Source organism: Nyctereutes procyonoides, unplaced genomic scaffold (assembly GCF_905146905.1).
Source record: "Nyctereutes procyonoides isolate TBG_1078 unplaced genomic scaffold, NYPRO_anot_genome, whole genome shotgun sequence".
NCBI lineage: Eukaryota > Metazoa > Chordata > Mammalia > Carnivora > Canidae > Nyctereutes > Nyctereutes procyonoides.
In genome coordinates, this window is record NW_026575142.1 from 5,009,450 (window position 1) to 5,081,538 (window position 72,089).

The following is a 72,089-nucleotide window of genomic DNA, read 5'->3' on the forward strand; positions in this document are numbered from 1 at the left end:
AGCTGGGCGGAGCGTGAGGCTCGAACATTCGCCCTAACAACTGCGCGCAGCCACCTATCCTGAGGTGTTCGTGCATTGCAAATGTGTAGAGGACTTTAAAGGTCCAAGTCATTCACTTCCTTGGTCTTACGTTGTTTTTAATACTTTCTTTTTAAATGGTCTTTTACCAGGTAGTTGATTCTCGGGCTGCATTGGGAACCCAGGAGACTCATTTAAAACACCTCCACAGGGATCCCTGGGTGGCGCAGCGGTTTGGCGCCTGCCTTTGGCCCAGGGCGCGATCCTGGAGACCCGGGATCGAGTCCCACATCGGGCTCCCAGTGCATGGAGCCTGCTTCTCCCTCTGCCTGTGTCTCTGCCTCTCTCTCTCTCTCTCTGTGACTATCATAAATAAATAAAAATTAAAAAAAAAAAATTTAAAAAAAAAAAATAAAATAAAATAAAAAAAATAAAACACCTCCACAGTGCATCCCAAGCAACTGAAGCCAAATGACCTAAATACGAAAGAAACCGCACTAGGCCTCCACGGCACTGCCCCGTGAAGCATCCGGTTGCTGTCCTATTCCTCAAAGTATGGATCCATGTGATCTTAGGGAGTGTTTATTATTTTTTTTTTCAAGATTTCACGTGTGTGTGTGTGAGGGTGTGTGTGTGTGTGTGAGCAAGCAAGCGCAGGCACACACAACAGGACAGGGGCGGGGGGGAAGAGAGGGGGGATCTGCAGCAGACCCCCACTGAGCCCAGAGCCCCACCATGTGGGACCGTGGAGGGCGCCCTCCCGTGACCCTGAGAGCCTGACGTGAGCCCAGAGCTTGCCGAGCCACCGGGGTAGGACATGCGCTCTGCGGGCTCACCCTGTTCCAGTTGCTGTGTAACCTGTCTCCCTAAAATTGGGTTTACAGCACCCACATCACTGTGTCTCCCAAGGTTGTGAGCTCAGGAAGGAAGAGGCTGGGCCCATGGGGCGCAAGCGGCTCTCCCAACGCGGTGCCGGCAGGGAGCTGCTGGGAGACGTGGGGCGGCCTCCCCTCCCCTTGTGGCAAATCAGGGCCTTGGAGCCCCAGGTACAAGCTGGTCCTGCACAGGCCAGTCTGGGGGCCGGTGGACATCACCCCCTACCCCGTGAACCCAACACCTGCACAGGAGACAAAGACCCTGCCTCTCGGGGGGGCGGGGGGGAATGTCAAATCTGAAGGCATCCTTAATCTTCCACATACTCATTTTTTTTTTTTTTGAGACTAGTTAGCAGGCGGATTGACTGACCTTGCTAACTACTCCATGATGGTTAATGTTCAACGGGTCCTTACTACACGACAGGCGTCGACCTAAACGACTCACACCGTATCCGTTTAGTCCGAACGACCCCGTGAGAAAGACACTGACATTATTACCATTTGCTGATGAGGATGCGGAGGCACAGAGATGTAACTTGTCCAAGGTCCTGTAGCTTAGTAGACACAGGATTTTAAGTGTCGCTCCAAAATCCACGCTCTTAATTATTGTCAAAAGCAAATTCTAAAATTCCAGTAACTTAGCCACTACTTTCTCACTAACCAGTTAGCAGCACAGGAACGTGGGCCGCACACACTATCAACATTCACGGACGGTAAGTAAACACCCCAAGTCAGGAAAGGAAGTACTAGGTCCATTTTGTCAGCTATTGAAAATGATGTCAAAAAAAAAAAAAGAAAAAGAAAGAAAATGATGTCAGATGGATTATTTTCACATCAAATCATGACCTACTTAAATTTTTAAGTTAAAATACGGATTCATTTCCTGACCTGCAGTTAATTTCCAAAACTGGGTCTCTGAGTTACAGCACTCAAGCTTTGGCTGCTTTAGCATTCAGAAATCTTCCAACTTAAGAATTTTAACTTACAGCAGCTTACTACATCCAAGGAGAAATCTCAACTCTTGGAAAGCCTACCCGGACCACTGAACAATTTAGTTAGAATAGTGTTTAATTTTGTGGGGAAGGCGAGGGTGGAGGTTGGACTGGGGCACAGGGAAACTGCAGGTGCAATTGTTCCTTCAGGAGTGGTGGTCACATGATTACTCACCTCATATTCCATTCAGCTGCATTTTCATTTTCTGTATTCATGTCTTATTTGGTGATTAAAATGCTTTTTAAAAAGAAGGGAAACTAAAAAGAGGTTTTGCTTTACAGACAATTTAAAAAGATCAAAAGCAGATACGCACCAAGCCTGAGGCCAGCTGCCCTCCAGCCCTACTTTCCCAATAGGAGTCAATTCTTAGACCCAGAAGAAACAGGAAACGACTTAGAATTGTGAAATTTTCAGGGCCCCAGCGAGGACATCCAGTAGCAGTTCCCCCAAGGCTTCCTCATTGCTCAGAGCGCACTGAAGAGAATCCCCCAGGAATTTTAAGGCCTGTTAGATACAAGGTCATAGGTGACCTAATGAACCCCAACGTTCTCACGGCTCCTGAAAAATGGCCCGTCAGTGGGCAAATCACAGTATGTAACCAGGGAACTCGATCATTCAAATACCGTGCATTGATGGCCTCATGTTCCTTAAAAAGTAAGTGGCACATACTCAGGCATCCTGGAAAGGCAGGTGGGTGCCGGGGGTGGGAGGTAAAGCACAGAAGTCCAGCTTTACCACATGGGTGCGGTTCTGAAGCCCTACAGCAGGACATCCTGAGACATCTCTCTCCCAAGGACAAATTGTTGTACCTCGTTCCTCCCACCCACTACAAGAGATGAAGCATGTGGTAGGCTGCTGGATTTTTGAGACTAAACAAAATAGATGGGAAAACACTTCAACCTATCCCATAGGGGACCCAGAAGATTTTAGTGGGGCACCCGACACGTCTTAGTGCCAAAGCATCAATCACACAGCACAGTCGCGTGACCAGGGTGGCCCATCAGCTCAGTGTGGCCAGATCTGCTGGCCTCCAGCCCGGCCAGCGTGGCGGCAATAACCCCCAACACATGCAGCACGGGGGCCAAGCAGGCCCACAGGCTCTGAAGTCTCATGAAATGGTGGCCCAGAACCCTACATCACGTACCCCCAAGATACTGACGCCTCTCCCTCTGTTCACAGTCTATGACTTAGCCAGAGTTCACTACCATCAGCTAACAGGAGAAAAAATACAAGTTTCATTCACGGAGGGATGAGTTTCTGTACGCCGAACACGGACTGCTGCCGTGTTCGAGTGGTCGAGAAAGACGGCAGAGAGGGAAGATCCACCCAGTGGGCTGAGCTTCAAGCAATGACGCTGGTCAGCACTCTGGTGGCGACGTGATGTCAAATTCAATGCTCACCGTAGACTTTGTGTCAACAGCTTCCCAGTAATTCAACTCGTCTGAGCACATTCTCTGGTCCATTTCCCAGGAAGCGCTCAAGGAAAACATGTTTCCTAAACTCCTGCAAGCTGACACCTGAGAAGTAATTTTTATGCTTCAAAATCACTTTTGTTAGAAATAAAATATTTTGTTCACATTTTTCCCAAGTATCTTAAATGTATTATTTTCACCTGGCACAGTGCTGCTTCTAAGTCGCTTGCTGTTTTTATCTAGATACCCAAACCCAAAGTTTTTATATGAGAGAACATTCTCAGGTAGGCAGGGTGTTCTTTCAATACATAGCTCCAAGTTTTTTTGAAATTCTTTTTTTTAGCCAAGTACACCTCCCTAGGAGAGACCAAATTCAGCATCTGCCTTGGGCTCAGGTCCTTATCCCAGGGTCCTGGGATTGAGCCCCACCTCCAGCCTTCTGCTTAGCGGGGAGCCTGCTTTTCCCTATCTCGCCACCTGCCACACACCCCCGCACCCCCATGCTTGTGTTTCTGTCAAATAAAATCTTAAAAAAAAAAAAAGTACTCCTCATATAATTCGTTCTATTTAGGCTCTAAAGTTTGTCATTTTCTCGTGAATCCTTTTTACATCTTTCCTGATTTTTCTTTTTTTTTTTTTTTTAAAGATTTTATTTATTCATGAGAGACAGAGAGAGACAGGCAGAGACACAGGCAGAGGAAGAAGCAGGCTCCATGCAGGGAGCCCGACGTGGACTCAATCCCAGGACCCCAGGGTCACGGCCTGGGCTGAAGGCAGACGCTCAACCACTGAGCCACCCGGGGATCCCCTTTCCGGATTTCTAAAGCCATCCTACTTTGACATTCTATTTCCCATAAGACATTATCTGCTGTTTATCTGCTTTTGTGTTTATCCTAGTTTAGTCTTCATTTCTAAATTATTTTTCCTTTTATTTCTAGTACTTTCCCAAGTTTTTGAAATTCTGATTGATATTCATACTCTGTATCACTTTCAAAACATCTTAGAAGTCATTTTTAAATAATAGGTCATAGTTCAGATCTACTATGGGAATGTCTGTCTGGTGTTCAATGTTTTTAGGATATTTTGCTCCTTATCATCCATTTTTTAAAACAACTTTGCATGACTACAGTTTTATGTTACTTATTTTTGTATGAAATCAGCTTCTCTGAAATTGCAGAGTAACTTTTCTAGCTTTCTCAGTTTCCACTTCTGTAGTATTCTGTAGTATTGAAAAATACGGCACTTTGCTTTCTGATTTTCCTGGCTCTTTTTGTTCATTTTGGTTTTTGTAGTGTTTTTTTTTTTTTTTTAATTGAGATGTAATTGACATGTAACACCCTGTAAGTTTAAGTCATACAATGTGTTCATTTGATATATTTACATCTTTCCTGGCTCTTTTTAAGTAAATAATGTAACGGATACAAAGGCAAGTAAGCTACTCAGATACAGCAAACAAGTACTCTTGATTTACCTCAGGTCATGACCTCAGGGTCCTGGGACTAAGCCCCTCATCTGGCTCCCCACTCAGCAAGGAGTCCTGCTGGTCTCCCTTCAACACTTCAACTTTTTTTAAATAGTTAATAAGTCACTTACAAAAATGGTTCAATATATATAATTGACAAAGTTTATTATCAAGAAACTTTAGTAGGTTTTTAAAAAGACTGTTTTGGTTTTAGAATACTGAAGGATGACAATCCACGATAGGACATATATAAACAAGATAATTAAAATATTAAATTAAAAGATCATAATTCAAATTGTTAAGTATAATCTTTGTGTCTTGTCAGAAGGAGCTGTACAAGTTACCCTTCATGAAATTCAGCCCACTAACTCCTGAAGACTACAAAGCCTCACGACAAATTCAATTAGATATTTTACAGTAATCAATGCTGAGTTTTTTGTGCTTAAGCATGCAATTATCACAGAAAGCACCAAATCCTATTTACAGGGATTTTTTTTTCTTTAAAACGTGTCTCAAGCATCTTTTAAAGTGCGAGCTACAAATATGCTATATCCTTAAAGAAAAAGGCTTCTAATGAGCCAGCTTTCCAATACCGCCAAGAGTGGTTATATAACTAACCACAGGAAGTTGGCGGTACTCTGCTAACTCTGTTTTAGTGTAGCAGCCTCCTCCACGGTAGGTGAGTTCTCGGTTCTTACTATACTACCAGCCGAACATGTACTCCATTGCTTTGGATACAAGGCTTTCATCTTTTTTTGGCGTTTGTCTGTCAGAAATAACCTATTCAAAAAAACATACACAATTGTTAGGTTATAGTTTCCTCAGTATCATAATCAATTCTTGACTTTAAAAGCTAATTTAAAAGAGTCAAACAGTTAAATCCATTTGTAGTACTGAATTGTATATTTAATTATTAATATCTGGATTTAGTCAGAACATCCTTTGCTTTAAAGGAAGGACAAAATCTTATTCCTTTGGCAAGACAAATTATATCTGTTCCTTATATCAGGAAACTGAACAAACACACAAAAGCTACAAGATTTTCTTTTTAATAGCCTATACACCCATCACAGAGCCCAATGTGGAGCCTGAACTCATGACCCTAAGCTGAGATCAAGAGTTGGACGCTTATCCAACTGAGTCATCCAGGCACTCCCGGAGATGAGGATTTTAAAATAATGGTTTAGGGGCGCCTGGCTGGCTCAGTCAGTAGAACTTGTGACTCTTGATCTCAGTTGTGAGTTCAAGCCCCACAATGGGTATGGAGCCTACTTGGAAAATAAAAAAATAAAATAAAATACTGGCTTAAAAGAAAAACCTTAAGGAAAAAAAAAACAGTCCTAATCTCCAAATATCAAGGGAAATCCAAAGATTAAATCGTCACTAACTGTCTTACTAAAGCATAGGGTAAAAACTTTTATTTGCTGTTTCAAGAACCATGTCTGTGGCTAGGCAAGTTCAACCTGGTTAATTAAGTAGGGTATAATATCACATCCTGAATGAAAGTCACAATACTTTTATCATTCTTCAACGTATACATGAACTTTCCCTTTAAATTTTTTGAAATGAGTAATTTTGAAATGGGAGCTAGTCAGTGGTTTTTCTGATAACTCTAACCTGAGGTTCTTTATTTGTGATGCCATCAGATTTAGTCATCAATTTTTTTTAAAGATTTTATTTATTTATTCATGAGAGACAGAGAGAGAGGCAGAGACATATACAGAGGGAGAAGCAGGCTCCATACAGGGAGCCCAACATGGGACTCGATCCCGGCACTCTGGGATCACACCCTGGGCCAAAGGCGGGAGCTAAACCGCTGAGCCACCCAGGGATCCCTAGTCATCAGTTTTAACACAGTTTTTAATATTCCCTCATGCCAGAGATATTCACAAGAGAAACCATTAATATACACAAATATAACTTAGAAAAAATTAAAATAAACTCTCAAAATGTTTTAAAAAATGGCAAAGTTTCAACGTAAGTTTTCAATTGGCCATAATTCTAATTTTTAAAATAGGAAATTTAAGAATGCAAAGTTTATAGGTATTTCAAGGCAATCACGTCAGTAAGAATTAAATAACCATCAATCCAACGAAAAAGTTAAACATGCTATGCATTTCACCCTTTAAAAGTATATCTTTTAACAAATAAATACATAAAGTATATCTTTTTTTTATCCAATTCTTAAAATACCTGATAGTCACTAGTAGAAGCTTTGTATGCTGTAGCAAGAGGTCTCATGGTAGAAATCCTAGGAGTACTTCCAGGTTGGGTTGGTGTACCTAAGGTTTTGATTGGTGGTGTAAAGGCTAGAGATGGAGATGATAAAGCACATCTGTCATTGTTTTCCATAACACTCTGGAGAAATAAAGATAAAGAACTTCTCTGTTTATAAACATAACATGTTATCTATCATCCACTATTACATCCTACTTAAAAAGAAAACTTTATTTTTATTTTAAGATTTTATTAATTCATGAGAGACACACAGAGAGCAAGAGGCAGAGACACAGGCAGAGGGAGAAGCAGGCTCCATGCAGGGAGCCCGACGTGGGACTGGATCCTGGGTCTCCAGGATCACGCCCTGGGCTGAAGGCGGTGCTAAACCACTGAGCCACCTGGGCTGTCCAAAAAGAAAACTTTAATAAAAGGGGCATCCTTTCTCTGATCTAATTAACCTTTCAAATAATTTTAGCCTTGATAAAACAATGTATGCTTCTTAGCTAGTTTTTGATACACAATGCTCGGCCAGAAAATCCACTTCAATACTTGATCAAAACAACTAGAGACTCACAACAGCAAAAATCTAACAAACTACTATGAAAAAACACAAGGAAGAAAAAGCAGAATTTTGGGGAAATCCTGGGGTGAGGAGAGGAATAAAGTCCAGTGTTACTTAGTAGCTAGGAACCCCAGATTCTCCTCTATAAGCATGTTACAACACAATATAATAATTACATAACTAAAAAAGCTTCAGCCATTTAATACTTAATCCTTTTAACCATTCCAGTGAAATCTTTCATTCTACTGAAATAGCAGCATTCTTTTAAAGTATTTAAGGAATTTGATGTTGCTTTGCACAAAAGAATGAGAAGTTAAGAAACCTAAAATCTAGGTCTCACCTTTAAAAACACACTCTGGATAAGTTACTTAAGTCCTCTTGGCCTCTTTATCTGTAAAATTAAGGGCCAGTATGGATTATTTCTAAATTCTAAAGTCTTGTGACTACATTTTTGGCTTCCAAAGGAAAACAGTACAGTAACACCATCACATTTTACAAAGCAAGAAAAAGGGGCATAGTGCAGCCAAGTGGCATAACCATCAACGTCAATGCTTAGACCCATGCTCTCCGTATAGATTAAGCCACTTTCCTAACATCAGCAATAACTTACTTTATCTATACATGGTTTTACACCAATCATGATGGACTCTCCAAAAATCCTCCCATCTTTGCTTAAGGCTTTCCGGGCCTGCAGTTTAGATTGATAACGAATATGCATCCAATTTCCTGTGTTAGACATCTGCCAAGAATGAAGTTGTTTTTTAAAACATAAGATACATAAAATCTAAGAAATGAATTCTGTTAGAAAATACAAATATATAAAGATGTATCTGCTTCCACTTTTTTTTTTTTAAGATTTTATTTATTTATTCATGACAGACACAGTGAGAAAGGCAGAGACATAAGCAGAGGGAGAAGCAGGCTCCCTGCAGGGAACCTGATGTGTGGCTCCATCCCAGGACCCCGGGATTAGGACCTAAGCCAAAGGCAGATGCTCAACCACTGAGCCACCCAGGAGCCTCTGCTTCTACTTTTTATTTAATGCCCCATTATAAGCCATAGGCTAGGATTGAAAAAAAATCCTATTAAACAATTTCAATAATTTCTACCTAACCCTCAATTCTCTACTATCAAAAATATCTGGCAAATATTGGAGTGTCTGGGTGGTTCAGTCAGTTAATAAGCATATGACTCTTAATTCTGGCTCAGGTCATGACCTCAGGGTCCTGGGATCAAGCCCCATATGGGGCTCCACACTCAGCGAGGAGTCTGCTTGTCCCTCTCCCTCTGCTCCTTCCCCATCTCGTGCACACGCGCTCTCTCTCTCAAATAAATAAATAGAAGAATAGAATAGAATAGAATAGAATAGAATAGAATAGAATAGAATAGAATAGAATAGAATAGAATACAAAGAATAGAATAGGTGGCAAATATTTTCTGAAAGTAAACTAATTCCCAAAAAGATACTTGTTTCTTATAAATAGGCTTTATTAACACTATTAAGTTTATAAAAATTATACTCATCAATCTAATTTTCTGTAGGAGTTAGTCAATCCCTGCTAATAGAAAAAAGATTTGTTATTCATAACTTGTTATAGGTAAGGCAAGGTAAGACACTTTTTCAAAAATGTTCTACATAAGGTTAAAAAAAAGCCCTAAGAACTCTGTACATCAGGAACTTCTCTCTTTTCCTTTATCTCCAATAAAACAAGCTCATACTGGAAAACAGTAATATAAATATTTCCCATAATTTTTGTTAAAAGAGACTGTGAACTATTTAAGGGTGGGAGTCTAAAATTCTCATTCTCTTGCTTATCTTCTCTCTTTATCCCTTTTTTATCAACTACTATGCAACTTCTACCCTTCTACACTCCAACAGATATATTCAGTGAAAATTTAAGAAAGAAAAACTTTAGTTTGGAAAAAGTAGACGGTATTCAGCAGCAAAGTTTCCCTCAATTCACAGCTTTTTTTTTTTTCAGACTAAATCTTGAACTGAAAAGAAGTAAGCCTTACCACATGTTTTAAGATATTCCCATATTGTGCAAATTGTAATAATATATAGGAAGCAGATGCTTGAGGAAACCTGAAAAAAGAATTGTCCAAATAGTCAACTTCCATAACAAATACAAATGCAAATTAACATACTTGTAAGTGTTTTAAGATACGGTCCCAAGAGACTAAAATACTAAGGAAACCCCTAATTGTTGTTTTCCCCCATGTCAGCTAAATCTATCATTGCCCGTCACCCAAAAACAAGTATGTTAAAATTAGTTCTGACTCAGCCATTCTTGTCCATCCCTATATTCCATCTATGAAATCTCTAAAATTCCACTCCCACTGCCTTACCATGTCCAAAGAACTAAGAAGTTGCAGCTCTGTATATAGTTTGCAAGAGTGTGTGAGCATGTGTATATGAGTATGTGTGAAATACTGAGGTATACTATGGTTATTAAAAGGAAACGAATTTTAAATTATATAGTCCTTATTACACATTGAACACCAACTGAAGATTCAGAAATTTAGTTCTCAAACAAAAATGAAAGTCAGTACCAAGTATCAATGGTATAGAAACATTTAAAAGGATGGTTACCAAGATTTTAATAGCCAAAATCTGAGAAAATTGTGATTTTCATTTTCTCCTTTATAAAATTCTGTATGGTTTAAATATTTTATCAGACATTACTATTATAATCCAAACAATAAAGTTATTTTAAGTTGAAAATCTGGAGTTTTCTTAACCAATAGCTTCAGTTAGGGAGGACTTGAGACAAACCATAAGAGACCCTTAATCAAGCAAACAAACTGAGGGTTGCTGGAAGTGGTGGGTGGGGGAATGGAGTAACTGGGTGATGGACATTAAGGAGACCACATGATGTAAAGAGCACTAGGTATTATATAAGACTGATGAATCACTGACCTCTACCTTTGAAACTAATAATATATTATATGTTAATTAACTGAATTTAAATAAAAAATTTAAAAATTTAAAATAAAGAAGGAAAAAAACCTAAGGAAAAAATGGAGTCACAAAAATAAATGAGACGTGTACATATTAAAATGTGAGTAAAACACTCACTGCATTCAAGACTCAAATTTTATAAGATTTCTAACCTTAAAGAAAAGCAACAAGTGCCTATAAACCAGAGCTGAAGAAAATAAAAATGAAAGAAAAATAATGGTTGCAGTAGGAAGTATTTGAAAAATAAAATGTAGTTCTAAGACCATAGGACCACTCTGAGTGGAAACATTCCAATATTCTGTAAAAGAACTACCCTAAAACAATGAATGAATGAATGATGGCCCTGAGTCAACAGGAAAAAGTTAAATTATCAAAGAAAGAACATACATATTTTAGATATACTACCCTATAAATGATCAAATTATTTTATCCCTTAGAAGAAAATGTTTCAGTTCTTGCAATCAAACTCATATGGTTACTAAACATAAAACCAACAGAAAATTAAGAGGTATGAAAGTGTTGATCTTAAAAATGAAGAAAAAGACTAGCAGAAGAACTTCAAGTAATTTATCCACTTACTGAGGAATCTAAAAGAGACACCATTAATACTGAGCCTCAAAAACAGACTTAAGGGTGGACGTCCAAGTTCAAAAACACAGCCATGCCATGAAAGAATATGAAAATTTAAATAGAAAAAAAAAATCAAGAGGCCATCCAATTGCTGTGGGCTAAGCATGATCTTTCTGGAGAATAAGAGAAAGCAATAATCCTAATTTGTCACCTAAACAGGATCAGTAACAAAGAATCTTTGGTAGGTTACACACAGAACAGGTGTCAAGTATTGCCTTAGAAGAAAAATTGTAGGGCAGCCCTGGTGGCGCAGCGGTTTAGCGCCACCTGCAGCTCAGGGTGTGATCCTGGAGACCCTGGATCGAGTCCCACATCAGGCTCTCTGCATGGAGCCTGCTTCTCCCTCTGCCTGTGTCTCTGCCTCTCTCTCTCTCTGTGTCTCTATGAATAAATAAAATCTCAAAAAAAAAAAGAAGAAGAAAAATTGCAGCTGGGAAGTGGGGAAAAAAGGACAAAAGTGGGAAGGACAAGTTTTCACTGTAGATTCTTATAATTCCTTTGAATTTTTAAATTTTAAATAAATTGAACATATAAAGTCCACAAACATTTACTGTGTATTGTTCAAGAAGCTCATGTGTTGGGATCCCTGGGTGGCGCAGCGGTTTGGTGCCTGCCTTTGGCCCAGGGCGCGATCCTGGAGACCCAGGATCGAATCCCACATCGGGCTCCCGGTGCATGGAGCCTGCTTCTCCCTCTGCCTATGTCTCTGCGCCTCTCTCTCTCTCTCTCTCTGTGACTATCATAAATAAATAAAAATTAAAAAAAAAAAAGCTCATGTGTTATTTTTATACTTCTTATCCCAAAACTAAATATAGTAAGATCCAGTATCAGTATGACACATCACACTTTCAGAAACAACCTTATGTAGTATGGTATGAACAATAACAGCTTAAAAATCAAAGACGTAAGTTTTTTTGCGGACCCTTTACCTAGAACTAGATGTAAACCTCTGAATAAGTCATTTAATCTACTACTTTGGTTTTCCATTATGTAAATGATGCAATGTGATCTCCAAAAGCTATAAAGTACTTTTTTTTAAATCTAATAATCTATTCAAAATGCATCTAGGGCTGCCATGTACAATTTTTTTTTTTTGAAATTTTATTTTTTTATTTATTTCTTATTTTTTATTTTTTACTTTTTTAATAAATTAATTTTTATTGGTGTTCAATTTACCAACATACAGAATAACACCCAGTGCTCATCCCGTCAAGTGTCCCTCTCAGTGCCCGCCACCCATTCACCCCCACCCCCCGCCCTACAATTTCTATTAATACTCAATATCCTGTGACTATTAAGTACCAACCTTGGGATACAGTATGTATGTATATGTATGTATACATATACACACACATACGAAATTCGATTTTAGTTCCAAACTGGTTAAGTCCAATATAAGCAGAGAAATAACCACTACAAAGAAAGGAACTCCTAAAGTCTAAAGATGCAATACTATTCCATTATCCAATAGGCTTAAGAGAAAAGAATATGAGAAGTGGCAAACAGATAAACACAAATACTGAACACTTGTTCAGAGGGGTACCTGGGTAACTCAGTTAAGTGTCTGACTCCTGATTTCAGCTCAGATCATGACCTCAGGGTTGTGAGATCGAGCCCTACTTCAGGCTCCATCCTCAGCACGGAGCCTGCTTAAGATTCTCTTTCCCCCTCTCCTTCTGCCCTTCCCCTCCCTCTTTAAATAAATAAACAAAAATTTTAAAAAATAATAATATGCATACTGAAGTGTCAGGATAAATGACTGGTGATGTGTGCAACTTACTCTGAAATGTACCAACAAAAAAAGATGAGTTAATGGAAGATAAAATGAATGTAAGTAAAAAATTAACTGTAAAAGCCAGGTGGTGGGTATACAACCATCTGCTGTGCAATTTTTTTTGATATGTTTAATATAATGTTTATTATAAATGTTGAAGAAGGTTTTTTTTCTTTTCTTTTTTTTTTTTTTTTTGGAAGAGTAAATTATTCAGAAAGCTTACCCGAACACAGTCACCCAAGTGTCATCAAGGTGATCTTCAGAAGTCAGAGAATCTCCTTGAGTATAAAAAGGATCCAGCTGTGCAGGAGATAATGTTGTCTTTCGTGGCTGACCAATGTTTGCTGGACTAAACATACTTTGCCCTATATTAGTATATTTAGTAAGTTAGTTACAAATATAAACATCTTGGTTTATTTTAAATCAAAGCTCTCAGTTTAAAATGAAAAAATACACATTAAAAGTTGGCAATTGCATAAATATTTCAAAATATACAACTGTAATCAAATGATAATTTTATACTACCGTACAATTTCAGAGCTCATTAATAATTGAGTATAACTTATAATCTTGCAAAAGTTTTATTATTTATTATAAATTTGCTAATGTTTTAATTTTCAGTTAAGCCTACACCAGAAGGATCTCCAATTAACCTCAAGGACTTCTACTAGATTCATCTTCCAAAGTACCACTTTCATCACAAAACCTTTGCCTTAAAAATATGCAATAACTCACTACCTACAGAAAAACCTAAATGCCTTGGCCTCCACAAAATAGTTCCAACCTTACTTTTTCAATATTCCCCTAAAGAGTATCTACCCTAGTTCCTGAGATATAAATGCAGTTTTTCTTTTATTCAGGTCATTTCTTTCTGAAATTTCTAACACTGTTCTCTCTTTGCTTACCCTTCAACAACAACTATCAATTAATGAGTACTGCTACATCGCCAAAAGGCCAAGCTAAATGCTTTACAACATGTTCATTTTATTTCAGAGGCACTATTATACTAAGACCACACATTTCAGAGAAGCAGAGATTATTCCTTCATCTTTGGAGTAGTAATAATGAGTCAAACAAAAATATTTTTACAGCACTTAAATATGCACCAAGCAGGGGTGCCTGGGTGGCTCAGATGGTTAAGCATCAGACTTTTAATTTCAACTCAGGTTATGATCTTAGAGTCATGAGATTGAGCCCCTCATCGGGCTCCATGCTAGGCACAGAACCTGCTTGGGATTCGCTCCTTCCCTCTCCCTCTGTCCCTCCCCACACTAGCTTATGCCCCCGCCCTCCCAAAACACACTAAGCATATTCTAGGTTATTGAAGAGACAGTAGTGAACAAGTTAGGCTAAAATAAACAAAAACCCCACCTATCTCTAATACAACTTAGATTCTAATGGAAGACAGGCAAACAAGTGAATAAAGTATGTTAGAAAACAGAAGCTCCTACAGAAAAATAAATAGATAAAGCAGAGAAGGGAGACAGAAGGACAGAAGTGTGTGTGTGTGTGTGTGTGTGTGTGTGTGTGTGTGTGTGTGTGTATATATGGGCTAAATGAAAAAAATATTTCACTGAGGTGCCATTAAAACAAAACCCTGATAGAAATAGAAGTCAGAACATGCCAATATCTGAAGAAGTAAACGTTAACTGGAGAAAAAAAAATCTTGTACAAAAGCCCTAAGAAAGGATATGACTGGTGTTTGATGAACAGTAAGAAAACCAGTATTTGCATGGTAAGGAGGGGCATTTGAGGTGAAAACAAGTATATTAGCACCGAGGTAACTATAAGTCAGATCATGAAAAAAAACTTTGTAAACCACTGTAAATAAAGCCTCTGGCTTTCACCTCAAATGAGTTGGGAAGCCAAAGGAAAATTGTGAGCAAAAGTGACACAACAGGACAAAAATTTTGAAATAATGAACAGCAGCAATTTATTTAGAGTACTTATTATACCATTTTTACATGTACAATTTTATTTTTTTAAGATTTTATTTATTTATTCATGAGAGACAGAGACAGGCAGAAACACAGGCAGAGGGAGAAGCAGGCTCCATGCAGGGAGCCCAATGTGGGACTCGATCCCAGGACCCCAGGATCATGACCTGAGCCAAAGGCCTCTAGACACTCAACCACTGAGCCACCCAAGTGCCCCAATTTTATTTAATTCTAACAATCTTATAAGATAGGTCCTATTAGTAACTCCACTTAAATTAGGAAACAGGGAATGTTAATGTCTAGAAGGGCAGCTGGAATTCCAATCTACATGATCCAAATTCAAAGTATAAGCTCTTAGGAAGTAGCCTAGTTAACACTTGTATTTACTCCAGCAGCGGTTTGTAAAAGTGTGCACTAGAGACCAATAGCTCCCTATGATCCCTCTCACAAGATCAGCCAAGTCGTAATTATTTTCATAGTCATTTAAGGTTTCATTTGCCTTTACACTCTCACTCTCTCATGAGTGTACGGTGGACCTTTCCAGAGGATACCTGGTGTGATACAATCAACTGAGATTGAATACAGAAGCAGATAGGAGATTTCAGCTATTATTTTAGGCCAAACATCAAAATCTGAAAAGCACAAAGCAATGTCACTCTTCTCATAAGAATCTTTTCTTGTAGAAAAATATTTTATTTTAAAAAAAAAAGGTTACTTAGGTTTACATGAAACAAATTACTTTTAGATGAATTAATACATACTGCAAAATATTGTTTTAATTTCTAATGCAGTAAATAAACATCAATAGCTATAATCCAAAAGCTCTTTGGGCTTCAATTTCTAAGTATATTAAGGACCCAAGGGGCCCCTGAGTGGCTGTCAGTTGAGCATCCTACTCTTGATTTCAGCTCAGGTCACAATCTCAGGGTGGTGGGATGCAGTCCTGAGTCAGGCTCTGAGCTTAGTAGGAGTGGGCTTGAGGGTTCTCTCCTTCCTCCTCTCCCCCCACACCCTCTCTGATAGTAGAAATAAGTAAATCTTATTTAATAGGGGTATAAAGGACCCTGAAACTAAGAAGTCTGAGAACAAGTGTTCTACAGGGCCTTGTACATGATTCACAATCCATGTGCTAACTTCTAGAGGCTCTCTGCTCAGTACATTCTGTGTATCCACTGCCTAGTCATTTGTCCTGAATGCCCAACGGAGTTGAAAATCAACCTAAAATCATTTCAAAGTGTTTGTAGTCAAATGGAGCTTTCAAAGTATGTTTTTTTTTTTAAGATTTTATTTATTTATTCATGAGAGACATAGAGAGAGAGAGGCAGAGACACAGGCAGAGGGAGAAGCAGGCTCCATGCAGGGAGGCTGATGTGGGACTCAATCCCGGGTCTCCAGGATCACTCCCTGGGCCGAAGGCAGGCGCTAAACCGCTGAGCCACAGGGACCCCCTCAAGGTATGCTTTTAAAACACATAAAAGAGGAGGGACAAAGTTACTGTGTTAAGTTTCATAAAAGGCCATATACTCTATTATCCTGATCGGAGTTTTACAATGCACATAAAAAATTCTCAAAGATTATTCAATAAAGAAAGATTTATTTGTAACTTTATTCAACCCAATATCTCCTATACTTTAATGACATTTTACCTTCATAAGACACATATTTTGGTAAATGGTGATTGTGGTTTGAGTATATCCTAAATACCTTAAAAATGTTGATTAATGGGAGAACTTACACGAATGTTATTAGGAAATGAATAAAGCTATTCAAATCCAAAGCTGAGATACAAAAAGGGTAACTGAGTTTTCCTATTTATAAATACAGAATGATTTTCTCCGAACCACACAGAAAGTTCTCTTAACAAACATATTCAATGACCAGTCACAGTGACACACTGTTAATACACAACAAAGTAGTACTGGAGAGTCAAGTCATTCTCCAGATATACCACTCAAAATGTCAAACTAAATTTTAAAAAGAAAAATCCTAACCAGCCCCCCAAAATTTATTTGGGGATATTATTATTTTATTTTAGATCCTCATGTTCCAATTGCTAGTGAATTACAAAAAAATATGAAAATATCTTTAATGTACGGGGGGAGAAGGAAGTACAGCATCTTGCTTTTAGGAAGGCAACATGTGATCCTGGCAGGAGCCCAGAACAAGACTGGACTGAATAGCAGAAGGCTAGTGTTGCTACCCCTGGACCAATCATTGATCTTGGTAGAGAGCATCATGGGAAGATGAGAGGGAAGACAGTAAATGGGTTTGTAGTTAGTTCACACTGTAGTTCTATTATTTACTGTCACAACTAGAGGGAATTACTGAACCTCACTTCCTAACTATTACAACAACAAAAATAAAAACAGTAACAGTATAATGATAATTGCTAGCAAGTATATATCCTATATATTCAAGGTGCTGTTACAGGTTCTTTTGCATGCATTCATATTTAATCCTAAAAGAAATTCTATGAGATAGAACCTACCTTCCACATTTTACATATGAGGAACACAAAACACAACTGTATATAAAACACCTATCCAACATAGTTGAAGATTAACTGAAAGAGCATGTTTAATAGATTCAATAAATGTTAGTTTCCATTTTATGAGGCCAGTATTATTCTGATGTGAAAGCTGGATTAAAATCAGATGATCATCAACAGATGTAGAAAAAGCTTTTGACAAAAATGTAACATCTTCTCATGATAAAAATGCTCAAATGGATACTTCCACATAATAAAGGCCGTATTTGTCAAGTCTACATTTCACATATTCAATGGTGAAAGGTAGAAAGTTTTTCCTCTAAAATAAGGAAGAAAGAAGGGTGCCCACTTATCACTCCTTTTGACATACTACTGCCAAGTCCTAGCCAGAGCAATCAAGCAAGAAAAAAATAAAAAATAAAACGCATCTAAATTGGAAAGAAGGCTGCAAAACTGTTTTTGCGTATAAAATGATCTCATACATGGAAAATCTTCAAGACGCCACTAAAAAACTTTTAGAACTAATTAATGGATTCAGTAAAGTTGCAGGATACATAATCACACAGAAATCAGTTGCATTTCTACACACTAATAACAAAATAAAAAATATGTAAAGACAATCCTCTTTAAAATATCATTCAAGAACAATACATAGGAATAAATTTAACTAAGGAGGTGAAAGATTTTTATACTGAAAACCACAACACTTTGATGAAATAAACTGTACAGACACAAATGGAAAGATATCCCAGGGTCATAAATAGGAAGAATTAATATTGTTAAAATCCATACTTATCAAAGCCATCTACAAAATCATCAGCAAGATGAAAAAGGCAACACATGGAATGGGAGAAAATATTTGCAAACATTTATCTGATAGAGGTTACTCTCCAAAATATATAAGGAACTCCTACAACTCAACAGAAAAAAAAAACTTTTTTTAAGCAGAGGAACCGAGTAACATTTTTCCAAGGAGGACATATAGTCAACAGAGACCAAAAATGGTGCTTAAAATCACTAACCATCAGGGAAATGCAAATCAAAACCACAGAGATATCATCTCATATCTTTTAGAAAGGCTATCTTCAGAAAGATAAGAGCTAGGATTTGAAGAAAAGGAAAACCTTGTATTCCTTTTCAAATATAAATGGTACAAATATAAATTGGTACAGCCACTAAGGAAAACTGTATGGAGGCTTCTCAAAAATTACAAATAGCACTATCATATGATCCAGCAATCCCCACTTCTGGGTATATATATCCAAAGAAAATGCAAACAGGATCTTGGAATTGCATTCCCATGTTCCTGGCAGCATTACTCACAACAGCCAAGATATGGAAACAATCAAAGTGTCCCTCGTTGGATGAATGGATAAAGAAGGGGTGGCACATATATGGATGTTTTTCAGGCATGAGAAGGGGGAAATCCCACTATTTGCAAAACAAGGATAGATCCTGAGGACATAATGTTAAGAAAAAGAAGTCAGACAAAGAAAAGACAAATACTCCATGATCTCACCTTTATGTGGAATGTAAAAAAAGCCCAACTCAGAGAAAGAAATAGTAAAGGTTACTATGGCCTGGGGGCTGTAGAATATGGAGATGTTAGTCAAAGGATACAAACTTCTAGTCATAATACTAGTAAGATCTTGGGAGGTAAAGAACACCACAGTGGTTATTATTAATGATACTGTATTATATACTTGGAAGAAAGTTAACTCCATGATCACTTTGTAATATGTGTGCCAAATAAACACAGTGCATACCTTAAACCTACACAATGTTTTATGTCAACTATATCTTGCACTTATAATACATGTTTCCCTTAGTTACCATATCCATAAGACTTACTCCAATTGGTTACTCCAATAGTCAAAAGGAACAGTGGTAGATAAAAACAAAAGTTAACTGTTTAAACAATATAGAACTTCAATATAAATGATGTACTTGGTACAATTATTCTTTTACACTGAAGGAAGAAATACACTCAGAGTCAAGTCTAAAAAAAGACTTCCAGGAATGATGTCTAACTCTTGCTTCCAAATGGCACCAAACCAAAACTATACCCTCAACAGGATCAAAAGTTAAAGGTATCAATTAATTAAAAACTATAGTGTAACTATATTCTAACCACAGAGGAAAAAATATGGTCACTTAAAGATCTGAAAATTCTTAACTCTTTAGTACACCATACAACTCGAATCCACACACTTCACTTGGACTCAAGTTTAGAAACCTACAATTAATCTAATTTAACCATTAAAGTAATGCAGCCTTTCCTTCAGAAAAAAAACTGTTTCAGATCACCTCAGATCTCTAAGGATCATTAAAGTACCTATTTAATTCAGAACACTATCTTAGACACTACTAGAAAACAAGGAAAGATGCTCAAGACTGCTTATGTTCAGTCGTCAAGTCACCAGCTTAATAAGAAACAGCTCAGCAGCCAAAAAGCTTGAAAAATATTCAAATATTTTTTTAAAAAGCAATCAAGCAAGTGAAGATATGCAATCATTATTAACTCTAGAGAAAGCAAAAAAGCATACAAGAAGGAAATGGAATCTCAGTATATATTACATGGGTCAGTCTCATAGACTTATCTTTTAAACCCAAATTCATCCTTACAAAAAAGACAATACAATTTATTGGGGGAAAAAAATCAAACTATATACATGATATATAATACATTTAACAATTATTCTTTTTCTCAACATCACAGATGCATTTAATAAGTACAACACATTTTTTAAAATCAGGACGATTTAAAATGAACATGCTACTTTGACAACTGTCTGCTTACCAGCTAACTTATCAACTATCCCCTTTAGGAAATAAGCAAAAGCACACAAAAGATACCTTTAAATAAATTTAGTTTTTACTACAAAGACACGCCTTTAACATACAAAAGTTAGTAAATAGTATTTTAGTATAAAATCTGAAGCCAATTCCAATTTTTTATGTTGTATATTGCCATTAAAAAAGTTTCAATTTACTTATGCTACATCATGTAATAACCTTCAAGCAAGAAATTAAATGAAGGCTCAAAATGAGACAACCATTATGACCTTTAAAAATAAAACAAATCAAAATTAAGTCTCAAACGAATAAGCAATCTAATTTTTGCCCCGTCAACTACTCTGAAAAACATAATTACTTATACATAATCTAAAACTATTTACATAACTTTAGCATAATTGCCCCCCACCTTGTTAATGTTTAATTGCTCCACTGATTTTACTTCCTTTCAATCAGACTTCTGGTACCCACATGCTAAGCTCTGTAAAATGAAAATAAAGTACACCTATCAAACCACATCAAATTGGACTGTAATGTGTCTCCCTTGGTAAATCACTATTCAAACACTCTTCATAAGATCAAATTAAAGCAGAGGGCAAAAGACCTTATTACTCTTTATGAAATGTCTTCAATTAAAGAACAGATTCAATTATTCAAAATAGGCCACTAACATAAATGAAAAAAAAAGAGAGTGGTAAATTTTAAACAGATGCATGGCATATGAAAGGTGGGAAATAGAGGTTCCTGGTAGTGTTGTTCCTTTCTTACCATGAAACAATGTAGCACAAGGTATAGTAAAGAATTTAGTCTCAGCCCAAAGAAAGGTCCCTTTGTTCAGGTTCTCAGGAGGTAACCTCAAAACCCTAGGAATTCCCAGGGAGACAGGAGTATTTGTGTTATTCATGGCTTGTCCCACAAGTGCACTTGACAGTTTATGCTAACAAGGTGGCTCACGGTGGGGGCAGGTCACAACATAAAGACCAACCAAGTGATTCCGGTTGGAGCTTTGAGCCACATGCTGTCATCCCACCTCTCAGCAGAGGAAGGGACTGGAAACTGATTTTAGCCACTAGGTCATCATCTTTACGTAAAGAGACTCCAATAAAAACTATGGACATGAAGACTTCAGTGAGCTTCCCTGATTGGCAATATTGCATGTATAAGCACCATATATCAATGCTGGGAGAGTAACACATCATGGAAGCTTCGTGTTTGGAACTCTCTTAGACGTCACCCTATGCATCTTTGGCTCTAATTTATACTGTTTTGCTACAATAAAACTATAACTTTAAGCACTTTCAAGGGGTTCTGAATCTTTCCAGTGAATTATCAAACCTTAGAGTAGGTTTGGGAAATCCCTGTATTTGTAGCCACTTGGTCTGAAGTTGCGGACAACTTTGGGGACCTCCAAATTTGCAACTGGCATCTAAATCCTGGCATATTAATCTGAATGTTTCTTCAGACTTTTCTGATTAATAAACTCATTGTACTCCAAGAGTACATTGAACAATGGATATAACAATACCCAAACATAGTGAATACCTGTATTGATCTCTAAGCCCTCTCAGACACCCCAATGATAGTCATTCTAGGAAGTCTCAGGTTTTGAGAACATGGGAACTGTGGAAGGTGTGAAAGAAGATGCTGGCTGAAATCAAGGAAAAAAATTTTTTAAGGTGTATATAATAAGGAATGAGATGGCAGGCCTTTCTTCATCTTAAGTAACCAGATGACCACCCTTCAGCCACTCCACCCCTAAGAGACCAAGAATTTAGTTAGTATCCGAGGAAAAAGGAACCTAACTGGCTCAGGATCCAGTGAGTCCAACCACAGTAGAGAACTATACAGAAACGGATAAAGTGAAAGTCTTGCATATTGAAAAGGAGACTTCTCCCTTTTCTATATTCAGAATACCTACTTAGACATAAAGGCTGAATGTAAAGAACTCTTCTTTGGGAAAATTTTAATTCAAAGAAAAAGAGACCTACATAAACTGAAATCAGAGATTTTCCCAACAAAAATCTAGCTGTCCATTCCTCTTACAGTAAAGCCCAGTAAGAGACAAAACATCAATTTCCACTTTCCAGCCAATGTTGATCCACATACACAGATTCTAAGTAGTTTTAGTGTCTCATTGAACTAAATATGCCCCCACCAAGAAAGAAAGAACACTTAAAAAAGAGAAAGGAGAAAAAAAGTAAGAACCAGAAGGAAATAGTATGAAGAGGAATAACACACCAACATTAATCTCACTGGTAAGATATCTTACCCATAAAACAAGAAAAGGATACTATGTTTTAAAGTACATTTAGAGAATAAAAATTAAAAATGGGAAAATAAAAAATTATTACAAGAGTTGGAAACTGAGACTGAAGACATGTCCCACCAAGTAGAATACATACATAAAAGACCCCATAAGAGAGAAAAAGTAGAAGAAATCTCTTCAGTGCTCACAAAGGGAATTCCAGAAACAGGAAACAAACAAACAAACAAAAAAAAAAACAGAAGAATAATTACCAAACAAATACAGGGAAACTTCCTAGAACTGTAGGTTAAGTGCTTTGATTTAAAGGATCTATAAATCAATTCCCCAGGAAAACAAATGAAAAAATCCCACATCAAAGCACAGTTGTGAAATTGAGTGTACTAACCATAGAGCGATCTTAAATTTTTCGAAACATACAAAAGCCTAAGAAATCATCACAAGTGACTTCCACGAAACACTAGAAGCTTGTAGACAATGGAATGATGCCTCCAAAATTCTGAACTAAAATACTACACCCAGCCAAATCAGAATCCAATGTGAAGACAGGGGAAAAAAAAAAAAAGCATTTCAGATATGAGGTCTTAAATTTCATTTCCTACACAAGCTTTCTTAGAACGCCACTCAAATATGTTCCTCACCAAAATGAGCAAATAAACTAAGAAAGAAGAAAGCATTATCATCTAGGAAAAATAGCTCAAGTCTAGAAACTTGCTAAGGCAAGTTCTAGGATGATAGCTGTATACCATGCTGAAACAGCAAACCGCCAAAAGAGAGGCTAAGAGAGAGAAGGTCTCAGTTTAAAGCAAAACAAAACAGTATTTGAAACGGTCTTTGAGCATTTTTTAAAAGATAGATATGTATCTTAGCAACAACATTTGCTTAAAATAAAGGTAGCAGATGGCACAGAGAAAATCAAATAGAAGAAAAACAATTATTAACTTAATGAGAAATACAAATTTTAGAGAAAGGATAAATTATACTATTTGGTTCAGCATAAAAGTGTTTATATAGTCAGAAACACTGACAAAAGGAGTAAAGTCTGACATACTTATATTCAGATAATGTGGGGGATGGGAGTAAGACAGATTATCTCCAATTGCCTTAAGATAAATTACCAATACTGAAAACTGAAAATCAGTTAACATACATAATCATATATGGTTCACTGAGTAATGGACCTCCAACATGACTATATCTCAATACCTGCAGCCTGTGAATATTTACCTAATATGGCAAAAGGGACTCTTCTGCAGATGTGATTAACAATCTTGAAATGGGGAGATTATCCAAGATTATTCAGATAGGCCCCCAATATATCCACTAGTGCCCTTACAAAAGGAAGGAGGGAGATTTTAACTACAGAGGGGATGTGATGATGGAAACAGATTGGAGATACACTTTGAAGATGAAAGGGGCCACAAACCAAAGAATACAGCTAGAAACCAGGAAAAAAAAAAAAAAAGAAAAGGATTCTTTCTCCCTAGAACTTCCAGAAGAAACCGGCCCTATGAACACTTTGACTCTAGCCTTTCTGGACTTCTGACTTCTAGAACTGTTTGAAAATAAATCTGAGTTATTTTAAGCCACTAAATTTGTGGTTATTTGTTACAGCACCAATAGGAAACTAATACACCATCTCAATTAGATAAATGGAGGTAAATTCCAAAAGGAATAGCTCTAAGATCTGGACTGATTGGTTCTGGAGGAATAAAGCTAAAGAATGCTACACTTTTGGTTCTGGAGGAATAAAGCTAAAGAATGCTACATTTCATTGATTTTCTAAAACTATCTCCTTTTATGATTTTGACTAAAAATGTAAAATATTATCCCCACCAAAACTAGATACCACACCATGATCCTATGGTTAGTCCGGCATGAGATTATATAAATTTTGGTGACTAGTTTTTAAAAAATATGGTAGGGAAAAAATGGTCTCCCAAAGATGCCTAGGTCCTAATATCCAGAAACTGAGTACATAATATTACATGATAAAAAGAAATAAGGGATGTAGATGAAATTAAGACTGCTAATCATCTGATTTTAAATGAGAAGACTGTTCTGGATTAACCTAGTAGGTCCACATAATCACAAGGTTCCATATATGGGGAAGGAAAAGAATGATATAAGAAAGGCCCAAGTGGCTAGTACAGGTTTCACAGATGGTAGGGAACCATGAACCAAGGAATATGGACAACTCTAGAAGCCGGAAGAGAGAGACAAAAAAAAAAAGATTTACCCCTAGAACCCCCAGAAAAGAATATAGGCCTAAAAAATGCCTTGATTTTAGACATATTTTATACTTCTGACTTCTAGAATCTTAATAAATTTGAGTTGTTTCACACCATAAATCTGCAATAATTTGTTTTAGCAGCATCTGAAATTAATGCAATCTAGAATAAGGTTATTGTTTACTAAATTATTTTTTTTAAAAAAAACTATGTCATGCCAAGTTGCACACAAATATTCCAATACTTTTTTTGGCACTGGGATGTCACTGCCTCAAAACATGACATATATATCGGCTGTGTCTCCTGTAACAAATTACCACATACTGGGTGGCTTAAAACAACAGAAATTTATTCTTTCACCATTCTGGAGGCCAGAAGTCCAACATAAATCAAATTTTCAAAAGGGTCAAATGTATGCCAAAGGCACGAAGAGAAAACCCACTGCTTGCCTCTCTTACCTTCTGGTTACTGCTGGCATGTCTTGGTGTTGACTGGCTCTTAGTGCCAATACTCTAATCTTTACCTCAGTCCTCACATCATCTTATCCTCTGCAGGTCTCTCAGGTCTGTGTCAAATCTCTCTCCTGAATGTTCAGGACACTAATAATTGGATTCAGGACTAGTGAGGTAATTACCAGGATTATCTTCTCCCCATCTTTCTCTCTCCTTAACTCCCTAGCTTTCCTTGGGAGCTCCTCCTCTCATGATCTTAACTACTTGTTTTAACCATAGAGATTCTGGGGACTAGGACATAGACATGTCATTTTGTGGCCACCATTCAACTCACTACAACTTACATCCATCAATCCATTCAGTCAACAAAATTTACTGAGGTCCCTTTATAACCAGCTCTGTGATGGGTAAATAATGAGGGAAAAAAAGGGGGGGGGGATTTCTGTCCTGAAGGAGTTCATAATCCAGTAATGGAGAAAGACAGGAGCTGAGCATAAGGCGCCATACAGGAGCACATACAAGGAGCTACTAACCCTATAACCCTTTTCAGTAAAAAGTCCCTCACAGATAAACTAGCCCTTTCCTTTCCCTTCTGGGAACACTATCAGAACTCGGAGTCTCTAGCATCAACAAAAGCAGTCAGAAGTGCTACAGTCTGCATATCATACTTACTCTGTTAACCATATGCTAAAATAAGGGCTCTCACATTCAAATTGTAGATAGATAAAACTGGTAACCATCTGAGAAGACAACTGATAGATATGGGAAAGAACTTCCCAAAAAAAATTTAAGAAAAAATTTAAAAGAGTGTAAAAAGCAGAGGAACATTTAAATAGCAGCAGAAGAAAACTGAAGAGTAAGGATGGGGAAATAGGGCAAACATATATTCAGGGCAATAATATCCCATGGTTGAAAAGTGTTTCTGAAATTCTCTATAGAGTTTCCACTTTGTCAGGATTTCCCTGCATCAGAAATAAGATTTTTCAAAAGATTTTAACATCAGCTATGAAATAAAAACAAACTCCTTATTGGAAACAAAGACCTAAGCATAAAATAAGTCACATCATCAAGTCCCATGACATTGCTTTACAAAAGCTGCCAATCTCAGAAGTTAAAAATTACAAATTATATACAGAAGTTTCCATTTATTTAACACTATAGGAGCTTAAAAAATAGCTCTAAGTAAAAAATTTGTGTTTCCCTTCAATTTTCTCAAGTCAACTCCTTTTCCCAATTCTTGCCTATTACTGACCATGTATGATAGATCCTCAGGCCCATCACATATTTTCAAAACCACTTTTTTTCCACTTCTACTCCATTTAGACTTTGTATACATAAATTCTTTAACCTCAAAGTAGAAGCAGCAGTGGCTCCCAGTGGCCAATTTATGATACATGTATTTTCCTCCTACCATGGTTCTTGTATTTTCACATATAATTTCTAAAAATACAAGAACCTCCTAGAAGTTAAACTATTAGAAAAAAATTACAAAGGATGTCTAATTAACTTTAATTATATGCTCTTTCACTTGACAACAGTAAGACTACTATGTTTGCTCTTCAAACATTAAAAGACCCTTTAAAGAATAAAATACTCTACTTAACAGTATGTGTTTTTGCATTTTCAATGTCCCTGGAATCATTTACTAACTCAATAACTGACTCAGCAACTAGTCAAATAACAACACTGTCATCTACCTATTTCTATGATCAGATTAAGATTAAAACCTGAACTAATTCCCCCAGAACATTCCACCAAACATATGTAACTGAAACGGAAGTAACAAATCTACAATTTTCACTACGATTAAGATGGCAAACAGAAATCTAAAGATACCTCCTCAAAGTTTCTGTCCCCTGATTTGACTGGTAATTCAAACACTAATCCAGGTACTGCTGAGATGGGACTTTGCAAAAGAATTAAGGTTATTAATTAGCTAGACCTTAAAATAAGGAATTACCCTGGGTTATTCCAGGGGACCCAGAGTAATCAAATGAGCCCTTAATAGCAAAGGCCAGATATATCAGAAATACAACAGAAGGAGGAGGTCAGAGAGACTCAAAGTATAAAAAAGATGTTGATCTGCTATAGTTGTCTTTGAAGATTGAAAGGGAGCCACAAGGCCAAAGAATAAGAGCAGCCTCTAGAAGCTGAGAAACACCCCGAGGCCACAGCTAGCAAAGAAACAGGGATCTCACTCCTACTTTCACGTGGAAGCAAATTCAGCCAACAACCTGAATGAGCGTGGAAGTGGATTCACCCCAGAACCTCAAGAACAGAATACAGCCCTGCTAACACCTGAGCTCTAAAGCAAAGAAACAATCTGTGCCCAGACATCTGATCTGTAGAAACCGTAATAAATTTGTTTTGTTTAAAATCTTAAAAAAAAAAAAAAAAAAGAGGAGAGCACCTGGCTGCCTCAATTGGTAGAGCAGGAGACTCTTGATCTCGCAGTTTTGCACCCTTCACCGGGTACAGAGATTACTTAAAAAGTAATCTGTGCCTCCATGTCTCTCATGAATGAATAAATAAAATCTTTAAAAAGAAAAATAAAATAAAAGGGACTAAGAGGACACTGCCTAATGAAAATTCAGACTGCTTGAAACTGCCTGGAAGATCAAAAGATCTAACTTGTCATTGGATATTGCTTTTGTTACCCATTCTGATCATCTCTGCCTTTTGCTGGAGTGTTCAGTACATTTCATTTTATAACAATTGTAGATTTGGTTCATTTTATTTATTTATTTACATCCTTATTTTTAAGACTTTATTTATTCATGAGAGACACAGAGACAGATGCAGAGACACGGGCAGAGGGAGAAGCAGGCTCCCCATGGGGAGCCGGACGTGGGACTTGATCCCGGGACTCCAGGATCACTCCCTGAGCCAAAGGCAGATGCTCAACCACTGAGCCACCCAGGTGCCCGATTTGGTTCATTTTAAATCTATTGTCTTGCTATTGCTTCTTTGGTTCCATCTTGTTGCTATTCCTCGTTTTCTCCTTTCCTACTCTGCTTTGTCCCTCATTTGGATTAACGCAGTAGTAGCCTTTACCCCACCCCTCACCCCAAAGTCTACAATCACTACAGCAGCAGTTTCATCCTATTTGTTTTCCACCTTTTCTGGGTAAAGATCAGTTGATATAATGACATACAAGTCCCCGTACTAAGGGTCCCCCGTTATCATTCTGACCTCATTTCCTGTTTTACCCCTCACTCACACCATTTCACACTAGTCTCCTTGAACACCCCAGACACACTCCCACTTCAGTGCCTTTGTACTTGCTATTTCCTCTTTTTAGAACACTTTCCCTACTTCCCTTACTTAGTTCAAGTTTCTGAACAAATGTTACTTTTCCTCTACCCTTCTACAGGAAGCAGAGTAATTGTCCCCAGAGATGTTCATGTTCTTAGTCCCAGAACCTGGGAAGAAGTCATGTTACATGGGAAAGGAGAATTAAGATTGCAGATGGAGTTAAGGCTGCTAATCAGCTGACCTTAAAATAAGGAGATTATCCCAGATTATCCAGTAGAGTCCAATGTACTCACAAGGGAATTTAAGAGGGGGACAGAGATGTGGTTACAGAAGAAATGACCAGAGACGCAAAGCTGCCAGTTTTGAAGATGAGGAAGGCGATCACAAGCAAAGAAACGTGTGAGGTCTCTAGAAGATGGAAAAGGCAAGTGAACAGATTGTCCCCCAAAGCCTCCAAAATCTAAACACAGCTCTCTACCAATGCCTTGATTTCAGCCCACTGAGATCCATTTCAGACTTCTCACCTCTAGATCTGCTTTTTAAGCCATTTTTAAAATCGTGGTAATTTATTATGGCAACAACAGAAAACTAATATACTACCTTACTTAAAATCATAAGCCCTAAAAAAAAAAAAAAAACCATAAGCCCTTTTCTAACAAACTTTGTAATTTAATTATTTTATTCATAAATGTAAATTCTATAAATAAATGCAAGCTCCACAGAGGTAAGGGTTATCTATTTTGTTCAGTTTCCCAGGGTCTGGTACATGGTTATGTGTTCATGTATTTGTTGAGCGAACATGTGACAGGCGATATGAATATGTAAGAATAGTGTGCTAATGATGAAGCTGATAGTGATAAAAATACCATTAAAGAAAAACTACAGAGGATCCCTGGGTGGCTCGGCGGTTTAGCACCTGCCTTTGGCCCAGGGCACAATCCTGGAGACCCGGGATCGAGTCCCACGTCAGGCTCCCGGCATAGAGCCTGCTTCTCCATCTGACTGTGTCTCTGCCTCTCTCTCTCTCACTCTCTCTCTCTCTGTCTATCATGAATAAATAAAATATTTTAAAAATAATAAAATTAAATTAAAAAATAAAGAAAAACTACATATAATTAGTGAATGTTTGTAGTTAATGACATTTAGATCTATAGGTATGCATTAACTTCTTTCAAAACACCTTTATTGCTCAGTCTCTATATTCCTTTTCTTCCCAATTGCAATACCCCCTTTTTAAATCACAGGTTTTAGTAACTCAGGAGACACTATTAAGTATGTATTTTTGGGGGGCGCCTGGGTGGCCAACTCTTGATTTTGGTTTAGGTCATGATCTCAGGGTCGTGGTATTGAGACCTGGGACAGGCTACATGCTCAGCAAGGAGTCGGCTTGAGATTCTCTCTCTCCCTTTTCCTCTATCCCTCTCCGCCACTCACATGTGCACTCTCCAATAAATAATTTTTTTCAATAAATAATTTTTTTAAAGTATGTATTTTTTCAAAAACTCAATATTTTGAGAATATCACATCCTACCGATAAAATCAGGGAAAAACCTCAATATACAAAGTATTTCCTGCCCAAATGAAGTTACTAACATTTGAGAAAGTCTCCAAGTTTGAAACGTAAAAGAAAAAACTTTGGCAATTATCAAGATTAGTCTTTAATGTTAAATAGCATTGTTTACCTGCTCCAGGAGTAGGAGTAGTTGTCATAACTCCAACAAGAGGACTCTGCATCACTGAAATGTTTGGCTACATGAAAACAGAATAGAATGTTAAAGTAAAAACACAAAGTTCTAACTTCTAACCATAATGTAAACGCAGTGAGTGTTGGAAGGTTTCATTCATTAGACAACTGCATGCCGGGAGGTACTACAGAGGCTTCTAATTAGTTCACAATCTAAGAGTACTCCAACTTTTCCCACTGAGCAGTATTAATCTAAAATATGCTGGACCCTTTAGCATATTCTTTAAAATAAAACACATCATGGGGCAGCCCGGGTGGCTCAGCGGTTTAGTGCCACCTTCAGCCAAGGGCGTGATCCTAGAGTCCTGGGATCAAGTCCCACATCGGGTTCCCTGCATGGAGCCTGCTTCTCCCTCTGCCTGTGTCTCTGCCTCTCTCTCGCTGTGTCTCTCATGAATAAATAAATAAATAAAATCTTTAAAAAAACAAATTAAATAAGACACATCAGAGAAAGACACTTTTTTTTTTTTATTTATTTATGATAGTCACAGAGAGAGAGAGAGAGAGAGAGAGGCAGAGACATAGGCAAAGGGAAAAGTGGGCTCCATGCACCGGGAGCCCGATGTGGGATTCGATCCCGGGTCTCCAGGATCGCGCCCTGGGCCAAAGGCAGGCGCCAAACCGCTGCGCCACCCAGGGATCCCGAAAGACACTATTTTTAGTAGAAAGTAACTTGCTATTAGGTTTTAATCCCTAACGTACACGGTATTTGAAATAACGGAGAGCACGTGGTTCTTCAGATCACCAAGCTCACACAGAAAAAATAGAAAGATGACAGGCCTATTTGTAAACAGATATTTACAAACCATGAAAAAAATAGTCAAATCAATCTACATAATAAAAGACAGCATATCTCTGCCTCTACAAGTAGAAAGTTATAGAGCAAGAAAATTATCCACACGAATCCCTTTAAATGTGAGAAAACTAAAGATTAAACAGTTAGAAGTCCTTCTATAAACAAAGACAACAATATCTAATCAAGAATAAGAACAGACTCTTTCTCTAGAAATAAATATATAGATTTTTTTCTGCAACGTCCTCAATTAAGGAAATCTAAAATTTGGGATCCCTGGGTGGCGCAGCGGTTTGGCGCCTGCCTTTGGCCCGGGGCACGATCCTGGAGATCTGGGATCGAGTCCCACGTCGGGCTCCCGGTGCATGGAGCCTGCTTCTCCCTCTGCCTGTGTCTCTGCCTCTCTCTCTCTGTGACTATCATAAATAAAAAAAAAAAAAAAAAAAAAAAAATTAAAAAATTAAAAAAAAAAAAAAGGAAATCTAAAATTTGGCTATTATCTAGCAACCAGAACAAAATGTTGAAATTATGTTAAGAGAGATACAAAATACATTATATTGCTCAATTCTTTTTTTTTTTAAGATTTTATTTATTTATTCATGAGAGACACACACAGAGAGAGAGGCAGAGACACAGGCAGAGGGAGAAGCAGGTTCCACGTAAGGAGCCCGATGTGGGACTCGATCCTGGGTCTCCAGGATCACACCCTGGGCTGCAGGCGGCGCAAAACCGCTGCGCCACCCGGGCTGCCCCATATTGTTCAATTCTTAATGCCAGTTTCTTTCATGATTAGAAAGAGGCCTCAGGGGGCAAAACTAGTTTAGGCTTTACTAATATTCTTACCAACTTTTAAGTCAAAAACATTCTCTACAAATTATGACAGAAGACTTTTAAATATTTTGAACACACCAGTAACTGTAAACTACCTTTGTTTTCATTGATCATCAGAGAAGTAATGAAAACTAGCATGAATTTATAAGCCAGTGGTTCTCATACCAAACTAAACAACATATATACTTGTCAGTCTTTAGAAAAATATCCCAGGCCAAAATATTCTGATTTGTTAGAATGCCACTGTCCAAATATAACACAAACAATATAAGGAATTTTAAATTTCATAGTAGACACATTAAGAAAATAAAAACAAGTAGTTTATTTAATCTAGTACAAACAAATTATTATCATTTTCAATATGTAATCAACAAAAAAAGCAAATGAGGTAGTTCACTTTCTTTCTAAGTCTTCAAAATCTGGTGTGTATTTTTTAAGTTTTTATTTATTCACCAGAGACACAGAGAAAGGGGCAGAGACACAGGCAGAGGGAGAAACGATGCAGGGAGCCCAATGTGGGACTCGATCCCAGACTCTGAGATCACGCCCTGAGCCGAAGGCAGACGCCCAACTGCTGAGCCACCCAGGCGTCCTGGGTGTGTATTTAACACTTAAGTATATCTCAGTTTAGTAGAGGAAGAGCCACATTTCAAATGTCAATAGCCACAGTTGGCCAGTGGCTACTGTGCCTGAGAGTATAGCAGTTATAAAAGTGTTGGAAAGAGAGGTAATGTGTTCGACCCAATGTATTACGTTTGCTTTAACAAGTAGGCCTAAAAAAAAAAAAAAAAAAAAAAAAAAGTAGACCTAGTATGGTACATTTTCCCAAACTAAACAGAAAAAATGTCTTTATTCAAAGAACTTATCAGTTTAACTGACACACAGTTTTAAGTCCTGCTAAGCACAAAAGTGACAGAAAACTTGCGACTATATAGGCGAACTAAACTTCGTTGCCTATAAAGAAAAACCCATACTACCTTTCAACTAACCACAGTAGTGTTAGTGCAGCATGGCGGTTACAAACGCTGGCTCTAGACTGAAGACTGCCTGGGTTTAAACCGTAGCTCCACTACACTAGTTGCCTTAATCTTAAAAATTACCTAAGCTTTCTGTGTCCTAGTTTCCTCAATGATAAAATTAAGCTCATAAGAGCTGCTTTGAAAATTCACCATGAGGAGCAACTGAAATAAACCAGAACCTATAAAACCACAGAATTACTGATATGAGAAAATAATCTGGTGTTCTATTACATTAAGTACATTTCATGATAAACACAATCGAGGGGCAGCCTGGGTGGCTCAGCAGTTTAGCGCCGCCTTCAGCCCAGGGCCTGATCCTGGAGACCCGGGATCGAGTCCCACATCAGGCTACCTGCATGGAGCCTGCTTCTCTCTCTCTGCCTCTCTCTCTCTCTCTCTCTCTCTCTCTCTCTCTGTGTGTGTGTGTGTGTGTGTCTCTGATGAATAAATACAATCTTAAAAAAAAATAAGATAAAATAAAATAAACACAATCGAAGTAGATCCTATGATAAATGTCCTTAATGCTTATCCTGTACAACACAGTTCCACTAAAGCAAACCTCAGTAAAACACTGATCTTCACTGTGCATCCACATAAAAAAACAAGAAATTATTGTGGGTCATATACATGAATGTATGTCACCTGTCTTCTTGAAGTTAAAGGTGTTGATCCAAGTCCTGGGCTGGAAATATCATCATAAATACTTCTAACTGGTGGAGCTCCACTTTTATCTTTATGAGCTGGTACAACTGGTTGTGGTGGTGATCCACCTACAATGTATAAAAAAAATACAGTCAGATGAGAAATCAAAGAAATTTTCCACCTTTCTTTTTTCTTTTCTTCCACCTTCCTAATAAGATTCTTTTTCATTTATATTCTTAGTATGTTGATTTAAACTCTTGTTTCCTAGGGCTTCTCAAATTTCAATACACTTAAAAATCACCTGGGAATCCTGTCAAAGATTCTGATTCAGAACATGTGAAGTGAAGCCTGAGATTGTGAATTTCTAACAAATTCCCAGTTATGCCAATGCTGGTGATTCAGACTCCATGTTAATGAAAGGTTTCAGAATAAGAAAACAGAAATTTTAGTTTTTAACAAATACATGTCGTTTTTGCTTTCTCTACAAAATCCTTAACATTTCAACACAAAACTTAATCCTATTTTTCCCTTGATAGTAGGTAAACAGTTCCAGCTTGTATAAAACTTGAATCAATATAATCCCCTAATGTGGAAATTGACTGTCAAAATTAAACAGGTATCATTCATGTTTCACACAACATAAGCATATTTAAGTACATAATAAACATATAAGAAAAGAATCAACTCTTGGGGACATAAAGATGTCTTTATAAGTCAGAGAACCAGCAATGCCAAATAGTAAAACAGTCCAGATTCTCTGTTATGACTTATCCTCTGGACTTAAATAGTATAGCCTAGGCTATTTGGAGCGCAGGCCATAAAACAAGACTGATCTGCTCTGTCACTTATTAACACGTAGACTTAAGCAATTCTTTATTGCATTTAGCCTCAGTTTCCTATTTTGAAAATCAGGGATATTACTATCTATCCCTTATGATTGACAAAAGAATTAAAGTAACATATAAAATGCTTAGCATATTGCCTGGCTCATATGTACTTAATATATAGTAGCTACAATAAAAACACACTTGAAATATACATTTGACCCTTGAATGACACAAGTATGAACTGTACAGGTCCACCTATACACAGATTTTTTACAGTACGGTACTATAAATCTATTTTATGATTTTAAAAAAAAAATTTTGAGAGCGAGAAAGCAAGAACAGAGCAGGAGCAGAGGGCGAGGGGCAAAGGGAGAGGAAGAAGCAGACTCCCCAGTGAGCAGGGAGACTGATGCAGGACTCGATCCCAGGAACCCAGGATCATGACCTGAGCCAAAGGCAGACGCTTAACCGACTGAACCACAAAGGCGCCCCATCCTTATGATATTTTTTAAAGATTAATTTATTTTAGAGATAGAGAGCGAAAGAGCGTACAAGCAGGACAAGGGGCAGAAGGGAGAGAGAGAGAATCTTCAAGCAGACTCCCCACTGAGCACGGAGCCCAATGTGGCGCTCAATCCTAGGACCGTGAGATCATGATTGAGCAGAAAGTAAGAGTCAGCGGCCAACCAACTGAGCCACACAGGTGCCCCATCTTCCTTATGATTTTCTTTTTTTAAAAAAAGGTTTTACTTATTTATTCATGAGAGACACAGAGAGAGAGAGAGGCAGAGACACAGGCAGAGGGAGAAGCAGGCTCCCCATGGGGAGCCGGATGTGGGACTCGATCCCGGGACTCCAGGATCATGCCCTGAGCTGAAGGCAGATGCTCAACCACTGAGCCACCCAGGTGCCCCTTATAATTTTCTTAATAAAATTTTCTTCTCTTTAGCTTTACTTTACTGGATAGTTTATAACATATATAACATACAAAGTATGTGTCAGACAACTAATTTATGTTACCAGTAAGGCTTCCAGTCAATAGTAGGCTATTTGTAGTTAAGTTTTTGGGGAGTCAAAATTATATAAGAATTTTTCAAGTGTCCAGGGGGTCAGACTTCTAACCCCTGCATTGTCTGAAGGTCAACTGTATAGAAAACAAAAGCTATCCAGAATAATGTTAAGTCAATTATATCAACTATAATTTTACCCTCCCTGATCAATCTTAAAATAATAAACCACTTTAAACCAAGTAATACTTTAAAAACAATCAAATTAAGAAGTTTTCCATTTAATCCCTTAAAAGGATTGTAGCTCACATTTGGAATTCAATCATTTTTGCAGCTAATTTTTACTTCTCGTAGTCAAAACTTCACTTATCTTTAATATTTTGTGCTGATAATTGCAAACTCTGTAAAAAACTGCCCCATAGTTTGTAGAGTAAGTCCTTTCATTAAACAAGGTGAAACTCTTAATTCACTATGGCTAGAAATAGAACTCATATCTACAAATTTCAAATTACACTTCTGATTGTAACAAATGGCAAGGTCTCATCTTTTTTATAGCTAATAGTCCATTGTGTACATGTCCTACACATTCTTTATTCATTCATCTATAAAGTCCTAGAAGGTACTGTGCTAAGTGAAAGAAGTCAGACAGAGAAAGACAAATACCATGATTTCACGTGTATGAGGAATCTAGAAAACCAACTAAAATAACAAAACAAACCAGACTCTCGGATATACAGAATGAACTGGTGATGGCCAGAGGGAAGATAAGTGGGAGAATGGGCAAAATAAAGGGGATTATGAGGTACAAGGTGCTAGTTATAAAATAAGCAAGCCATGGAGATGAAAAGTACAGCATAGGGAATATAGTCAATAGTACTGTAATAATGTATGGTGACAGCTGGGGACTACACCTTCCATGGTGAGCACTGAGTAACACAGAATTGTCAAGTCAATACATTGTACACTGAAACTAATATAGCACTGTAGGTTGATTATATTTCAATAAAAAAAAGTTAGTTATTTTGACTGAATGTTTGCTATTATATGTTATTTAAATGCATTAAGTTATTCAGTTGAAGTTATATGACAATATTTCTTCCCCAGTCCTCCACACTTTAACATCTCTGATATGGACAATTTATAAAATATGGGATCTTGGCACTGTATCATGTTTAGTGCTTTTCTTTCTTGGTGCTACTTAAGATAACAGTGAGTTTATAACCAAGGACATCCTAAATTGGATGGAATGCAATACACATAGTTTTAATGTATGGTTCTTGGAATTAAAATAGCATATACTACATATACCTGTACTCCAAGAGTCTAAAAATTAAAAATAGAGGCACTGCTTTTTTTTTAATTGATAATGTGTTGAAAAGGGTGAATTACTCTTTTTTAAAACTCTAATACACATATTAATTAATAGTACTATGAAATTATTTTAAGCAGTTTACCTACCTGCAAGTAAAGGTGATCTCATTTCCATTACTCCTACCGACGGGCCACTGATTGATCGAGGTTGTGGAGTTACTGGAGCTGGCAAATCCCCCATTAAAAATCCAGGTAAGAACTGGGCATTAACCCCTGGCTTCGGAGATGTCGGTGACCCTAGCATCATTGGTTCAGATCCTAAATGAATCAAAAGATAAAAGGACTTTAATGTTACAATACCTAAAAGATGTAGGAATCTAGCATAAATAATTTTGAGAATTTAATCAAAACTTACATATTACAGAAGCATAGTTGAATTTATTACTTAAAAAAACAATAAAAATGTCTATAAAAATGTGAAAGCATTTTTAATAATATTAATCTGACAGTTGTTCTGTTTACATTATTTTACAGATTTAAGAATCAACATTTATGTATAAATGGAAAATTTTTGGATCTTAAAAAAATTCTTACTATAATCAGAATATCATCTTTCCATTTCTGGGTCAGCTTCTACTATGTAACAACCAAAACAAGTGCAAGGTGCTTGACACAAAGTCTTAGCATATCAAACATAATAGGTTCAGCTTGCCATATGTACCATTTTTTTCTTTCCCATAAACAAAAACGGTAAAAATTTTTGTAATAAGAGTAAACTCATGCACACTCATCATTGCATGTATATGAAATAACAGTAATGATTAGCATCCCAACTAAGAAATATATTGAAAAATTTGGAATGTTTATTTTTTGGATCATTTTTTAAAATCATTTTAAAGTTAGGAATACTCAACAAAAGTCTCCCCAACATAAAACCAATTTAAAGAGAGCCGATACTTCACAATCATGAATTCAAAATTAATTTTCACAATTTACAGGGCATTATTCCCATTATGAAGATAAGGAGGCTATAACGTACTCTAATTTCACAGCAAAACAGCACAGTAAGGAAAACATGGGTCCTGGAGTCAGAGACCCGGGTTCAAGTCTCTCGGCAAAATGGGCACAAAGCGCCCAGTCACAGAGCTTTGCTTAGGATTGCAGCCAAGAAAGCACTGACCCAGTACCTAATATACAGTAAGTGCTCAACAAACATTAGCTATTATTATTATTCTAAGGGTATCCTAGAATAGCAAAAACTGAGTCACTAAAATGTAAATGTAGAGCTTGCAATTTCTGCTTAAGATAATTTAAATTTTCAACTTTGTGACAAGGCTGAATGTAACTCAGGGCACTCAGAAAGGTCAAACGTTTGATGTATCATCTATAATGGTTAACTATCCTTGACCTCTACGCAGCCTCAAAAATCTGTTTCTTGCTATCCAAATGCTGTCTATTATTTATCCTTCCTCATTAACGGAGACACAGATATTAGCGTTGCCAATGCAAGTGTATAAAAGAGGAAAAAGGCAAAGCAATCCAGGAAAAAAAGCAAATGCTGAAATAAGGTGTGAAAAACTATAACTACATTGTAGTTATTTTAAAGTGCCATATTACTTACTATGTTACTATTACATATTTCCAAAGATCATAGGCACCAAAAGTCTAAACAAAAGAATATTCTGAACAGACCCTGAGAGACCTGTGGCAGTAAACACAAAGTTTTAGGTACGACCAACCAACTACCTCATTCTCCCGTCCCCACAAAAAACAAACCAAACCAAAGACCAGATGGCAATTTTAAGAACCAAGTCCATAAAAGTTCTGATCTACATTGTGACACACAGAAAGCACCAGAGTGGAGGGCACAGAGGGTCTTAATGCGCCTGCTACAAACCACTCTTCAGCCTACATTCCACTCCGGGAGCTGGAACAACGGATCCTGCGGGTCTTAAACTCCATTTCGTGGTCTGTACACCTAAGATGCTGAGTCCTCCGTCCTACTCAGCTGGCACCATTTGCCGAAGAAACCCTTAAGTTTTAAGACCGTATTGGTGCTGGGAAGTCATTTACTCTTTTACCTGGGATCCCTGCACTAGGTGGACCTGAGCAATCAGTGTAAGCCAATGTCAGACTGCTAAGCAGGCGATAAACAGGAACAAGTTCATTCACATTCGCAGGCCCAAGAGGCACGGACTCCAAAATGTTCTGCTAAGTCGAAAACTTTGGAACTGGAAAGGGACGGTCTTCCGTTCTCAAAAACATACAGAAGTCCCTAGACCAACATCTGTGTGCATAAGTGTACAGGTAGCAGAGCAGCGGCACGAACGTCATGCACGTATGAATACACTGCAAGTTATTCTTTGAAAGAAGCATTTTGCACAAAGCATGGCAAGCACTAAACACTTTTTAAGTTCCAAAAAACAACAACAAAAAAAAATCATCGTACAAACACACCTGGTGTTTGCTCTTTGAGAATGCCGTAGCCTCGTTTTCCAAGGCGTCTCTAGGACAGCAGACAGCACTCTGCTCTAAACACGCGCACGGTTCTCCCAAGTGCCCAAAGGCACCAACGAAAAAGGAAGTCAAGGAAGTGGACATCCTGGTCACTTGATAAGTCGGGATTGTTTGTTTGTTTACTTTTTTGTTTTGTTTTTCTGTTTTCCCAACGACAAAACACTTTCACCAGGGCTTTGGCTGATGCGAGATACAAACCTCCGACGAAAAGTCACTGCCCTAAGATAAAGGCGGGAAAACGGGGCTGGACAGGGACAAAATCCAAAAGCCAGCATCTCCGTGGCTACCAACAATGGGTTAAAGGTCAAAGGTCGCGCAGCTCCAGTTCCCATCAATAACAGCTTCCTTTTGCAAAAAAGCCTGGAGAGAAGGCAGGCCACCCATCCTGCAGGAACTAAAAGCCAAGTGGGGGGTGGGGGGGGAGCCTGGAGCCCGGAGAGGGGAGGGGGAGGGGGGAGCGGGGAACGGGGGAGCCGGAAGGGGAGAGGAGGGAGGGGGGAGCCGCGAGGGGGGAGGGGGAGGAGGGGAAGGGGGAGGGGGAAGCGGGGAGAGGAGGAGCCAGGGGGAGGGGAGGGGGAGGAGCAGTCCGCGCCTCCAGGGCGCCGCCCGCCCACGTGGACGCGCCCCCCGCCCCCTGCACTCCCCGCGCCCCTGCCCCCCCCGCCCCTGCACCCCCGAGCCTCCCCCCGCCGCCCAGCCCCCCGCGCCCCCCGCCCGCCCCGCCCCGCCCCGCGCCGCGCCGGCCCCGGGGGGAGGCCCAGGGAGGCGCCGCCGGAGCGCGGGTCCGCCGCCGCCAGCCGTCCCGCCCGCCCCGCAGCCAGCGCCCAGCCGCCCGGGGCCGCCCTCCCGGCGCAGAGCTCGGGGACAGCTGGGAGCTTGGGGGCCGACAGGGGCTCGTCGCCGCCACGCGAACTAGCAAAGGGCCTGACGGCTCCGGGGGCTCGGGCGCGGGCTGCGGGGCCGCCGGCGAAGAGCAGCAGCCCACACTCACCCGGCGCGGGCGCCTGGGCTTCCACCGCAAAGGCCGCCATGGCAGCGGCCACTCCGCCGGGCCCCGGGCCTTCCCGATTTTCAAAAATGGCGGAAACTCTCCCCACGGGTAAGGGCGCGCTGCCGCGCGAGGTTGCGTCACTTCCGGACCTGCGCCGTGCGCGCGCTGTGGGCGCCGCGGCCGCCATTTTGGAATCGGGCAAACGCGTTTGCGCAGGCTCCGCCTTTCCGGCAGGGGTGCAGCGGGAAAGGTGGGGGGAAGCGCGGCGGGAACGTGGTCCCGGGACTGTTGCTGCTGCTGCTGGGATCTCACGGATGCACGAGCCCTTTCTCCCACTGTTTTCTAATTAGCGTTGAGTTTACCCAGTACCTGCCGTCGGCCAGCTTTTGCAAGTGACACCTGGGACAAAGGACCTTCGTGAAGCCGTTGCTGCGGCTCTGCAACGCTGTGGGCTCGGGGGAGGAGCCCCATCCCGAGGCCTAGCGCCCACCGTCTCCGTGCCGCTACAGGGCCACAGGTGTACGCCAGGCATCGTGCATATGACGGCTTATTACACCTGAATACCTACAAGAGCTTTGCAGTAGCCCCACCCCCACCCCCCGCCGGCCTCCCCCCTGCTTTGCTACTTTCCTTGACGGGTCTTCCAGGATGATAGGCAGCACTCACCGTGTATATCTGCATGTGCAAAAAACGTGTTTCCTGCTGCTCATGACTCTATAAAAGTGACACATTGCCTGTGCATATTCCTTACCCTCTAAACACCCACCCATGCTCCCTCCCACCTGCCTCTGGGATTTCCTGAAATCCCAAGTCCAGCAAGAATGTTCTGAGTGAGGCAATGACAATTCCAGCATTGCCTAATTTCTGGCAAGTTCCCAGAAACCAAACCTAAAACCGGTTGACTTTAAAAAAAACAAAAAACAAACAGGTGTGTGGGTTGAATGGTGTTCCTCAAAGAGGTCATGACCTCAAAGAGGTCATGTTCAAGGTCTGACCTCCAGTACATATTTATTTATGTGACCTCATTTGGAAATAAGGTCTTTGCAGATGTCACCAAGGTCAGAGGAGGTCATACTACATCAGGACAGATTTGGTAGCTTAAACCAACAAAAAATTTATCTTTTATAGTTCCGAGGCCAGAAATTTGAAATTAGTCTTATGGGGCCAAAATTAAGGTGTCAGCAAGACTGGTTTCTTCTGCAGGCTTCAGGGGAAAATCTGTTTTCTTGGGCTCATAGCTCCTTCTTGGCCCTTCAAAGCCAGCGGCATAGCATCCTCTATCTCTCTGCTTCTATCATCACACGCCCTTCTTCTGTCAAACTCTCCCTGTCCCTTCCTCTTTATAAGGACATTTGTGATTATATTTAGCGCCCCCTGAGATAATCCAGGATAATCTTCTCACTTCAATATCCAGTTATACTAAGTCAATAGTCATATCTGCAAAGCACCTTGTGCCATATCCGGTAACATTCTTAGGTTCCAGAGGTGGAGAGTGAAGAGACCTTCAGGGGCTATCATTCTGCCCAACACACCCACCAATCTCCTTTTTAGAATTAAGGTACCAAGAAGGATGCATAAGTGAAGGAATTTCTATGTAAATTTTGATCTGGCCAAACCAAAGAACACTATGCACCTGTTAAAAATCATGAGATATATTTGATGTGTGTGAATTGACTTAGGAAAATCTTCATGATCCATATACTGAAAGAAGCAATTTAGGGGCATCTAGGTGGCTCGGTGGTTAAGTGTCTGCCTTTGGATCCGGTCATGATCCCTGGGGTCCTGGGGTCCTGGGATCAAGCCCCACGTCGGGCTCCTTGCTCATCAGGGAGCCTGCTTCTCGGTCTCCCTCTGCCCCCTGCTCGTGCTCACTCTCTCATTCTATCTCAAATAAATAAATAAAATCTTTGTTAAAAAGAAGCAATTTGAAAAAATATATATGACATCATTTTATCTTATTTTTTAAAGAAATTGGATCCATGTGCAAAGGAGTGGAAAGAATGCTTATTTAAATAAAAGAAAAAGGGCAGCCCCAGTGGCGCAGCGGTTTCCAGCCTGCAGCCCAGGGCGTGATCCTGGAGACCCTGGATCGAGTCCCACGTCAGGCTCTCTGCACGGAGCCTGCTTCTCCCTCTGCCTGTGTCTCTGCCTCTCTCTCTCTCTCTCTCTCTCTGTGTGTGTGTGTGTGTGTGTGTGTGTCTCTATGAATGAATGAATGAATGAATGAATAAATAAATAAATAAATAAATAAATAAAAAGTTGGAAAACATTTGTGCCAAACTATTAACAGGAAGGTAGAGTAGGAGACAGGTTTGTAGATTTGAGGGCTTCAGCAGGACTTTTAACTTATTCTATATAACTTTTTAGTGGTTGATTATACATGTCATTTACTATTGTAATTGTTCTTCACATTAAAAACTTCACTTGATCTTAGCCAAAAAGCTGAGAATCTTCAAATTAAAAACTTGATTTTTTTTTAAAGACAGTCATTTTCCTTCCTTCACTTGCATTTCAATTCTTCTACCCTTTCAACCCTTTCTTCCTTTCCTTATCAAAGTATAAAGATGCCCCCAGTTTGCCCTATAAAAAAACCTTCTCTAGACCTTGCTCCTTCTTCTAGATACCATGCACTAATTTCACTCAAGACCTCAAATGGAGGCTCTACAGACTTTAGTAGGTGATCTGTTTCCCTAACGTTTCCTTCTTGTTTTCTAATTCATTGCACACTGGCCCCTGTGTAAATCCTCTTCTGAAACCGCTGACCCCAACGGGGTCCTAATTGCCAAGTCCAGGCCTGCCTCTTTGACATCTGCAGTACTCAACTGCTTCGACAGTCTTATCCTCCATACAAGTGTTTTTTGTTTTTGTTTTTGTTTTTGTTTTCCCCGTTTTGGTGATGCTACACTTCCTGTTTCTCCTTACAACTTTCTCCTCTTTCCTTAACTTTTTCCATTCCTGATCCATTTCATTCTAACCTGGAAATATTGTTGTTAGTAAAAACTTGGTCCTCTCTCTCTTCTGTCCAGTTAATGCCCCACCACTCTCTAAGGCCAAATGCTACTTTTCTAGATGGTTCCTGAACAACCTAGCATAGGAAACCTCAAAAACAAACTAATATTATCCCTAAAACTAGCCCCATTCATTCATACCTTTCTCTTTTAGTCTCTTAGAAACCCAAAATTAAAATCGCAACATGTTAAAACAGAATTTAAGGTCAAACAGACTTGAATTCAGAACCTAACCTGCCCACCTAAATCCTGTATTACTTGGATTTGTATTAAATATCTCCAGATTTTACTTTCTGTAAAATAGAAACAATACCTTAAAAATGGAGTAATGCTAATACAGACGCCCGGTCCACTCTACTTTTTTCTGGCTTCCACCTTCCCTGCCATCAAACATTCAGGTACCAAGTCTTATTTTTTTCTGCCTCAATTCTTAGACAATTGCAGGCAACACTTGACATTTCCTTACCTCCAGCCTCTCCCATCAAATCTAACATTCCACCAGCCAGTTCTCTCTTCTTTGCTCCTATTACCCAGCTGTTCAAAAGCCCTCACGGACTTCCTGTTCCCTAGAGCAGCCCCCTTATCCTCAAACCCCTAAGATTCACGTGTGTAACACTTACCAGCCGGTACATATATTCTCACCTGGGCAAACAGGGAAAGGGAAAACCAGAAGCTCAGGGTGTAAGGTACTATAAATTGAATGTGTGGGTCCCCCAGATTCAAATGTTGATATCCTAACCCTCAATCTGATGGTTTTCAGAAATGAGCCATTGGGAAGTGATTAGGTCATGGGGCGGAGCCCTCATGCATGAGACTTCTAGTCTTATAAAAGAGACCCCACTGAACTCTCCATGCCTCCCTACCTCTGCTGTGTGAGGATATAGTGACCAGACTGCCATGTGTGAACCATGAAACAGCCTCTCACCAGACACCAAATCTGCTAGTGCCTTGATCTCAGACTTCTCAGCTCCCAGAACTGTGAGAAATAAATGTCTCTTTTATAACTCACCTGGCCCATGGTATTCTGTTCTAACAGGCCAAACATACTGAGACAGGAGGGGAGCATCTCTTTCAGAGATTGCAAGAGGCCCCCTTAATGGGAATACGCATTGTCGTCCTAATATCACCGTAATGTGGTTGAGAACTCTGGTTTCAAACATCAGGTCCCTTTACCCCAACCTTCTTCAATCAATTCTCCCCATCATTTTCCTGGGCAAACCTTCAACCTCTTGTGAAAGGTATTCACACTCTTCGCCTTGGTCACAGCGATCCCTCTTTGCTTTCCACCCCAATGACTAAGCCCTGCACTTCCTGTGAGTGTCAGCTCAAGCCTCTCTGCTACCATGAAGCTTGCTCCCCCTGTGCCAGCCCTCAGTCATCATTCCATTTCAGAATGTCCAACACGTTATTTCTGTAACTCATTTGCTATAAGACATTTGTTTCTTAAGTTTTTTCTCACTAGATGGGTTTTCTCAAGGACAGGGACCAGGAAAGTTTTCTATATTTCCATCAATCTTCAGTAAATACATATTAGAAAAGTAAGTAATATATTGAAAAAGTAAATGAGTGAATGAGCTCCAAATAAGTAAACATTAAATAAAGGTTAATTGTCTGACATTTTGAATCAATTTTGTATGTTTTCAGATTTTTTAAGATCATAATTTTGTACACTAACTCTATTATAAGTGCTTATTATTTATAAAATGAAGTTTATAGTTCTAATTATCCTTTTTTGATAAAATGAAATTATCATAACTTGGATTATCCTGAATGAAAAACTCATGTGGCATGATTTTACTTTTTTATATTTATTAAACTAGAATCTTTAACAATATTGCATGTTTACCAAATTCCTCTGCACATGAATATTAATATCTTAATTACAATATACTTGTTTTTGTACTTTCCTCTCTGAACATATTAAGTAAAATTTCACATAAAATGGAACATCTAAAAAATAAATAAATAAATAATTAAAATTTTTAAAAAAAAAAAATGGAACATCTATTCCCTATTTCTATTCTGGATTCATGGTTCCCTGAAGTCTGCCCTCTGATGACATAAGATTTCATCAAAGCACCATTTTTGTAGACTACTGATATTCAAATTTAGATGAGGAACCCTTTCTTTAACAAAGTATTGTGCAGATACTTACTACATACAAGAGAACTGCTCTGGTTGGGGGAAAAAAATGGGAAGACTCTGAGGCCCACTAACTCAGGTTCTTGTGCCCTACACTGTAGATTGATATCACACCTCCAGGTACCCCGGAAACCTTTGGGTGGAGTACCTGGGCTACACAGAGCCCAACTTGAAAATTAGTTCTGGGCTTTATGTATATTTCAACTTTCTTCTAAAGTCAAAACAAATTTCTTAAAAGTCAGAAATATGTGAAATCTCAAGATTTACTTATGTTCAATATATTTGATATATTCACAGAGCCAAGCTGCTTGTGTATATATCATATATACTCGATACTCGGTACCTATTTATGTTTATTAATATGCAGTATTTGTATATAAGCATAAATTCATTCTCCTAAAAGCCCACTCCTAGCCCATTCTAAAAATAAAAACGAATTTTTTTTTTAAATTAAAGTGAAGAAAAAAGATATCTGAACAGTTTGTCACCTTCAGAAAGAAAGCAAGGAGAGGAGGCCTCGGATCACTCAGGTTCTCAGCATCGCAGGCTCTGGCAGTTGGTGTAGATGGGCTGCCAGGCACTGAGACTGTGATGTCACATACAGCACACAGAGGAACCATGACTCTGTAGGCCCCAAGGACAAGTGATCTCCAAGAGAGTTTTGTGATGTTTAAGATGTAGGGAACATGTCCAGAAAAATACAGATCCATTAGTTCCTATTCGCATCATCTGACTTCCATAAATAATCACCAAAGCCATGTCTTTATAAATCAAAAATGAACTATTACATTTGGAAATGTGTGAGTTTTGTCTCATCATCTTATTACAGGAAACAACTGGCAGAAAGGGGTAGCCAAATATCAGGAAACATCAGTTTAGCTGATTCACCTGTTGTCGTTAAAAAATTAAATGGTTCTTTGCATCTGTTGGAAGTGAAAAAGTAACATCAAAATTTACATAACTTTGAGAGGGAGGGATGAATAGGTGCAACACAGAGGACCTTTAGGGCAGTAAAACTACTCTGCATGATACATAATAGTGGATACGTGTCATTACAAATTTGTTCAAACCACAGAATGTACAACAGGAAGAGTGAACCCTGATATAAGTGATGGATTTGGGATGAGAATGATGTGTCAGCATAACAAGTGTACCATCCCGGTAGGAGATGAGGGAGGAGGGGCATGGGCAGAAGGCACACGGGACATCTGCTGTGAATTTAGAACTGCTCTAAAAAATAAGGTATATTTTTTAAAAACTCATATGACTTTCAGGCTTAATTTTATTTCCTGCTTTTATATTGGAACTATCGTACAGATTTAATCAGATATTTGAAAACTGTGAAAGTTTAAGCAGGCAAAATAGACAGCTTTGAGAATAAAAAATAGGATTGATTTTAGAAAGAGCTTTGTCTGGGATTTGCTTTGAAATAATCTGTTGTGGTGATGAGGGCAGGAGCAGGGAAGGAGCATAATGGCTAAAGGTATTCTTTAAACAAGAAAAGCCGTGGGGTGACAATTACTGAGGAGGCATTGATTATGCTGTTCTCTATAACTTTGTGTATGACACTTTTCCTAACTAAATTCTTTTTTTTTATTTAATAAGCCTAAATTCTAAGGTGTTCAAATGTCATATTTTGCCCCAGTTTATGTAAAAAAAAAAAAAAAAAAACTAAACTAAATTGTGACCCAAAAAAAAAAATTTAATGGAAAAATAAATCTTTTCCTACTTGACAATGTCTTCATTTAGAGAAGCAGCATTTTGTTGAGGACAGGAGCAAACCTTGATTTTAAATAATAGTTGTATGACATTAAAATCTCTAGAAGTTAGCTCTTTCATCTGAGTACTGGAAATAATAGTAACTACGTCATATGTAATACATTGACTTATTCACCTAGTGATAAATATATGAAGTATATATTCAATGACTGAAATTTATCCTAATGTTCTTATCTGTATTCAGCATATCACGTAGTTTTTAATAAACTTCTTTCCCCATTAACCCACCAAGCAGTTCTTGCCAGGGTCACCAAAGACCTCCACGAAACTAAATCCAAGACATTGTCAGTCCTTAACTTAAATAAATCTCAACAGCATTAGTTCACACTAAATGCTCTTTGAAATTCTCCTTAGTTTCTTTGACATTATACCCTCTTGGTTTTCTTCCCACCTCTCTGATCACATGGCCAGGTTTCTTTTCTTGACTCATCCTTCCCCGGCCAGCCTTTAAACGATACTCCCCAAGGCTCAGTCTTAAGGTCTGGTCTCACTCAAAGCTCTTTCCCTGTGATGTCATTCGTGTCCGTTGCCCTCAGTGCCTCTCAATTCATGCCTCCAGCCCAGATCATTCTCTGAGCTCCAAATTTATGTATCGAATTGTATCCTATGACATCTCCACTTAGATATTTCAAAGGTGCCCCAAAATCAAATATAAAAACCCAAACTTAAGCTCTTTTCTGTAAAACATGAGTATTTATCTCAGAGAAAGGAACCACCAGCCATCTAGGTGGAAAAGCCTTAAACTGTGGGATGGCCTTGAAAATTTCTTCCCAATACCAGTCCGGTGTCAGGCCCTATGAATTCTGCTTTTAAATACCTTTCAAAAATATCCACTTCTTCCTGTTTTTACTGCTATAACCAAATCCCAGCTTTCTCGTCTGATACCTGGACTTAGCTTCCTGAATGCTCTTACTTTTTCTCCCTAACTCATTCTCCACAATGCAGTGCGAGTGATCTTTTAAGAAATAACATTCTGGGGGCGCACGGGTGGCTCAGTTGGTTAAATGACTGCCTTTGGTTCAGGGCTCAGATCATGATCCCAGGGTCCTGGGATCGAGCTCCCTGCTCAGTGTGGAGCCTGCTTCTCCCTCTCCTCCCACTTGTGCTCTCTCTTGCTATCTCTCTCTCTCTAATCAAAAAAAAAAAGAAAAAAAGAAAAAAAGAAAGAAAAATAACATTCTGAGCATATTGCTCCCCTGCTTAAAATCTTTGAGTTGTTCCCACTGGTTTAAAAGACCAAAATCCTGGACGCCTGGGTGGCTCAGAGGTTGAGCACCTGCCTTCGGCTCAGCGAGTGCGGCTAACCGTGTGTCACCCAAGGACCCCCAGGTGCTTTGGGCTGTAAAGGAAGCTGCTCTCCATGCTCAGGTGCAGGCTTTTGTATTACTGTACACCGTCTTTTCTCTGAAGACAACGACCGGAATCACAGTTGCCAGGTCTTGGGGTGGTTGCATGTTTAGCTTTTTGAGAACCTGCCAAACTGGTTTCCAGAGGGCCCCTCTTCACTATGGTTCCACCAGCAGCATGACCTGCAAGTGATCAGGTTTCTCCTTGTCCCAGGTGATCCCCAGTTTCTCCTCATCCCAGGTGAGCCAGTTTCTCCTCCTCCCTGCCGGAATTCCTGTTTCCCCCCGGGTCTCACTGTAACCTCCTGATGGGGACGCAGGGTTGGCTCCTCGCGGCTCTGACCTGCACCTGCCTGATGGCCAGTGGTGCTGGGCATCTCCTCGTGTGCTTACTCACCATGTGTGTGTCCTCTTCAGTCAAATGTCTCTTCATGCCTTTGTCCGACTTCTAATTTGATGGATTTTTTTTTTACATCAAGTTTTGAGGGTTCTTTATATATTCTATACGCCAGCCTTTTGTTGGATACATGGTTTGCAAATATTTTCTCTCATTCTGTAGCTTCTGTTTTCAACCTTGTCATAAGGTCTTTCAACAGAGTAAAATCTTGAATACTGATTAAGTCCAGTTTATAAATTCGCCTCTTATGGATCATAAGTTTGGCGTCAAGTCTAAGAACTTTTTGCCTAGCTCTAGATCCCAAAGATTCTCTTCTATTCTTTTCTAGAATTTTTCATAGTTTAACATTTAAGTTTCTGCTCCATTTTGAATTGATTTTTGTTGAAGGTATTAGACTACATCAAAACTCATCTTTTTAACTGCGAAAAACCAGATATCCAATTGCTCCAACACCATTTGTTGAAAGGCTTATTTCATTCTTTTTTTTTTTCTCTTTCATTCTTTGAATGACTTTTGTCAAAAGTCATTTGAGTGTTTGTGTGGGTCTATTTTCAGGGTTCTCTGTTCATTTTGGTTCCATTGATCGAAGTGACTATCTGTCTTGGGTGTACCACACAATCTTGATTACCGTAGCTGTATAGTAAGTCTTAACAGCTGTATGAGAAGTACTGCCATGGCTATATAATAAGTACACTTTCTTCTTCTTTTTTCTGAATTGTTGTAGCTATTCTTGTTCCTTGCCTCTCCATATAGATTTTAGAATAATCTTTTTTTTATATTTTTTTAATTTTCTATTTATTTATGATAGTCACATACACAGAGAGAGAGAGAGAGAGAGGCAGAGACACAGGCAGAGGGAGAAGCAGGCTCCATGCACCGGGAGCCCGACGTGGGATTCGATCCCGGGTCTCCAGGATCGCGCCCTGGGCCAAAGGCAGGCGCCGAACCGCTGCACCACCCAGGGATCCCCAGATTTTAGAATAATCTTATTTATAGATATAAAAATCCCTGCTGAGATTCTGATAAGAATTGCATTAAACCTGTATATCAACCTGGGGAAAATTGACATCTTTACTATGGCGAATCCTCCAGTCCATGAACTTCCAGTCCACGAACTTCCAGTCCATTTATTTACATCTTCAATTTCTTTCATCAGCATTCTGAGATTTGGAGCATAGAAGTCCTATTCATATTTTGTTAGATTTATGTCTAAGTATTTCTGTCTCTGTCTCTCTCTCTGAGTGATTATAAATGGTATTGCCTTTTAAATTTCGGTGACCTAGCGTTCATTGCTACTATATAGAAAAACAATTAATTTTAGATATTTATCTGGTACACTACAACCTTGCTGAACTTTAACCTGTTCTAGTCTTTTCGTAGATTCTTTGGAATTTTTTATGCAGACAACAGTGCTGTCTGCAAAACAAAGACTTTTTTCTTTTTATCTGATCTGTATACCTTTTATTTCCTTCTCATGATTTATTGCACTGGCTAGAAATTGAAGCAATATATTGAAGAAGAGTGGTGAGAATGCACATCCTTGCCTTGCTCCCAATTTAAAAAAGAAAGAACAGTAGCATGCAGTCTTTCACCCTTACATATGTCAGCTATAGGGTTGTTTTTTTTTTGTTTGTTGTTTTTTTGTAGCTCCTCTTTATCAAGTTGACAAAATTCTCTGTTTTTCTTATTTTTCTGGGAGGATGCTGAACAAGTGTTGAAGTTTGTCAAATGCTTTTTCTGCACTGATTGACATGAGCATGTGATCTTTCTTCTTTGCCTGGTAATCTGGTGGATTATACAAATCGACTCTCAAATGTTGAACCGGCTTTGTATACTTGAAAACCCCATTCTGTCATGGTATATAATTCATTTTTTATATAGCTGAATTCTATTTCTAATATTTTGTCAAAGTTTTTTCCATCTGTATTCAGGAGTGATATTGGCTGTAGTGTTGCTTTGCTTTGCTTTGCTTTCTCCCACTGTGCTTGTCTGGTTTTGGTATGAGACTACTACTACCTCCATAAAATGAATTGGGAAATATTCTCTCCTCTTGTATTTTCAGTAAGAAATTGTGAAGTTATTGTTAATCTCTTTTAAACACTTCTCTAATGAAATTAGAGAATTAGAGTTAGAATTCTCTAATGAAATTTTATTAAAAAATCTGATCTTGGGGCCTGGGTGGCTCAGCGGTTGGGCGTCTGCCTTTACCTTAGGCGTAACCCTGGGGTCCCGGGATCGAGTCCCACATCGGGCTCCCTGCATGGAGCCTGCTTCTCCCTCTGCCTGGGTGTCTGCCTCTCTCTCTCTGTGTCTCTCATGAATAAATAAATAAAATCTTTTTTAAAAAATGATCTTGGAGATGTCTCTAGCAGCTTTTAAATTGCTAATTCAATTTACCTAATAGTTTATAGAACTACTCAAATTATCTCATCATGTTGAGGGAGTTATGGTAGTTTGTGCTTTCCAAGGAAGTGATCCATTATTTTCTCTAAATTGCCAAGGTTATATGTAGAGTTATTCATAGTATCTATCTCTTTATTGTCCTTTTGATGTCTGCAGTCTCATAGTCCATTTAATTCCTGATATTGGTAATCTGTTTCTTCTCTTTTTCCTTTGTCAATCTTACAAGAGGTTTGTTAATTTTATTGGTGTTTTCAAAGAACCAGCTCTTGTATCATTGATTTTCCTGTTACTTTTCTGTGTTCAATTTCATTGATTTCTTTTCTTTCATCCTTCTGTTTTCTTTGCACTTATTTTGCTTTTCTTTTTGAGGTTCTTGAAGTAAGGACTTAGATTAATGACTTGAGGCTTTCCCTTTTTTCTAAGGTATGCATTTAATTTCTCCTATAAGTTTCCCTTTCAGAGCTGTTTTAGCTAGGTGTGTCCCACACATTTTTCTATTATTTTTATATTCATTCAGTTCAGCGTATTTTTGTTACTCTGAAACACTTGCCTTATTTGCCCTATGGATTATATTGTAGTGCGCTGCTTAATTTCCAAGTGTTTGAAGATTTTCTTGGTGTCTCATATTACTGGTTTATAAAATAATTCCAGTGTGGCCAAGAAATACATTTTATATGATTCAAATTCCTTTACATTTGTTAGAGTTTGGTTTCTAGCCAGGGTATGTTCTTTCTTGATACATGTTCCACGGGCACTTGAAAAAAATGAACAATTCTGCTGTGGCTGGGTGGAGTATTCAATAAATGTCAGCTGGATCCTGCTGGTTGATGGCATGGAGTTCTTCTATATCCCTGCTGATTTTTTGAACATTTATCCTATCAAGTAGTTGGTAAGAAAGGAGTGAAGTGTCCAAGTATGATTGTAGATTTGCCTATTCTTTCAATTCTGTAGGTTTTTGCTTTGCACGTTTGCATCCGTATTGGTTGGTATGGACACGTGTAGGAGTGCTGTGTCTTGTTGGTCTGATTATTCCATCACTTTATTTCTTTATCCAGATTTGCAGCATGTTCAGCCATTCTTTCTTCAAGTACTTTGTTCAGCCTTGCTTTTCCACCTGTCTTCTAGGACTCTAATAACAGTATCACATCTTTTGTTATTGTATAGCTACTTGAGGCTCTCTTCTTTTTTTTTTCTTTTTCTTTTTTCTTTTTTATTACTTCTGTACTCAGACTGAGTGATTTCTATTCTTCTGTCTTCCAGCTCACTGAGTCTTTCTTCTGTTCCTTCCATCCTACTGTTAAGCCCATCTCCTGAGATTTTTATTGTGCATACCTTTGGTTCTAAAATTTCCATTTAGTTATGATTTATAGCTTCTATTTCTCTGATGACACTTCCTATTTTTTTTCCTGAGGCTTTCTAATTTTTTTCATTTGTTTCAACTCTGTTTATAATGGCTCACTGAAAAATTTTTATCATGACTGCTTTAAAACCTATGTCACATGTTCCATAGTTAATATCTTCAGGATCATAACTTAATTATTGATAGATTTTAGAAGAGAATATTAAAATTTCTCCCATTACATAGATTTTCCTTGATACAAACAGTTTTTCAGCTTCTTGCACCCTGCACCATCACTGGAACATGTGGTAACTTTGCTCTTCCTCAGTGGCTTCTATTGTCTGTCATCTGTCATTCTGACTTCATTCCTAAACCTGTCTCTTATGCAACAACTTCCCAACAGCTTCTAAGTCCTTTCATTATTTTTAATATATTGCCTACAGTTATACTGATCTTTCTCCACAAAATTCACTTACAAACATGAGAAGTGTCTTTAGATGTGTTCTGAGCTTTGAACAGTATTTATATATGTAGTTCTAAGCATAACCCAATAGTACTAAGAAACCCAATATTTATTAAGAGTATTTGTTGAGGGCAGCCCCAGTGGCTCAATGGTTTAGCGCCGTCTTCAGCCCAGGGCGTGATCCTGGAGACCCTGGATTGAGTCCCATGTCGAGCTCCCTGCATGGAGCCTGCTTCTCCCTATGCCTGTGTTTCTGCCTCTTTCTCTCTCTGTGTCTGTCATGAATAAATGAATAAAATCTTTAAAAAAGAAAAAAAGAGTATTTGTTGAGGGCAGCCCAGGTGGCTCAGAGGTTTAGTGCCACCTTCAGCCCAGGGTGTGATCCTGGAGACCCAGGATCGAGTCCCATGTCGAGCTCCCTGCATGGAGCCTGCTTCTCCCTCTGCCTGTGTCTCTGCCTCTCTCTCCGTGTCTCTCATGAATAAATAAATAAATAAATAAATAAATAAATAAATAAATAAATAAATCATCTTTTTTTAAAAAAAGAGTGTTTGTTGAGAGCATTAGTTTTATGTCTACATAGGTTTCAATATATGAGGTTCATTTTTAAAAAGATTTTTTTTAAGATTTTACTTATTTATTTGAGTGAGAGTGTGAGCAAGAGAGAGAAAAGGAATAGGGAGAGAGGCAGAGGGGGAGGGAGAAGCAGACTCCTTGCTGAGCAGGGAGCCCAATCGGGGTCAATCCCAGACCCTGGGATCATGACCTGAGCTGAAGCCAGATGCTTAGCCAACTAAGCCACCCAAGTGCCCCTATGATTTTATTTACTGAGGGAGAGAGGGAGAGCAATAGAGCAAGCACAGGGCAGGGGAAGAGAGAGAGAGGGAGAGAGAGAATTCCAAGCCAACTCTGCACTAAGTGCAGAGCCCTACATAGGACTCAGTCTCACAACCCTGAGGTCATGACCTGAACCAAAATCAAGAGTTGGATGCGTAACCAACTGAGCCACCCAGGTGCCCCAATGAGATTCTATAAATTACAAGAGAAAATAAAGTTCTAACACTAATAACAAGAAACTTTCTTGTTTGGAATATCTGTGCATTCATTAACTAATGAATTATATTGTGCAGTTGACATTTTATTATTTAAAGTAAAAATAATTGAAGGGACTACCTTACAGACTGGGGACAACTGGCATACCCCATGCTATTGGCTGGGAGAGGACTGGCATCCTCTGTGCTAGGAACTCGGGGGAGACTAGTATACTCGGTGCTACAGAATAAAGGAAGGCTGGTACACTCTGTGTTAGAAGCGTATCAGATTGTGTTATCCTGTGATGTGAACAAACATTTTACAAAAGCAGAAAACAAGTGAAGTCTCTGAAAAAAAAAAAAGTCCAAAATGACTAAGATTTTTCCTGACCAATTCAGAGTAAGAAAATAACATCAGTATAGTGCTTTATAGTTCAAAAAATATTTTTCACATTATTTAAGGATAGACATTGATTAGGATAGACAATTATCAAGTTAACATATAACAAAAGAGAATGGCTTGATGCCTAATTTGTTCCAAGTTCCTCTGACCAAAGTATTGCAAAAGGTAGAACAGGGAGCCTGGTTTTCCTCTGCTTATGTCTCTGCCTCTCTGTGTGTTTTTCATGAATAAATGAAAATCTTTAAAAAAAATTTTTTTAAACTGCACATTGAGGAAGGAAATTTTAAAATTGTGATTTTTTTTTTGCAGCAACCTCTTTGATATCAGCCATAGCAACTTCTTCTGAGACATGTCTCTGGAGGCAAGGGAAACAAAAGCAAAAATGAACTATTGGGACTTCTTCAAGATAAAAAGCTTCTACACAGTGAAGGAAACAATCAACAAAACTAAAAAGCAACCTTCAAAATGGGAGAAGGTATTTGCAAATGACATGTCTGAAAAGGGTCAGCATCCAAAATCTGTAAAGAATTTATCAAACTCAACACCCAAAAAACAAATAACCCAGTAAGAAATGGGCAGAAGACATGAGTAGATATTTTTCCAAAGAAGATAGATATATAGATGGCCAGCCGACACATGACAAGATGCTCAACATCACTCATCATTAGGGGAAGACAAATCAAAACTACAATAAGCTATCACATTACACCTGTCAGAATGGCTAAAACTAACAACAGGTGTTGGCAACGCTGTGGAGAAAGGGGAACTCTCTTGGACTGTTGGTAGGGATGCAATGCAAAGCAAACTGGTGCAGGCACTCTGGGAAACAGTATTAGAGGCTCCTCAAAAAAGTTAAAAATAGAGCCACCCTATGATCCAGCAATTGCACTACTAGGTATTTATGCAAAGGATACAAAAATACTGACTCAAAGGGACACGTGCACCCTGATGTTCATAGCAGCATTATCAACAAGTCAAACTACGGAGGGAGCCCAAATGTCCATCAACTGATGAATGGATAAAGAAGAGGTAGTGTACACACACACACACACTGAAATACTACTCAGCCATGAAAAGGAATGAAATCTTGCCATTTGCAATGACATGGATGGGACTAGAGTATTATGCTAAGCAAAATAAGTCAGAGAAAGACAAATACCATACAATTTCACTCATACGGAATTTAAGAAACAAAACAGATGAATATAGGGGAAAAGAGAGAGAGAGACAAACTATGAGACAGACTCTGTAGAGAACAAACAGGGTTGATGGAGGGAGGTGGGTGGGGGTGATGGGGATCAAGGAGGGCACTTGTGATCATCACTGGGTGTTATGTGTAAGTGATGAATCACTAAATTCTACTCTAATATTACACTCTATGTTAACTAACTAGAATTTCAATTAAAACTTGGAACAAATGAAAACTATGATTTTTAGGGATATTTTCTTACAATGAAAGGAATACACCATTGGTATCAGTAGACACATTTTTTCCTGGTGATGATAAACAGGTAATTGCTTTCTTTAAACTTTTTGCTGTTGTTAATTAATATTACCATTGTAAGAAGATGCTGGTAAGGGGCACCTGGGTGGCTCAGCAGTTGAGCATCATCTGCCTTTGGTTCAGGGCGTGATCCCAGGGGTCCTGGGATCGAGTCTCACATTGAGCTCCCCACAGGGAGCCTGCTTCTCCCTCTGCCTCTCTCTGTGTCTCTCATGAATAAATAAAATCTTAAATAAAAGAAAGAAGTTTAAACAACATGGGAATAAGTGATGTAAAGGGCAGCCCCCCCCACCCACCCACCCAGGGGCTGAGAATTCAAGGAAGAGCATTCCCAGGTTGGCATCTGATTGCTGTTGCAGTGGAGCCATGGCCCACTGGATGGCCGAGGTAGAACTGCGACGCTGAGTGATGGAACTTGCTGGAAGCCCCCCCAGGATGCCACCACACAACCAACCACCCGAAGGCCTACCTGGGGAACCTGCCGGCTGGTGGGCCTTGGGATCTGAGCCAGGTGGTGGAGAAGCTGCAGCTCCACAGGAGCCAGGCCACCCCGGGGTACCAGAACCCCACAGAAAGCTCCCCCCCCCCCCCGGTCTCTCCAGAACACCACATCTTGCCAGTTGTCACAGGGAAGTTCTCCAGCCCTGGACTCCTTTTTGCAGAAGCAGTGAGGGTGGGGTTGGAGCTGAGGGACACTAGAACAGCCACGCCACCCCTGTTCCTTCCTATTATGAGTGATGCAAAATATCACACAGAACACTCTCGCTAATGATCTGATTTCTAAGTAATTTTGGTAGAAGACTTTACCTGAGGTAAAAGGCACTTGTATTTGCTGCTGCTTAGAGTCCCTATGTGGGTCCTGTTCCAGACCTGTCATTCCCACTGTCACCTTCAGGCCCCATCAGACAGGCTGCCGAAGGACACTGTGGACTCTGCCAGGGCTGAACTGTCCTCTGCAGTGGCTGGTATTAAACCGCCACGACGATGTGCATCAAGTTTTGCCCCTTCCTTCCTCCCTCCCTTCCTTCTAACAAGCGATTTTTGAAAAGACTTACAAAGAGATACACACTGGTGTACGTAAACACGGTAAAAAAAAAAAAAAAAGTCTCTGTCCTCTTCGGGAGCCCAAGCTTTAACGGAAAAAAACAACAAAGTAGAAAAGTAAAATATAGAGAATGTTGGTGATGATTCGGGCATGCAGCAAATCAGGGAGGAAAGGGAGACAGAAGTGTTAGGGACAGGGGCAACTTTGAATAGGGTGGTCAGAGGAGGCTTTACGAGGGGCTAACCCTTGGGCTCAGGTCTGATGTTTGGGGGGAGGGGGGGTATGACAGGTAGAGAGGAAGGCTGTTTCGTGGTGGAGTCTTGATTATGCATTTTCAAGCAGATGCCGGGGTGGCTGCAGGAGGGAGGGAGAAAGCAGTCATCAGGGAGGCCGGAGCCAGACTGTGCCCAAATCATCTCGGTGCTGTCATGGTTGGAACACTCAGGAGTTCAAGAGTAATTCAGCATATTCTCTTGGTTTAAAATATGAGTGTTCTATTGGAATTTCACTGCCAGTTTATCCACCGCAATGCCAATTATAAGATCTCACTTTAGCATTTCATATCCTCAAACGGTTGGTGCAACAAACCTCCACATAGACCTTTAACTAACTTATATTCTAAAACGTGTACTTTGGTGTTTTGCCGACAGAAGGTTTAACCCAGAATTTGATAACAAATAAGTAGTACATATTTTGGAACAAACAGCCTCAGAGAAACAAAGATATGAATAGGGGAAAACAGTAAATGTATTATTTTTATTAAAGTGTGTCAATACCTAGAAACAATAAAGGGTACATTATAAATATGGATACAAAATAAGTAGATCACTTGAAATAGAAAAGTTTAACCATAAGTTACTTTTAAAAGGATATCAATGGAAACAAATCATAAATTTGTTAACTGTAAATGCTACTGTATGTAAGAATATAAACCTTTAAAATCTTGTTTAGATTTTTAAATAACTACAGCATGACTAAATGTTCAGGATCCTTTAGGCATAAAAATTATTACTTAGAGACACCTAGCAAACCAAATACAGCTGACCTCTGAACAAAATGTGTTGAAACTACACAGGGCCTCTTACGTGCAGATTTTTCTGCAGTACAATACTGTAAATGTGTTTTCATTATGGAATTTTAATTTTTTTCTCTAGATTATCGTTAGAATACAGTATATAATGCATATAACATACAAAATGTGCTTGTCACCTCTTTACGTTATCGGTAAGGCCTCCAGTCCACGGTAGGCTGTTGGTATTTATGTTTCAGGGGAGTCAGAAGTTACACATGGATTTTTGACTATGTGGGGAGTTGATGCCCCAGCCCATATTGTTCAAGGATCAACTGTAATTTATTGTGCTGTATTTTTGTTGTTTTAAAATGTACTGCAGTTTTGCTTATAAAGGTGTTAATTCATTAACTGAGTAATATTGTTAAGACAATACTGACTTAAATACTTGCTACACTTTGAGTATTTGAAGAAATTTTTTTTAAGATTTTATTTGAGAGAGTGTGAGAGAGAGCATGAGTACGGGCAAGTGGAGAGGGAGAGGGACAAGCAGACTCCCCGCTGAGCAGGGGGCCTGATCCGGGGCTTGATCCCAGGACTTGAGATCATTACCTGAGCCAAAGTCAGGGACAACCAACTGAGCCACCCAGGCGCCCCTGGAGGAATTACTTTTGAGGGGGGCCTTGTGCATTTGAACCTCATTTGAGTTACTAATAATCACACTGACAAATTCAGGAAAGTTCCCCACCACCACTGAGATTATCCACCAGAATCAAAGCAGGTTCCCTGTGTCACACGCAAAAAAAATTTCTAAGTTCTATGTCCATACATTTCAATCAGGGTCAAAAGGGAAGAAGGGATGCAGAAGTAAAGCTGCAGTAACAATTTTAAATACTGTACTCCATTTTCCCTGAAATCTTTTTCTTAGTCTAATAGTCTAAATTTTACCCAGAACCAAGAAAAATATTTCTTCAGTTTTCTAAAAATTTAAATAGTTCCTGTATTTTCAAATGATCGCTAACCTATATTAAAGCACAAAGTTAGCAAAAGATTTAAAAAACATTAACCTCAAATAAATATAATTTTTATTATATGTTCCAGTAACTTTGTTCTACTTATCTTTTTCAGCTTGGTAGGAAGGCTGTATATTTCTTTTAAATGTTTAAAATCAAATGATATTTTAATTTCCCCCTCTAAAAATGGTAGAAAAATCCATTTTAAAATAGAGGCAAAAAGTCCTTGAAACATTTTTCCTCTCCTCGAAACAAACCTATACTTGGTATACATTTTTAAAAGTTTTTAATATGGGAGGTGATCATTATGAAACAATTTTCTTTTTATAAATAACTAGGTCTGACACAGTGACATATCCATGGGGCACACAAGAGACATACTGTGCGTAACATATGTATGAGATACACCATTGCCTTAATCAGTATCCCAAACTTAAAAAACTGAGTTACATTCACTGATTTATTTACCTATGTTAGATATAGCAAACTACTATCATTTGAGATAAAACAATATTGATGTTCAAAGCACTTCTGTAGCTGATACAGAAGGTATGTGTTTGCACCATAACCAGGTAACTGACAACTAAGCACACAAACCAGAGACATAAATATACTATCCGCTATGAACAAGTTCTAGTCAAGGCTCCATGTCACAACATCTAGTGGCTAAAAACTAAAGAGCACCTAGTAAAAAAAAAAAAAGGATATTTAAATAAATGCTTTCGTGCAAATCGAACAGGTTCACTTAGCAAACCCTCAGCAATACTGACCATAAAGACAACATTATATATCAGTCTCATGCTTGAGAAGATTCCGCCTCCTTTGTCTGCTTCCAAGAGTTCACTGTAGGTAGGTCACCCACATTTATGTTACTTCTCAACAGAAGCAGAGTTCATAGCTGTGCATGTGATAGAATCCTGTCAGGGTATAAGCAATCTCAAAACATCAGTTGCATTTATCAGTTCCACTTTTCGATCTTGACAGCATAAGGAATATGCATTCTCAAATACACGGAGGTACTCAATGTGCACTTTCCAACTTACACATAGAAATACGCTTGTTCTCTATAATGTGTATTTAAGGGCTCGAGACTTTCTTAATAAAATCTAGATGGCAAATGAAATTTTCTAAGTCATGAAAGGCTATTCGAAAGCTATTAAATAAATTCTATCCCAATTACTGTGATTAATTTTAAATACACTTTATTCTGAATGATTCAAGTAGTATCTTTAAGCAAATTTATAATGTACAGAGTTCAGCCTTGCCAATATGGAGACTTAATTAAAAAAAAGAAAAAGAAAAAGAAAGAAAACTATTCAAAGCCTCTGGCCAGAGATAAAATTGCAAATGATTTTAGGCTAACAAAGGACTTAAAATTTCTCACAAAACCATAGCTCTTCTTTCTTGAAAAATACATTCTCTAGTAGAATACCAAATTAGAAGACAGACTTGAACAAATCACACCCAAAGCATGATCCTTTACCATAAAATATTTTCCCACAGATCCAAGGAGATCAAAAATTATGACATGTAACCCAAAAACAGAAAGCTAGGGACCCAGGATATGAAAAACAGCATAAGAGACCAGATCACCAAAAGAACCATAAGCTCACAATCACATGACATTTGTACAAAAGTTTTAAAAATTAAAAAATAAATAAATACAGGCAATATAATTAAGTTAAAAATAAAAAGAAGGTTCATTTTCACAAAAGGACGTAAAAAACTTTGTGAATACTGTAACCACTATATAAATACAGGCATACCCCAGAGATATTGTGGGTTCAGTTCCAGACTACAACAAAGTAAATATTGTGAGTCAAATGAACTGTGTGGCTTCCCAGTACATACAAAAATTATGTTTACACTATAGTCTACTAAGCGTGCAATAGCATTATATCTAAACAATGTACATATCTTAATTTAAAAATACTTTATTGCTAAAAAATGCTAACCATCATCTGAGCTTTCAGCAATCCGTAATTTTTTTGCTGGTGGAGGGTCATGCCGTGATGTTGATGGTTGCTGACTGATCAGGGTGGTGGTTGCTGAAGGTTGGGGGGACTGTGGCAATTTCTTAAAATAAGACAATAATGAAATCTGCCGCATTGATGGAGTCTTCCTTTCACGAACAATTTCTCTGTAGCACGAGATACTGTTTGATAGCATTTTACCCACTCTGGAACTTCTTTCAAAATTGGAGTCAATCCTCTCAAACCCCGCTGCTGCTTTATCAACTAAGCTTATGTAGTATTCTAAATCCTTTGTTGTCATTTCGACAATCTTTACATCATCCTCACCGGGAGTAGATTCCATCTCAAGAAACCACTTCCTTTGCTTATCCATAGGAAGCAACTCCTCATCCATTACAGTTTTATCGTGAGATTGAAGCAATTCAGTCACATCTTCAGGCTCTACTTCTAGTTCTAATTCTTTTGCTATTTTTACCACATCTGCAGTTACTTCCTCCACTGAAGTCTTGAACCCATCAAAGTCATCCATGAGGCCTGGAATTAATGTCTTCCAAACTCCTGTTAGTGTTGACATTTTGACCTCTTCCCATGAATCACGAATGTTCTTAATGGCATCTAGAATGGTGAATCCTTTCCAGAAGGTTTTCAATTTACTTTGCCCAGATCCATCAGAGGAATCACTGTCTGTGGCAGCTATAGCCTTACGAAATGTATTTCTTAAATAATAAGACTTGAAAGCGGAAATGACTCCTTGGTCCATGGGCTGTAGAACGGATGTTGAGTTAGCAGGCATGAAAACAACATTAATCTCATTGTACATCTCCATCAGAGCTCGTGGGTGACCAGGTGCATTGTCAACGAGCAGTAGTATTTTGAAAGGAATCTTTTTTTCTGAGCAGTAGGTCTCAACTGTGGGCTTAAAATATTCAGTAAACCACGTTGTAAACAGATGTGCTGTCATGCAGGCTTTGTTGTTCCATTTGTAGAGCACGGGCAGAGTAGATTTAGCATAATTCTTAAGGGCCCTAGGATTTTCAGAATGGTATATGAGCATTGGCTTCAACTTAAAGTCACCAGCTGCATTAGCCCCTAGCAAGAGTGTCAGCCTGTCCTTTGAAGCTTTGAAGCCGGGCATTGACTTCTCCTCTCTAGCTATGAAAGTCCTAGATGGCATCTTCTTCCAATATAAGGCTGTTTCATCTACATTAAAAATCTGCTGTTTAGTGTAGCCACCTTCATTAATGATCCTAGCTAGATCGTCTGGGTAACCTGCTGCAGCTTCTACATCAGCACTTGCTGCTTCACCTTGCACTTTGATGTTCCAGAGACGGCTTCTTTCCTTAAACCTCATGAACCAACCTCTGCTAGCTTCAAACTTCTCTTCTGCAGCCTCCTCACCTCTCTCAGCCTTCATAGAATTGAAGAGAGTCAGGGCCTTGCTCTGGATTAGGCTTTGGCTCAAAGGAATGTTGTGGCTGGTTTGATCTTCTATCCAGACCACTAAGACTTTCTCCATATCAGCAATAAGGCTGTTTCGCTTTCTTATCATTCGTGTGTTCACTGGAGTACCACTTTTAATTTCCTTCAAGAACTTATCCTTTGCATTCACAACTTGGCTAACTGTTTGGCGCAAGAGGCCTAGCTTCCGACCTATCTCTGCTTTCGACATGCCTTCCTCACTAAGCTTAATCATTTCTAGCTTTTGATTTAAAGTGAGAGACATGCGACTCTTCCGTTCAGTTGAACACTTAGAGGCCATTGTAGGGTGAATAACTGGCCTAATTTCAGTATTTGTTGTGTCTCAGGGAGTAGGGAGGCAGGCCCGACAAGGAAGGAGAGATGGGGAAAGGGCCAACTGAATAGTCACCACATAAGCAGTATTTATCAGTTAAGTTCACCATATTACATGGGTCTGGTTCGTGGCACCCCAAAACGATTACAGTAGCAACATCAAAGATCACCGATCACAGACCACCAGAACAAAAACAACTTCAATGAACAAGTTTGAAAGACTGTGAGAATTACCAAAATGTGACACCAAGACACAAAGTGAGCAAATGCTATTGGAAAAAATGGTGCCAATACACTTCCTCAATGCAGGGCTGCCATTTTCAATCTGTAGCACATATAACATCTGCAAAACACAATCAAGTAAAGTGCGCCTGCATTGTGTCAACCTTCAGATTTTGGTTATATCTTTTTGGGAGGTTTAAAGTATTAGTTTTTCATCTCAAATTCTTTACACAGAAATTGACCACCCTCTGAAATAGTGAGTAGCACTTCAAGTTTTTTCCTTCATGAAAATATTGCTGGAATAGAAAAATACCAAAAGTCTTAATCAACTGATTTAACCTTTCCATGCTCGAATAAAGATTTTGAATGTAATTCTTTTTCTTCTACAGAAATCAAGTATTGGTAATACATTATTTTTTCTTAGCAAATCAAAGCAGCATTTGATCACACATTATAATACCAAAGAAAACATCATATAACTTAAAAATGTATTTATACTCTAGCTCAAGACAATCCATTCACCTCCATTTCTACTTGAAAAACGCAAGACAGAAGTAAGTTTTTACTGGTCTACTTTTCAAAAACAAGGACGGGTAGCTGTAGGGGTCAATGCAGAAATTACAGTTGTCCTTTATCTGCTGGAATGTGACTCACAGACTGTCACGCCTTTCTAACTCCTGTATGTTGTCACACTTAGTGCTTTCTTTGCCTTGTTGATATGTACGAAGCTGCTCCATGAAGCCAGTATTTGGACATATGGAAGGCCTTGCATTCTTCACCAAAGAAAAAGCACTGCTAAATGAGAGTTCTTCAGAATTCATCAAGAATCCTATTACAATTGCAGCAGCCCTGGAAACTCCTGCATTACAATGAACCAGAACCACTCCATCCTGCAACAAAATCAATGAAAAACCTCCATTACTCACTTGGAAAGGTTACTAAATCACTTGTACACTCTTATACTACTTGAAATGATAAAAGAAGGTTCATTTTATTAATTTGATTCAATGTATTCAATTAACAAAATTTAATTCACTGGGCAGCCTGGGTGGCTCAGTGGTTTAGCGCCGCCTTCAGCCCAGGGCCTGATCCTGGAGACCCGGGAATGAGTCTCACAATGTCGGGCTCCCTGCATGGAGCCTGCTTCTCCCTCAGCCTATGTCTCTGCCTCTCTCTCTGTGTGTGTGTCTCTCATGAATAAATAAACAAAATCTTAAATATATATATATATATGTAATTCAGTGTAAGCAACGAATGGAAAATAATCCGCCAATCAACCAACCAACTTCTCTTCCTACCCCTCCTCCCCCCGGGGAATGAAATGCTTTGACAATGTATTTGGAATTTTGAAAAAGTATCTTTTATCAAACTGAAGTAATCTACTAAAGTACATGTAAGAGCCTAATAAACTTAGTAGATACATATCTATAACTAAGAGAAAAGTCACAGTTCATGTATGTGGAAACTTTTTTTTTCAAAAAAAGTTTTAAGACTTTATTTGAGAGAGAGAGAGAGATCTCATGTGAGAGAGCAAGCACAAGTGGGAGGAGGCAGCAGAGGTAGAGAGAGATGCAGGGTCCCCGCTGAGCAGTGAGCCTGATGCAACGTGGGGCTCGATCCCAGGACCCCAGGATCATTACCTGAGCCAAAGACAGACACCCAACTAACTGAGCCACCCAGGCGCCCGTTTTCTTATATATATGACTATTTCCAAATTTTAACTGCTTCTGTACAAGACAGGCTAACGCCAAAACTCACTATACATACATGGAACTTTTCTGTGTATAATAGCTCATTTTTATGAGATTAGAGACACTTCAAAAATCGTGTTTCAGTAAGTGATGAAAACTAGTAAGGAACTTCTCTCAAAACAAACCAGATGTTCCAAACAGACCCGGAGTGGTAAGCGAAATGAGAGATACCAGTCAATGTCATTTTTAGTATTTCCTGACTACATACTAGTCATCTCTGTTTTGAGCCATAATATGCCTTTGAAAATGAAACCAGCTTTATTTTCAGTCTTTTACACTATACATTCAGTGCCAGCTCATGTTTAATGTTAGTATTTTTCTTCTTTCTTATATCTTGTATGTAACAGCTACCTTTCTGTTGCTTTTCTACAGCCTTTGAATTAACTTATTTCTCTTTTATTACTCTTTGGTATCATACTGTCCTTGCAAGTATTCCCACAGGGGCTCCTGGGTGGCTGTCTGTTAAGTGTCTGGCTCTTGGTTTCCACTCAGGTCATGATCTCAGGGTGGGGAGATCGAGCCCCATACAGACTCTGTACTCAGCGAGGAGTCTGCTTGAGATTCTCTCTTGCTCTCCTTCTACCACCCCTCCCCAACTTGTTTTTTTTTTCCCCACCTCATTCTCTTAATAAATAAATCTTAACAGAAAAAAAAAAGTATTCTCAGAAAAGTTATTGGCTTTATATCCCCTTTCCAGAACTCAAAATAGTAATAATTTAAAAACTTATAAAGTGGGGCAGCCAGGGTAGCTCAGCGGTTTAGTGCCTGCCTTCAGCCCAGCGCATGATCCTGGAGACCCAGGATCGAGTCCCACTTCAGGCTCCCTGCATGGAGCCTGCTTCTCCCTCTGCCTGTGTCTCTGCCTCTCTCTCTCTCTTTCCATGTCTCTCATGAATAAATAAATAAAATCTTTATAAAATAGATAGATAGATGATAGATAAAAACTTAAAATTTTTTTCTTTGCACTTGCTGTTGTCCTCTCCCTGGAAAGCCTTTGTTCCTCTTCTTGGTCCAGCTAACACTGGCTTCTGTTCTAAGAAGCCTGTCTCTCTCTGAGTGAGATGGGGTCGAGGGGATAGCTCAGCTATCTTTGGGCACTGTGTCCTTAGTGCAATTTGAGTCACATAGTAGATATTCCATAAATGTTTGCCAAGCAAGTAAATTAATTTTGTTCTCCATTTCCAAGAAGAAAGTGTTCTCCTACAAATTTGAATCACTGTTTTGCTATGGGCAGACAGGAATCATGTTATAGTATTTCCAGTTTATCAAGCATCCTCTGTTTTCATGCTGTTGTGAATAAATTATCAACTAGACCTTAAGCTCTTTGAGGGCAGCAGTATGTACGTATCCCTCATATCTTCTCAGAATAAGTAATTAATATTTATTGACAGATTAATGAACCAAGTTTAGGTTTTTATTTTTTTTAATTTTTAAAGTTTTTTTATTTATTTATTCATGAGAGACAGAGAGAGAGAGAGAGAGAGAGAGAGAGAGAGAGAGAGAGGCAGAGAGGCAGAGACACAGGCAGAGGGAGAAGCAGGCTCCATGCAGGAAGCCCAACGCGGGACTCGACTCCAGGTCTCCAGAGCCTGGGCTGAAGGTGGCGCTAAACCGCTGAGCCACCTGGGCTGCCCAAGTTTAGGTTTTTAAATGAATCTTTTGATAAATAAAAAAATATCAAAATGCTACCAGTAGTTATGTCCACATGGTGTAAGAAGGGTGAATTTTTACTTATCTTTGTATTTGTCAATTTTTCTACAATGACATAATTTACTTACATCATGTTTTTAAAATCACATCTCATAAAATGAGTAATAAAGTAAACATGGAATATCAAATACATATTTTGATATTAACAAAACCTTTTGTACATAAAAAAAAAAAGGGAGTCAAATTTTCATGAAAGAACTCTTACGACCATACAGGTTACCCTACTATTGTCCCCTCATGTGTATTTCTATCCCTTCAGGTATAAACCTAACAAATAATGCATGACACAGAGATAGTGGAAAGGCAGAGAAACCAAACAACAGGGTTTTCACAAGTTCAGAGGACAATGAGAAAACACATGGGAAATCAGAAGAGATCCCATTTGGCAGCTGCAGGTAAAAAGATAAAACAAGCAAGTAGGGCCTAGAAAGGTAGTTTTGAAATACTCAATTCACTGAGTAATCACATTTAATAAAAATCTGCATATGCAACAGAGAAAGTTACAAAAAGATCTCTTCTAGAAAAAAAAAAAGAAAATTCAAGAATTCCATCGCTCAAACTAAGTATGTATTAATCTGAAGAGTAAAGAGTTTTCAAGGCAAGGAAATACTGGCTGAGGTTAGGAATGCATCATAAAACTGCTTGAGAAATCAGAATAGATTATGGAATTCCAGCACATCTTGTAGCAGAAACATCTTAGGTACCTCCTCAGATTCTCTTGCTGCCATCATCTCATGGGCTCCTCAGCCTCCACCCCTGTGGCCAACTGCTCCCCTTAGGCCTGATGAGCATTGCTTACCTAAGAAGGCCTGTCTCTTGCCCTGTGCTGGTCTCTGCATAAACAAGTACACCCTGAACTTCTGAACGTGGATGAAAAGTCAGACCACAGCCCACTGAGCTTGGCTCCAAGGCAGCTGCTGAAGGAGTGGAGTGCTGTCACTGGGCGTTGGGCGACCAGTCACCACCCCCTACTCCTCCCCGTGGATAAACTTTGACCAGCTTAGCGCAGGAGCTGACAGAGAGCCAGACAGATACGTGCTCTCCCCCTCCCTCCCAAAGTCGGTGTGGAGGAGTGATTTCTTTGTGCTCCCTGAAGGGAGGCCTTATGTGGCTCAGCACACCTGCTGAGCACCCGAATGTGTCACAGGCAGCTCACGGTGCACTGTGCTTGGCAAAGTAAATGCACCAGCTCACGTGGCTGCGCATCCTGTCCTGAGTCACTTCCCTTTCTACCCACTCTCACTGCCTGTGGATTCCACCTCTCATCTGAACCACCAGCTCTTAATCTTGGTCTCGGGGTCTGTGTTTTAGGAAACCCAAGCAAAGGAAACTTCTACTTAACTGTTACCCTTTCCACTTGCAACATGGACACATCTTCGAACATGAATATGCATTTGGATGATGCCTACATTTTTCTCTTCCCATGTAAGGTCTACCTCACATCTCCCTAGAGAAGCAGCTAACACGGAAACGTTATCTTGTTTATTTTCGCACTATCAGCCAGCACACTGGAATGGTATGATCTAGACCCTATAAAATTTTTCATGAGAGAAAACACTGGGCAGTATTAGGCCTTGAATCAGAAACTCTCTTCTTCTTTTATCTAAATATCTGCTATTAAATAAAGCTGAATGGCAGCCATTTTGCAGATGACCTAATGGAAAGCACCTAGAACAGTGCTGGGGATGTAAGGCATTCAATAAATATTACTAAATTAAAGGAAGGAAGAGAGAGGGAGGAAAAAAAGGAAGGAGAAAAGGTAGAAAGGAAATCATTAGCCAGAACTCAGCTAAGCTGGATTCTGATTGTTAGAGGTGCCCCAGGGGAGTTAACTTTACTCTGTAAGTGCTTCTATCTATTTATCTCACATGAATTTTGTAAGAAATTATATACTAACTAAAAATGATGTCATTTCAAGGTACAATTACTGGTAACAGCCAACCTAGAAGCCCAATGTTGACTTGAATCTATTACCAAAGTTGAAGCATTATATTATCTGTTGGTCTTTTGAGGTCAGAAAACCAATGGACAGCTTCTGAACAGCGTTTTCATACAATATCAGTAAAGCAATACACATATAGTCCTTAGAGCAGCCTATAATTTTCTACTGTTGAAAATGCATAAATTCACTACTAGCCCTACCACAGCCACAAAAATGCCTATTAACCTTTGTAAATACATTAAGAGGCCTACAGCAGCATCTATCCCTTACTCCACCTTATCTTGCAAATTGGTCAGAGGGCAGGTGGTTATAAATCATCAAAAGAAATCTAAGCATATATAAACACAGGGAAGTTCAGTAAGTGGAGAATTTTATCTCCTAACACTTCTCAGGAAGCCCAGGAAGATGAGAAATTAATGTTAAGAGTAAATAGGTCATTGAGGGGCGCCTGGCTGGCCCAGCTAATACTGCATGCAACTTGTGATCTCAGGGTCATGAGTGCGAGCCCCACACTGTGCAGAGATTATTTAAACAAACAAACAAACAAACAAACAAAAATCTCACTAAGAAAAAATATTGGAGAACTAAATACTTGTAGTTGTTCATGAAAGATTGTTGGAGGGGAAATTTCATAGTGGTTCTCTCTGTATTCATTTCAAAAAGAATAAAGATTGGATAACAGATGGTCTTTTAAAATTTCTGCCTTTGAAGAACCTGTGGATCACAATAAAACTTACCTTTGCTTTTGCTTGTTCAATAAATTCAAAACATTCTGGAAAATAAGACAGGATATTGGTTTCAGGAAGATCCAATATAGAAATGCTCTTATATATAAAGTCATCGAGGAAAGCATTTTCAACTCCATATGCAACATTGAGAATGTGAGTCACCTTAAAGAAAAAAAGAGGATGGTTTTTAACATTCTCTAATGAATTAATACTAGGTTGATCAAAAAGAGAATGGCATGTTGAGATCTGTAACAAGAATAAACAATTTAGGCATCACTCACTTGAATAATTCTTGCAGGAAGCCTTCTCCGACTGCCCATCCCTCGCCAGAAGTGCTAATTCTACATTCCCATGGCACCCTCTACTTGCCTTAATTAGGCATTTTGAGATTATTTGTCTCCCTCGTGGTACTAGAAACTCCATGAGGGTACAAACCATGTTTGGTTTATTATTATTGTAAGTAAGTACTGTTGAGTAAGCACTGACTTTAGCACAGAAAGTACTTAAAATACTTGTCGGGAAAAAAAAATCAATGATTATCCACGTAAAAAACATGAATAAGCAAAGTACATCAGTAACACAACCTTCCCTTTCAATAATTATTTCCCAGTTTTCCTTCATATTCTTTATACATATGATGGTTCTTAAGTGTGCTGCACATTAGAATCACTCAGTGAGTTTGTAAAAAATGTCAAAGCCACCAGGCCTCAAACCCAGAGATTCCCATGAATTAGTCGTGTTGAAAGGACAGTCACAAAAGATTTTCTTTCAAATGGTACGCAGAAGCAACTTTCTACTCCATCTATGCATTTGAATTCCTTTCCTAGTCTACCAAGCATATGGAAGGAGCCAAGCGGAAAGTCAATTAGAAGAATCCGAAAGCTAAATGGATCAGAAAAATAACGCCCTGTTTCTTGTCATGACATGCCTCTCTGTACTTACTCTTCTTTTTCTTCACATGGGTGTTAGGTTTTGCCTATTTCCGTATTTTCACGTATTTCACGCATATCTTAGAATATCTGTCCAGCTGTGCCTCTCTTGCCCCACTGCCCTCATAGTTGCAACTCCAGCAGTGCCCTACTCCTCCTAGCACAGATGACTAGATTCAGGCAGACACTGGACTTAAACAAGACTGATCAAATTATTTTTAGAAATTTAAAAAACAGGTGTATAAGACAGCTAGAGTGGTCCACAAACTTCAGAGCTTTAAGACAGCCACTTTCTACTAGTGCTCAAATAAGCTGAAAAAAATTCTGCTCCTAAGAATAGAGTAGATGTGCAGAGAGAGGCCGTGACACCAGTGGGAGAGGGACCCTCTTGGATGGCAATTGATTCTCTAGCACAGCCACTCTCTGCCCCCAGAGATCCCCCTGAATCATTATAGACATTCTCCTTCCTTCCTCTGGTGTCTGTGCTTCCCCAACACAAAGAACACTGGTTAAGACACTACAGGAGTTAGGCCTTATGAAGAGAAAGCCACAGTCCATTACCTAACTGCCTTGTAGAAGACAACAGAAAAACCCTCAAATGTCTACTAAAAAAAGACTTTTTAAAAAATATTTTATTTATTTATTCATGAGAGACAGAGAGAGAAGCAGAGACACAGGCAGAGGGAGAAGGAGGCTCCCTGCAAGGAGAATGACGTGGGACTTGATCCTGGGACCCCAGGATCATGCCCTGAGCCCAACGTGGGACTCCATCCCAGGACCCCGGGATCACACCCTGGCCAAAGGCAGATGCTCAACTACTGATCACACCCTAGGCCCCAAGAAAGACTCTCGAATACAGCGGAGATGGGAGAACTAGAAAGAAAGATAAGAACATTTTTAGAAGATAAAGTCTTAAGTGTCCTCCTGCTTTCCCCAGTGAAGTCTTATCTATGTCAAGTCACTCAACGCCAGTATACTCAACGGGATTATGATTTTGCCCTTAATTATATAAAACATCTTCCAATGTTTCACATTATTGATGTGTCTCCCTTGTCTTTACGACTATATTCTACATTCCCAAAAGACCAGGAAAGAGGTCTCTTATATACAGATGTACTCATGCATGCATATATATCTCACTATCTATATATCTTCACAGCATTATGGAGAACACCAAATGCGAATCTTGGGAAAACCTGCTGAAAGGTAAAAGTGCTTTATGAATATGGTGGGTTACCAATGCCTGGGGAGTTTAGTTGTTGGGAAATACAATTTACATGTGTACTGATTGGTTCTGATTAAAAAAAAAATTGTACTGAGTTACAGGTGGTGGTGGGGATGGGGACCCAGTCTAAAACTCTTTCCAGTAATTAAGCCTACTTCCAAAATGTAGTTATGGAGGTCCTAACTAGAGTGGTTGCCCTTGGGATGCCCTTTGTAACAGGAATAACAGCCCCTTTACTGAGAACTTAGTACGTGCCAGGCATATAAGTTATCTCACTTAATCCTCATGTTTAGGCATTATTATTTCCAATTTTAATAAACTTTCATATTTTGAAACTGGTTCAAAAATCATAACATTATAAAAAAGAAACAGTAAGAAGTCTTGCTCTCACCCTGTCCCTATCCACTCCATTATCTCCCACCCACATGGTAACTACTTTTGTTGGTTTCCTGTACATTCTTCTAGAGCATCTTTAGGCAAATCATTTATCCCCTTTCTTACACAAAGGCAACACCTTGGGTTCCTCTCTCACTTAAATATGTCCTGGAGATTTTCTCACATCAGTATTTACAGACCCTTTTCCTGGTGTTTTTTTTTTTTTTTTTTTTTTTTATATAGCTATACAGTATTCTATGGTGTGAGTGTACTATTATTTATGTAGCCAGTTCCCTCCCTATCAATGAACATGTGGGTTGTTTTCAATGATTTGCTATTATGAACAATACGGCAGTAAGTAACTTGGAACATTATATGTTATAGTCTGTTTTCTATTTTCCATAGAGCTTTATAGGGCACACACCAGGCACTCAGATATCTTATTAATAAAGCAACTATTATTACTGTACCTAAACATTAAAATGAAATTCCTATTGAAATTTCTGAAATGATCCTCACAAGAGAATTTCTATTCATTATAGCATTTAA

At 38.8% G+C, this 72,089-nt stretch overlaps 2 protein-coding genes across 3 annotated transcripts in view; both read right to left on the bottom strand.

Moving 5' to 3' along the window:
* Positions 1 to 4,887: 4,887 nt before the first annotated feature.
* NUP35 (nucleoporin 35) lies at positions 4,888 to 40,126 on the bottom strand. 2 transcript variants are annotated; one of them, XM_055308293.1, is made up of 10 exons: positions 40,013 to 40,078; positions 38,962 to 39,240; positions 36,652 to 36,822; positions 33,360 to 33,487; positions 30,013 to 30,079; positions 13,132 to 13,273; positions 9,559 to 9,628; positions 8,153 to 8,281; positions 6,954 to 7,118; positions 4,888 to 5,540 (listed from the first exon to the last, which is right to left on the bottom strand). In XM_055308293.1, the coding sequence occupies exons 3-10, from the start codon at positions 36,809 to 36,811 to the stop codon at positions 5,463 to 5,465; spliced, it is 939 nt and encodes a 312-aa protein (XP_055164268.1). In that variant the 5' UTR covers positions 36,812 to 36,822; positions 38,962 to 39,240; positions 40,013 to 40,078; the 3' UTR covers positions 4,888 to 5,462. The 2 variants fall into 2 exon arrangements, with proteins under 2 accessions (XP_055164268.1, XP_055164267.1); XM_055308292.1 differs by lacking the exon at positions 38,962 to 39,240 and having other exon boundaries at positions 40,013 to 40,126.
* A 19,953-nt stretch (positions 40,127 to 60,079) lies between these two features.
* The window catches only part of DUSP19 (dual specificity phosphatase 19), a 19,967-nt gene continuing 7,957 nt past the window's right edge, over positions 60,080 to 72,089 (bottom strand). The window contains exons 3-4 of the mRNA XM_055308227.1: positions 69,021 to 69,173; positions 60,080 to 63,770 (exon numbers count right to left, since the gene is read on the bottom strand). Of these exons, the coding sequence (XP_055164202.1) occupies positions 63,531 to 63,770; positions 69,021 to 69,173 (393 nt within the window). The 3' untranslated portion in view covers positions 60,080 to 63,530. The remainder of the gene's footprint in view (positions 63,771 to 69,020; positions 69,174 to 72,089) is intronic.

Coding starts and splice junctions, on each gene's coding strand:
- NUP35 (XM_055308292.1), bottom strand. CDS start 40,052: ATGGCGGCCTTTGCGGTGGAAGCCCAGGCGCCCGCGCCGG. Junction 30,080..33,359: donor CTTTAACTTCAAGAAGACAG/GTGACATACATT, acceptor GTTTTCATGTAG/CCAAACATTTCAGTGATGCA. Junction 8,282..9,558: donor GGAATATCTTAAAACATGTG/GTAAGGCTTACT, acceptor CATTCTTGGCAG/ATGTCTAACACAGGAAATTG.